The following is a 72,089-nucleotide window of genomic DNA, read 5'->3' as shown; positions in this document are numbered from 1 at the left end:
AAGAGAAAATAGGATTTCGCCTTTTTGGGGGCCTCATCTTCCTCCTATTCAATGGCCTGCTTGATTGCCTGGTTATATGAATTGTCATAGAATAATTAATAACGCACGTACATAATTAATAATCAGAGAAATATTAATATCGCACGTAAATAATTAAAATAAGCTATAAAAACCTTTTTGTCTATATAAGAATTAAAAACAAAGAATAGGGCTGCGAAAAAGAGAAAATGGATTACATTTATTGATACCGAGAAGACACTTGTATTAATCCAATATTTACAAACCATAACATAACCGATAACACCTTTAAAACCAAGATGATATCCAAGGCACACAATTATACAAACAGTAAGACTGCTAAAATGGATACATCAGTAAGAAATGACAAGTTACCGGAAAGGAAAAGTTACAGAGATTAATCTTAGGCCCTATCTTAAAATAGGGAGGGGGGGAGAGAGAGAAGGGAGAGAGGAAGAAGGAGAGAGAGAGAGAAGGGAGAGAGGAAGAAGGAGAGAGAGAGAGAGAGAGAGAAGGGAGAGAGAGAGAAGGGAGAGAGAGAGAAGGGAGAGAGAGAGAAGGGAGAGAGAGAGAAGGGAGAGAGAAGGGAGAGAGAGAGAAGGGAGAGAGAGAGAAGGGAGAGAGAGAGAAGGGAGAGAGAAGGGAGAGAGAGAGAAGGGAGAGAGAGAGAGAGAGAGAGAAGAGAGGGAGGAGAGAGAGAGAGAGAGAGAGAGAGAGAGAGAGAGAGAGAGAGAATACTCCACCATGGTTCCCAAGTCAGATCATGATCCAGTCTGCCTCTGCAGTCAATCTAGGATTGTCTTTTATACCCTTCAGATGTAATTTTCCCCTTCTAAGAATAAAAAAACCTCTCTAATATGATTGGTTGAATATGTGTCTTTTCAGCACTTAACCACTTTAGCCCCGGGCCGGTGTTTACGAGACAAAAACATTTTTTTTTGCTAGAAAATTACTTAAAACCCCCAAACATTATATATTTTTTTTCTAACACCCTAGAGAATAAAATGGCAGTCATTGCAATACTTTTTGTCACACCGTATTTGCGCAGCGGTCTTACAAGCGCACTTTTTTTGGAAAAAATGCACTTTTTTAAATAAAAAAATAAGACAACAATAAATTTGGCCCAATTTTTTTATATATTGTGAAAGATAATGTTACGCCGAGTAAAATGATACCCAACATGTCACGCTTAAAAATTGCGCCCGCTCGTGGCATGGCGTCAAACTTTTACCCTTAAAAATCTTGATAGGCGACGTTTAAAAAATTCTACAGGTTGCATTTTTTGAGTTACATAGTAGGCCTAATGCCGCATACAAACCATCACTTTATGTGATGAAAAAAAACGACACTTTCTGTGAAGTAAAAAATGACGTTTTTGAAACTTCAATTTTCAAAGACGAAGTTGCCTACACACCATCGTTTTTCTCACAATGTTCTTGCAAAGTGAGGTTACGTTCCACCACGTTTTCCATTGAAGCTTGCTTCATAAGTAGCTTCTGGGCATGCGTGGATGAAAAAACGTCTTAGAAAACGACGTTTTTTGCTACACACGGTCAATTTCTGTGAAGTAAAAAGTGCACTTTTGAAAAACGACACATAAAATTGAAGCATGCTTCAATTTTTTTTGGTCGTTTTTTACAAGACATAAAACAACGTTTTCCCCCACACACAGTCAATTAAAGTGACGTTTTTAAAAACGTCATTTTTTTTCATCACATAAAGTGATGGTGTGTACGCGGCATCAGGCTAAAATTAATGCTCTCGCTCTAACGATCGCGGCGATACCTCACTTGTGTGGTTTGAATACCGTTTTCATATGTCGGCGCTACTCGCGTATACGTTCGCTTCTACGCGCGAGCTCGTCGGGACGGGGCGCTTTAAAAAAAATGTTTTTTTGCTTTTCGCATTTATTTTTATTTATTTTAGAATTTTTAACACTGAAAAAAATAAAAAAATTATCACTTTTATTCCTATTACAAGGAATGTAAACATCCCTTGTAATAGAAAAAAGCATGACAGGTCCTCTTAAATATGAGATCTGGGGTCAAAAAGACCTCAGATCTCATATTTGGGCTTAAATGCAATAAAAACATTTTTTTGGAAATGTCATTTTTTCAAATGACAAAAAAAAAAATGTTTCTTTAAGACGCTGGGCGGGACTGACGTTTTGACGTCACTTCCGCCCAGCGGAGCTATGGGGACGGGCGAAGGAGATTTTTCCTTCAGTCTCATCCCCGCTCAGCTGCCAGATGGTCGCGATCTCCTCCGCCGCTACCGACGGCTACGGTAAGTGGCGGAGGGCGCGGGAGAGCGGCGGGAGGGGGGGGGGCCCTCTCCCGCCACCGATAACGGCGATCTCACGGCGAATCCGCCGCGGAGACCGCCATTATCGTTAACACGGCCGCCCACAGAAGAGATGAATGTCTCGATTGTGGCAGCAGCTGCTGCCGTTACCGAGATATTCATCTCTAAATTGAGGACGTATAACGACGGTGGGCGGTCGGCAAGTAGTTAAGGACTCCCCACCCAGCAGTCTCCTGTAGGTAATTTCCTGACATCTAGTTCCTACCATTAGTATCTTACAAGACACCTGGATAGTTCCTGGCTGGCCCAGCCCTTTACATACCCACGGTAATTGGACATGTTCAATTAACACAGGGCCTATTGTGGCCTTTAATCAGACAAGAAAGGAACCTCGTTCAATGTTCACACACACCTGGTATTATTATCTAATTAACACAGTCCAACTAAATGTGATCTTCAAACAGGAGAAGGAAATTCTTTTAATTCAATGAGGGGATACTTCTTATCAGAAAATATATTGTACTGTAACTAAAAAATGGTATGCAGCTATCCTTGGACAGAGTAGTCATACCAGTATGCTAAGGGCCCCTGCTGTTTCCAGCTTCCCTTCAGAACAGAAGGACAATGTGACTAATTGAATTAACACCTGACACCTGTAAGTGGTTCCCAATACAGCAGATGCTTGTACTGTAGTGGCCCTGCCATAATCATTCCAATACAACTTATACATTAATATTTTTCCCAATGGTTCCCCTGGTACAAATATGAAATTCAACATTTCTATAACAGATTCCACCAAGGAAAAGCTAAATCTGAGTTGTTCCGAATCTCTCTACAAAGAAGAGGAACTGCTGGCTTCTACCTGCTGTGCGGATTCCCCAGAGACAGTGCTGAAATGAGTAGCGCTATATGCTGAAGTCCCTGGTTGATCCTCTAGTGGGGCTTCCTGAATAGCGCCACTAAGGGGCCGTCTGGCTGGAATAATGGAAGTGACCTCCGAGATGGAGTCTCGCACCACCTTCTCCTGCTCTCTGTCCACTGCAAACTCTTCCAGGCAGCCCTTGCACACTAATTTGTTGGGCATCGGGACTTCTCCACAGGCCCAGCAGGTCTTTTTATTAGGGTGCTGATATTGCTCAGGAGAAGAGGAGGCGTGCCATCTCTTTTTTCACTTTTTTGGAATGGGAGTGGTGCATATGGGGTTGAAACATGAGGTACATACAGGGCTGATCTTCGAGAGCATGAGCATACGGGGCTTAAACAAATCAAAGCAATCCACAAAAGGAAAGCACTCTTTTTATTATTATTTTGCAAAAGGGGATGTAAAAGTGGATGTTAAACCCCACATATACCCAGTGAAGTGAAAAGCCTCAAATGATACACAGAGATGAAACAATTCCTCCTACCGTATTTTCCGGCGTATAAGACGACTGGGCGTATAAGACGACCCCCTAATTTTCCAGGAAAAATGTTGATTTTGGGATATACTCACTGTATGAGACTACCCCCTTCTTACTAGTCTTTCTGGAAGCTGAGGGGTAGCCAGAACCGCTGACAGAAACAGGCTTTTTCAAATCTCACTGTGCCATTACATTACATTCCTCACTGTGCCATTACATTACATGCCCCCACATTGCCATCACTTGCCCCTCACTGTACCATCACTTGCCCCTCACTTGCCTCTCACTGTGTCATCACTTGCCCCTCTCTGTGCCATCACTTGCCCATGTTTAGGAGAAGGAATGCCCCCCCTGACAAGGGTACTTTGTAGAATAACCTAGTTAGTTACATTGGTGGATAGTGGGATAACCATATTACATTGGTGGTAAGTGCTGGGAAGGTGCTTTACATGAGCGATCTGTATGATAATCAAGTTACATTGGTGGTAAGAAGAAGTAATACCCCATCACTTGCCCCCACTGTGCCTGACGGCAAACAGTCACTTTTTTTTCCAGCGGTGACAGTCTCCATGCTGCGAGCGCGAGCATCAATGATTTGAAAGCCGCGCCTTCTCTTCAGAGTGTTCTCTGATAGGAGGAACACACATTTTCCCAGCAGCGCCTCTGTTCTGTTTTCCGCCTATCACGGACGTCTTCTCATCTCGTCCGAGGATTAGAAGGCATCTGTGATAGGAGGAACACAGAACAGAGGCGCTGCTGGGAAGATTTGTGTTCCTCCTATCACAGAACACTCTGAAGAGAAGGCGCGGCTTTGAAATCACTCACGCTCGCGATCGCAGCACGGGAGACTGTCACCGCTGGAAAATAAAGGTGAGTACTGAGACCGTACCCAGCGTATAAGACGACCCCCGACTTTGGATGCATGTTTTTGCATCCAGAAAGTCGTCTTATACGCCGGAAAATACGGTACATAAGTTTTACATGTATATCTGCTGTCTTCAGCTTTTTATACTGTTTAGAAAGTGAACATTGTGCTAGAATTTTTCACTTCCTCATTCAGCAGTAGCAGTGTAGTGTTGGATTACACTGGGAGGCAGCTGATTGGGGGAAAGGCACACACCCCCTCCACATAAGCAGAGACTTACAGAGCTGTCCTGTGAGTAGAGCAGCTTTCTGCTAATCTATTAATAGCACCAACCCTGACATAACATTTAGGCTGTTTTCTTTCACAGTTGTCGGAGAACTTGTCAAAAATGATCATGCTGATAACAGAAGAACGGAGCAGGAGAAAGCCACAGGAAACTGCAGATACATGGGTATATCTGCCCAGCTCAAATTTTCATGATACGGGTTTACATCCATGTAAAGAGTTTAGGGTCTTGTATAAATGGTGAATGACTCATGGCTGGAGGACAGGTGGGACGGCCAGCTGAAAAATGAAAGGTGGAAAAGAGAAGACAGTCCTATCCATGCCATTGCGCCCTTTTGAATGTTATGCTTTTGTGAGATTTTTTACTTGATGTAATAAATTTTGGAATCTATGTAAAGCCTTTTTATTCCAAATAAACCTGTAACCATATGGTTTTAAACTATGTGGAGGCTTTCTGTTGTTTTTTATGAATGCTGTTAACCATAAACCTACCAAACGGTTCTGTGGTGGAAGGAGGTCTTTTACCATCTGGGACATTGCCATCCTGATCCATATTCTCACATATTCTCACATGCGGGGTCGAGGTTGTCTGAGGTGGCTCAGCTGAGGAGGAGGAACTGCACCACTTGCTACCCAGATCTTTGATATCAAATGCCTGATTGATACTACCTTCTGGTATTTAATCTGCTACCCTGTGTGGTGGATGCACACATGGCGTGACTCCTTTAGTCCTACACTCCTGGATTCCTTCCCATCATTATATACTAACGGATTAATGTTTTAATCACCAATGGGACTATACTACCAATGTTGATTTACAGTTTGTAGAGTGCACTTTATTTAGAGACACTATCAATCAGATGATGGTGTTAGAGTTTTTGGTATATGCTAATCACAATTTATTTTGCATATCACAGTACGTTGATATGTCAATACTCAACATTTGATTCTTAGCGCTGCACTGTTTTCACTTTAGAAATATTTGGGATGAAAGAATAAAAATATGCTCCCCAAAAAAAGGTCAAGGAAAATACTCCACCTCATTTTTTTTTTTTTTTAAGTTTTCTCTTCTTTTTCTGTTGTAGTACCTGCAAGGAAACAGTAGGGGGCGCTCAAAGGGTGCTTGTCTGTAGGAGAGTAATCCCAGGAGGGAAGTCTGCCTAACAGAAAGAGGCTATGGCCTGGATTCACAAAGCAGTTGCGCCGACGTATCTCGAGATACGCCGCGTAAGTGCAAATATGCGCCGTAGTATCTGTGCGCCGTGCCCACAAAACTAAGATACGCCTAAAAACAGGCTTCATTCCACCGACGTAACTTGCCTACGCCGGCGTGGAGTGGGCGCATATTTACGCTGGACGCATGTGACGCTCCCATTGATTTTGTATTCAAATATGCAAATGAGGGAGATACGCCGATTCACGATCGTACTTGCGCCAGACGCAGGCTACGACTGGTGCGTGTAAGTTGTACGTACGGTGTAAAGTTATGCCCCATAAAGGAGGTGTAACTCAGCAGCATCCATGCAAAGGGCTGCACCAGGGAACACAAGCCCGCGTATTTTACGTAGTTTACTATGGACGTGAATATGACTAGGCATAGGTTACGTTCACGCAGTAGGCAGTGATCCGGCGTATCTTAGGCAGTTGTTCCGACGTGGTTCGTTCCGAAGAAACGGCATGAGCGGGCTGTTCCTTCTGTGCGCATGCTGCAGCGTATATTGTTAATATCTCCTAAACGGTGCAACAGTATTACTGAAGAGACTCAGCATGTCTCTTCCAAAATAAAGAGCCTTCCTGTTTGTAATATTTTACATTTAGCCTTTAAATCCAATTTTAAGTGGTAGTAAACCACACTTTTTTTAAAACCTGCAAGACAATTACAAAATGTGCTAGTATGCATCGTGTACTAGCACATTACAAATTCCTAGTTCCTTCCTGGTTTGCGTGCTTTGGCCGTCTGATTGGCCTAGCTGTAATGACGTCAGTTACAGACCACAGCACAGAGCACTGAAGAGATGGCACGGGTATGCCGTTCCTTCAAAGCACATGAGCCGGTGACAGGAGGAAAAAAATTCTTCCTGATTCCGAGAGGCAATCAGATATTCCCTGGATCAACTTAACCTATAAATATCAGTACCCAGTTATATTATGTACACCTAGGAAAGAATCTAGACTTTTTTTAAAGCAATCTACTGAGCTGGCCATCTCTGAAGGGAGTCTATTCCACATGTCTTACTGTGAAGAAAACGTTCCGTATTTGGAGACGAAATCTCTTTTCCTCCAGACGCATAGCGTGCCCCCTTGTAGTCTGTGATGACCTTAAAGTGAATAATTCAACACCAAGTTCCCTATATCCCCCCTTAATCTCCTCTTCAAGAGAATTCAGTTTCTACAATCTTGCCTCACTTGTAGCCTCTACAAAATAGGGGATAGTTTTATGGCATTTTACATCATTTTTTTTTTACTAGTAATGGCAATGATCAGCGATTTTTATCATGACTGACTTTATGGCAGACACTTCGGACACTTTTGACACCATTTTGGGACCATTGTCATTTTTACAGCGATCAGTGCTATAAAAATGCACTGATTACTGTAAAAATGACACTGGCCGTGAAGGGGTTAACCTGTAGGGGGCGCTAAAAAGGTTAAGTGTGACCTAGGGAGTGCTTCTAACTGTAGAGGGGTGGGTTGTGTGACACGTCACTGATCGCTGTTCCCGATGACAGGGAACAGATGATCAGTGACAGTGTCACTAGGCAGAACGGGGAGATGGACATTTACACTTGCCTCTCCCCGTTCTGCAGCTCTGTGACCCGATCACGGGACACCGACGGACAGCATCCGTGGGGCACAGAGTGCGCGACCACACAGCCGGCAATTTGAAGGGGACGTATATATATACGCCCATTTGCCCAGCCGTGCCATTCTGTTGACGTAAAAGTGCGTGCGGCGGTCGGCAAGCGGTTAAACTTACCTTAAAATAAAGCAATTCAAGCACCGAGCTGACACTGCTGCTCAATGGAGACTGGCATTTTTTGGGGGGGTGGGCAAACAGCAACCCATCCCCCATTATGAGGACAGCCTGACAGAGCCCTGCACTTACCCCACCTAGGAAGTGAGCATGCAGCATGTCTGGCTGCTTTCTTCCTTCTCCTGTGGTGTGGATCACTGCTCTTTCCACTGTGCATCCCACTCCAATTGGCTGAAAGCTCAGGCAATCCTATCAGGAAACTGGTATCAGACCCATGCTTCCTGATTGGCAGAGAGGCAATTCACTGTTAGAAATGTGAATATTCGTTTTCTTTTCTAAACACACCTGGGTGGGCTCCGAGCACAATGCTCTGCGCTCGAGTCCACCCCATTTTGAAGCCTATGGCTCCAATCAGGTGCTTCCAAAAAAAAAAACCCACTGCTGTAATTCATGCGCCCGACGTCCTGAAAGGGACTGGGCACATGTATAGGGGGTGGTCACGGCAGCTGTGGATAGAGGAAGCGGTGCATGAGCCCTTAATGGAGTTCCGAGTTCGCATGCTCCGTGTGGGTGACTGGCCAGTGCCGCGTTGACGTCACTCCTGTGCATGGGAGACACCATTTATAGCACAGGACTCTGAACAGCCCAGGTGGCCGCTCCTTCAGAGCACATGCGCCAATGATGTCATGTACAGCAAATATCCCCTAAACAGTGCACGTTTAGGAGATATACACTACCTAAGCTTTATTATAGGCTTACCTATAGATAAGTGTCAGAGATGGGAATTTACTCCACTTTACAGATACAAGCTTAAGCTGGCTATAGATGAATCAAAATTTGGTCAGTTTAGCAAAAACAGGCTGAATTTTGATCCATGTGTGCCCTTCCTGTTCAACAGTAGTCGATTTTTAGATCAACAAGTCTTCCAACATGTGCAACAGAAGTCAATCAGCATCTGCAGCCGCTGATTTGTGACAGCAGAAAGTCTTGTCAGAATATGATGTGCTGGGTGCTGGTGGGGGAAGACTGCTCCATCCACCTTGCTTGCGAGCAGGGCCGCCATCAGGGGGGTACAGGTAGTACACCTGTAAGGGGCCCGGATGGCAACCCCCTTATATATATATATATATATATATATATACATATATATTTTATTAAAGGGCCCAGAGGTCCCCAGGGCACCAGATGGCAACCCTCCTTTTTTTTCATAAAAAAAATTAAAACATTTTTATATTTTTTTTATTTCTTTTTTTTTATATATATATTATTTATTAAAGGGCCCAGAGGTCCCCAGGGGCCCCGGATGGCTACCCCCTTTTTTTTATTAAAAAAAAAAATTCTTTTTTTTATATATCTTTTTTCTCTTTTTTTTATATATGTATTTTTTTTATTAAAGGGCCCAGAGGTCCCCAGGGCCCCGGATGGCAACCCCCCTTTTTTTATTTTATTTTTTTTATTTTTTTAAATTATATATTTTTTTATTTTATTTTTTATTAAAGGGCCTTTTTTTTGTAATTTCTTTTTATAAATTTTCTTTTTTCTTTTTATATAATAGGGTTTTCCTCCGTCTGCAGAATCGGAGGATTGCGGACCCAGATGAGATCGGTGTCAGCAGATGTTCATCCGCTGACACCCGCAATCTCATATGTATGTCCCTTTTTCATCCGTACACAGATGGATGGAAAAGCGGACATACGTTCTGCCCGTGTGAAAGAGCCCTAAACCTTTCTTTGACCAGTTCATAATTGTTGTGTGGCTGTGAACACAGACTTTTTCTTTCAAATTTCGCATTCTTCTTACTATATGGGTATGAGCAGGCAATATATGGCAGTGTACAAATTGTTCTGCTTCCACAATCTAAGCACTGAAAGAAGGGGGTATCATGAAATCAGTGGGCCCGTGTGCAAGATCAAAAGTGGGCCCTAGGCATGAAAAAAAAGCGTATGAAAAGTGGGCATGGTTTAAATTGTGCTAAATATTGGAAGAGGCTTAAAGGGGCTGTGGTCAGAGATTACTTACATAATGCAGAATATGGTAAGGTTAAATAGGGAATGTACAGTGTGAAGCAGGAGAGGCTGGTCCATTGGGGGTGCAAGGGCTCCAAACTCATATGTCTGTATGTTTTTTTTTTAAGGCACATGATTAGAGCCTGAGGCTCTAATTGGCTTGAAAAAAGTTAGGCTTGGGGCGCAGAGCCCCTGTGGAGGGGTGAGTGCGGGGGGGGCCGTCACCGTGGAAAGGTGGACTTGGGGGGTTTGTTTGCTGCCCACCCCCCAAAAAAGTTTAGCATTAGCTGCCACTGGTGTGAATTGTCCAGCGATGGGTAGTATGTGCAGAAGAGGGGTGGGGAGTGTATGGCGGTGGGTATTATGTGCAGGAGAGGCGGGTCAGAGTGTACAGCGGTGGGTATTATGTGCTGGAGAGGAGTGCGGCGTGTACAGCGGAGGATAGTATGTGCAGGAGAAGAGTGCAGATTTTATGGGGCAGTGGGTAGTATGTGCAGAAGGGTAGTATGGAGTGTATGGCAGCGGGTAGAATGTACACAGCATACAAACAGGGCCGCCATCAGGAATTATGGGGCCCCTTACACAGCTTCAGGCATGGGTCCCCTGGAGCAGAGAACAGGGAGAGGGGGGGACCCATGCCTGAAGCTGTGTAAGGGGCTGCCACCTGAAATTGAGAAGCGGGGGGTGGGCTGCCGCGAATTGAGAAGCAGGGTGTGCCGCCGCTAATTGAGAAAATTGAGAAGCGGGGGGGCCCTTTACGAAAAAAATAAATAAGAAAAAATATATATATATAAAAAAAAAGGGGGGTAGCCATCCGGGGCCCTGGGGACCTCTGAGCCCTTTAATAAAAAGAAATAAAAAAATATATATAAAAAATATATATTTTTTTTTTTTATAAAAAAAGGGGTTTTGCCATCCTGGGCCCTTTAATAATAATAAAAAAATATATTTTCCATCCGTCAGTGGATCGGATCGGGTGAACACGGACAGATGGTCCATGTTCATCGGATCCCCCCATAGGGGAGAGCGGAGATCTGAAAGGGCGATCCCTGCACAGTGTGCGGGGACCGCCCTGTGAGCAAGCGGAGGTTCATGGGGCGCATTATCACAGATCCGTCCCATGTGAAAGAAGCGTAACACAGTTTGCTGACTTGAACAGATTTTGTGCTAAGTGCAAAAAATACTTTTTTTCAATGTCGCTATAGTTACAAGTGTTTAAGTGCATGGCTAGGTAGCAAATGGTTAATTGTAAGTAGGTGGTGTATGGCTTGGGAGATCACACCCCCTCTATCACCACCTATATATAAACTGTCTGGGTCTATGCACACATAGACTCTTCATGATATGCAACAGGTGAGCATGTGGCCCTTGTAAAGAGAAGGAAAGTATAGGGCAAAGTACTTTTTGTTTGTTGGGTCATCTGGTTGTGTGCAGAGGGTTTAATGAGCTGTGTAGATCCACCGATGTAACCTGTTCTAAATCACTCAGATGTGCCATGTGCAGTACACAAACCTAAACAAACCTGATTTAAAGGATGTGGTATTAAAACAAGTCTTGTTTTTATCTGTGCTTCCACGTACATATGTTTACACATATTAACTTATTAATTTTGTACTCCTTGTTGTGTCTAAACCACCCAAAAAATATATTGCATCATCTCATTACTTTGATAAAATGATTGCACTTGTTTTCTTTTTGGGTGCATTTCGGTTATTTTAATCTGGCTATCCTGCAAACGCCCTTTGTGCCCCATGGGTGGATTTACTCCCTTGACACCCAGAAGGGGCTTCAAACATATCTCTCTTCCACTCAATGAAGTGAGCGGTAGGCAGTGACTATGATGAATCGCATCATGGCTGCTACAAATTTAATGTGGTGTGATTGGTTGACAGGTAACACCACCTGTCAGACTCCACTGTTAAACTCAATGGGGTCATGCTACTCCTGGTTGGGTTGCCATGCATTAGCCCCATCATAAATCCTATAAAAAGAGGCTGCTTGGCTGCACTCTGAAAAAATGATCCACTGCAGATCACTTTTCAGAGCTTTGGCTAGTGTTAACCTAACCTGATGCAGTTACCACATTGATGTATTGTTTCACACTACAGTGACTTGGGATCCAACTTGTGTCGCCCGACACTACTGAAGTCGCTTCGACTTCAGAAAAGGTTCCTGTTCTGCTTCAAGGCAACTTGTACCCATTGATTTCAATGGAAGTTGCCTCAAGTCGGATCACTGTCTTAACTGAAGCAACTTTACAGGAAAAGAAAATGGTTTACTCAGGCAAACCCCTCCCTCCCACAGAGCTGACTATTCTGTGATTAGCCACAGCCAAAGTTTCTTGTCCTGGAGGCAGCTTTAGGTTGCGTTGTAAGTTGCTCCAAGTCAAGCTGAAGTCGCCTTGCAGAGTCGCGCTGTAAGTCGGCTTGCCCCTGTATGAATCGGCACTCGGCTGCAATATTTTTGTTCTATGTGTTTACTTTTCTCTTAACCATATGGTATGTTTGGGTTTTCTGGAAGACTCGTGGTTTGACTTGGGATGGAACTGCATGCTTCCCAGCTTTTGCAAAAGATTTATCTAGGGGTGTGTGTTCTCTTAAATCCATGTATGGGCACCATGATTGTACGCAATTAAAGCGGTAGTTCCCCCTCAAAAAAATGTTACCCTTAAATTGATGCTCATTTTGTCTAGGGGAATCGGCTAGTTGTTTTAAAATCGAAGCTGTACTTACCGTTGTAGAGAGCGATCTTCTCCGCCGCTTCCGGGTATGGTCTTCGGGACTGGGCGTTCCTATTTTGATTGACAGGCTTCCGACGGTCGCATCCATCGCGTCACGAGTAGCCGAACATCGGTGCGGCTCTATACGGCGCCTGCGCACCGACGTTCGGCTACTTTAGGAAAATCGTGACGCGATAGATGCGACCGTTGGAAGCCTGTCAATCAAGAAGGAACGCCCAGACCCGAAGACGATACCCGGAAGCGGCGGAGAAGATCGCTCTCTACAACGGTAAGTACAGCTTCGATTTTAAAACAACTAGCCGATTCCCCTAGACAAAATGAGCATCAATCTAAGGGTAACAATTTTTTTGAGGGGGAACTACCGCTTTAATTGCGTACAATTACAGCAGGTCTGGGTTGGTGGAATGGAGAAATGCTGGTGCATAAGGTAATTGGACTAATAGAGGTGTAGCGCCCTGCTACTTTCATAGCTGGTGCTGCTTTAAATTTAGAGGGTGGTCAGAGATTGAACTACCTCTGACAGTATTGTTTTACCAAATGTTTGGCCTCTGTTCCAGCCATGGCTGTATTGTGAGTGACCACTATTTGTTGTCTGGGGTGGCAGCAGTCAAGTCAGGGTGTATTGGGTGTTTTTCCTCAGGAGCCAATCAGTGGGGGTTGATCTCCTTGCTGTGCATGCTGGGGGGAGAGTACTTAAGGGACAGATGTTATTAGTTCTGGGTCGACGTCGTCTTGTGGCCGATCCTGGCTGTCTTTCCACCACCCCCGTTTATGGCCTTCATGGCCGGGGGTGCGTGTTCCTGGATCCGGGACCACTTTGGTCTGGGGTTGTGATCTACTGTGTGGGCCTGGTAGTCAGACTGGGTCTACATTCAGAGTGGTCCTGTGCTGTCCATCCTGAGGGAGGAAGCCGCCCAATGAAGAACCTGTCTGGGAGAGTACCGAGCACAAGGCAGGTGTCTCAGGAGAGGCCTTTAACTTCATCAAAGAATGCACGATTGCTGAGTGATGGTCGCCTGTCAGTTCTAAATTTACCAAGCTTTTTCAAGAGAGATCCGGGTGCTTAATCCTGTGTTGAGAAGGATTCTGGACTGAGTACATCTCCATCTTTGGGAAGGTCTGTGGCAGACACTTTGCTAAAGTTTCCATGTGACACTCTGGCTGCTAGGCTGGTGAGAGAGGCATATACAGGTACACTATACCCACTCTGGATAGAGTGGTGACGAAAGCTGCATTGCTGGAAGCAGGAGTGTTTCCAAACAAAGTTATACACCTGAACCTACTACCCCTTTCCACCTCTTCAACTACTACTTTTATTTTCCCCTGTTGGTTAATAAGGCACAGAAATACATCTAAAGTGTGGACATTGGAAGTTCTTTTCAGCTCTCATCCAGTACCCTAGACGGTGAAGGAATAGAGGTAACATGCCGCCCAAAACAAACCAGCAGCTCCTTTGGGGGTAGTGCTACAGAGGTAAAGGAGGACAAATGGTCCTTTTAACCAGTCTTTTTTTTTTTTGGCTGATCTGTTGAGATACATGTGCAGATCTGGTCCACAGTAGGGATGAGCTCCGGCGTGTTGGCACAGTCCAAGTGCAGAGCCCGCCAGGAAGTCTGCATGGCGCTGCGTTAACCACAGGCAGGGAGACATTTTTCCGATCTCTGCAGCCGAGCATCGGGAATATGTCTCCCTGCCTGTGATTAGCGCAGCACCGTGCAGACTTCCTGGCGGGCTCTGCACGTGGACTGTGCGAACACGCCAGAGTTAATCCCTACTCCAGTCATCACATTCAGGAAGCTGAGACTGGAACAAGTGCATCTCATGCAGATCAACCACACTAAGCTGAGAAACTTTTTTTTTTTTTTTTTTTTTTTTCTCTGACTGTCCATTCACAAAAGGAGACTGCAAATTACAGATTTACTGGCTCCTTCCTCTGGTCTCTATCCTGACAGATCTGGGACAAGGAAGGAGCACAGAGGGACACACAGATCTCCCTGTATAGATTTTAATAAAGCTGCTTAAAGCTGCAGGGGGCAAGGAGAGTAGTAGCTGTCGGATGCTTTACTGAAATCTATACAGTGAGATTGGTGCTTGTAACTCACCCCCTCCCCCACTGCCGCACCGATCATCCCCTGACTGCCCAGGTATCGTGTCGAGCATTTGCAGGAGTACAAGTACTCCTGCAAATGCTCAGTATCGGTACTGATACTACTAGTATCGGTGCAGCCCTAGTATTCTGCATACCCTGGTTGTAACAAGTTAATTGAGTTACTATTGCCTTTCTATCTCGCGCTAGTTTTCCCATTCTTCTCTGACATCAATAAGGCCTTTTCATCCACACAACTGCTGCTCACTGGATATTTTCTCTTTTGGACTAATCCCTAGAGATGGCTGTGTTAAGATATTCAGACCAGCTCATCTGGCACCAACAACCATGTTCAAAGTCACTTAAATCCCCTTTCTTCCTCATTCTGTTGCTCGTTTTGCACTTCAGCAATTTGTCTTCACCACATCTAGATGCCTACATGCTTTGAGTTGCTGCCATGTGATTGGTAACAAATTGCTAATCAGCCAAACAATTCACCAGTTGTACCCAATGAAGTGGACGGTGAGCGTACATAAACTATTTTAAACCGAGTACAAAATGGCTATGTTTAACATTTTAAAGAGCTGTCAACACAAGCATGTGCCCAGTGTTAAAGTGCTATTGTGCACCCCTTTTTCCCTAACGTATTAATCGCTCTGTGATTTGACCCACTCTTTCTCTAACCCATGCAACTACATACTTCACTGTGACTGACATCAACGCTGTATCCTGGCCTAGGGTAGAACTTTGCAGGGGGCAGCACAAAGTCCCCGCTGTCTTGTGCTATACTGTTAGTGTAACGCAAGCTGCTTCTAATTTTGACTGACTGTCCTATCGCCCTGGACCACAAACCTTCCTCACTGTGCTATGTTTCCTGCTGCACTATTGGCATGGTTATATCATCTTGGTCCTCTCTATAAAACTATAAAATTTATGCTTAAAGTATTTTGGATAGAGTAAGGGAGGGTTATAGCCCCTGTCAGTTTTCCCTGTCCCATTGCAGAGATTTCCTGTCACTTCCTGCCCCATAGCCAAACAGGAAGTGAGAATCTATGCAAGTTAAGGGAATCCAGTGCCCCCCCCCCCCCCCCACAGGCCCTAAGAACTAATGTGCCCGCTTGAACATTTCAGGGCTGGTCTTGCACAGAAAGGGGTGTGGACTTGCCAGGAAGGGGTGGAGCATATTTAACCTGGGGTGCACACTTTGTCAGGCCTAGGGCAGCACCAAACCTAAATGCACTACTAACTGGCATGCATACTCTGCTTTTTGGTTCTGGCACTAGGAGACCAGCAAATTATTTTGGCACAGTTCCAGTACATTTGATATGCTCTTTAGTAATTTGCAGTTGCTTAATATTAGACATACTGTTAAACTCTTGTCTTTCAGAGCTGCTGCCTCATCTCCTCAAGCCATGGGGTTGTACAAACTGAAAGTAGCCACTGGGTCAGACCTGTCTGCTGGCACCTGTAATAATATCTTCATTGTTCTTGTGGGCATAAATGGAGAAAGTGAGAAACACCAAATGCCCCGTCACTGGAGCCACTTTTTGCCTGAATCTGTGAGTATACTGATTTGCTAGGTAAAATATTTACAATTGTCTATCTGCATAAAGGTTTCTTGATGGCAACTTGGTATAACTGTAAAAATCATTGCACTGGCAGCTAACAGCACATTATAAATTGTCTTTACCTAATGCTTGGGGTAGTAATCTGTGGATATCTCCTTGACATGGAAGAATGCCTTTCCTGTGTATTTGGAGTGCTAGGGCTTGGTGCAAAGCTGATATGAGCACTATCGAACTCTTCTCCAATCACTGAAAATAAATGACTTTCCCCCCCCAAAAAAAAAAAAAAAATTGTACAACCACACCAATGGCTGAATGTTTACCTTTTTGGAGGCTACTGTATGTAGCGCCATGCTCCCGTTGAGTGGGCGCTATGTGTTAAATTATAGTTGCCTGAGCAGTAGTTTTGGCTCAGAATGATTATTCTAAATTGTTTTGGTTCAGCTGGGTTGCACAAGTTTCCCCCTGACGGGTGTCGCTGTCGCGGTTAGAAAGGCAACACGATGGATGTATTGGGTTATCTCTCTGAGGATCAGGGGGCGTGGTCAACCTGCTAAGCATTCTGGGTAGGGTACTTAAGGGACAGACGCCAATTAGCGGGGTTGTCTACCAATCCCGACCTGAGGCCCCCTCAGGGATGTTGAGCTGTTTTGTAGTCTTGGGGACCGGCTGGCCGAGGCCTAGTAACTGAGAGTAGGCCCAGAAGTTTCTGGGGCCTACTGATCCAGGGAAGGTCATTCGCTACCTTATCTATGGAAGGCTGCTGAACCAGTGGGATTCAATAGATGGACGTACCCTGGCGGATTAACCTCACTGTGATGCCAGTCCGGCTGAAAGATTCTTGACACCATAAGTCCTAACTTTTGTTGGAACTATATAGTGTGCAGTCGGTTACATGATCTTGTGGCAGCAGATCGTGGGACGGCCTGACGACACTTATCAAGTCTGTGGCAGAGACTTTGTCGCACTTAGCATCAGCTGCTAGGCCAGTGAGAGTAGGCCTATCTGGTGGTTGCTAAAATCCAGTGTGGAGCTGAGTTAATTCTCTGGATCTAAGTGGTACCAGTGAATCCGCAAAGCAAAAGTGCATGAGTCTTTCCCTGTCCCTCTACCCCTCTGTTGGAGAACTTTGTTAATCAAACCCCTGAAACGAGAGTATGGAACAGTAAGGTAACGGCAGGCCCAAATCTCCGGGGGTAGTGCTACATGTACAGTATAACCAGGGCACAGTTGTAACTTAGTTGCATATCCTCTGCAAGAACTGGCCTACGTATGGCCATGTAACTCTGGTAAAACCTGTAGTAAACAGATTTGTCAATTCTCTTCTAGGTGGTAGAGTTTGATATAAATGAAACAAAAGATCTTGGAGAGCTCCTGCTTGTCCGGGTGTCTGTGGAGTCCTACTTAAAGTTCATTCTAGATGCCTGGTTCTGCCAATATGTCCATGTTACCTGCCCCAATGGTCAACATTACCAGTTTCCATTCTATCAGTGGATAACAAAACCTGACCCTGTGGAGATCCCAGAGGGGAAAGGTAAGGCTTAATTGTTTATCTGTTGCCTTTTGAGACTGATGTGACCATACCCTACTAGAGGGTTTTAATGCTTGATCACCCAGCCCACCTTTTAACTTGGCCACCAAAAATTCCCAACTCTTGTCCATTCCTACAAAATACAATAGAGCACAATTCATTATTGAAATTGTTCCTGCTGTCCTATTCTCAATGGTACCTAAAATAGACTAGTTTGTGGTTGGCTTTTTGTAAATCTGAATTGGTTGGTAGACAGTGAGCTGAAGGAAGCCTACAGCTCAATATTCTGTGATCTGGGTATAACTTGCCGTCCCGCTCTATGCTGAGACAAAAATATCCCCACTGGTTGCAGTGAAGGTAGTAGGTGTCTGCACCATCCAGGGGTATAGAAGAATCATCGGAGAAGGGAACACTGCTCACCGTACCAGTGCATGTGTTGATCCAGCCACATCCTCCATGTTTCATGGTTTGGTCACACAGGTACTACTGACCAAACCCAGTGATTGGGGTGAAACATGTCAGAGGGCATGGCTGGAGCAGCACTGGTTGGCGAGGTGTTCCCTCCCTGAAGCTCTATTCTGGCAGTGAATATGGACCTTTTTGACTGCATTTGTCTTGCTTGGGATTCTATAAGGAACATGCTGATAATTTGAACTTCGCCACAATCCTGGTTTTGTAGATGAAGCAGCCTGCTCCTGTTGACCAGGCGCTGCTTTAAATTAAGTGGGGTCTGAGCTGTTTGGCTCAGACTAGTGTGGTGGCAAATTTAGCCTCTGTTCCAGCCATGGCTGTGCTGGGAGTTCCACCATTGTTCGCCTGGGGGTGTCATTACCACCCCAGGCCAAGGGTGGCAGTAGCAGGTCAGGGTGTATTGGGTGTTCCCCCTCAGCAGCGAATCAGTGGGAGTGGTCACCCCCATGCTGTGCATGCTGGGGAGGGGTACTTAAGGGACAGACACCATCAGTGCAGGTTCGTTGTGCGTGTCATGAATCCGGGACCGCGTAGGTCCGGGGTCGCGGCTTCGCCTGGTAGGCCCAGTAGTCAGACTGGGGCCTGTTTTCTGAAGAGGTGATCCTGTGCTGTCCGTCCTGCGGAAGGAAGCCACTTGAAGGAAACCAGGGGAGGACCTATCCTGAAGAGGGCCATGCAAGAGGCTGATATCTTGGTAGTAGGCCTGGAAACTTCATCGAAGCTTGACAGGGGTCGCCTGTCGGATCTAAGTTCTACAAAAGTTAATCTGGAGAGATCGGGTGTTGAATCCTGTGAAAGGGGATTCCGGACCAAGTGTCTCCTCATAAAGGAAGGTCTGTGGCAGAGACTGTACTTTATTCTGTGTCATCCCCAGTTGCTAGGCCAGTGAGGGACCTATCCGGGTGAGCAATACCCACTCTGGCTAGAGTGGCAACGAGAACTGTTTGCTGGAAGCAGGGCTGTTTCCTATTTGATTATGCACCTGAAGCTACCTACCCTTCCACCCTTTTACTTTTCTACTAAAGTTCTGCAAATCCCAGAAAAAGGTGCACTGTGTAGACATTGAAATTCCTCAGACTCTCTTTTCACCCTGGACAGCGAGAAGATGGAGGTAACATGCCACCCAAAAATACTCAGCAGCTCCTTTGGGGGTAGTGCTACATAGTTAATATCCAGAATAATTCTGGTCTTGTTGTAGCTTAAAGGGTCACTAAAGGAAAAACACATTTTTGCTGAAATTACTGTTTACAGGGTATAGAGACATAATAGTTAACTGATTCCTATTAACCACTTGCCGTCGCTGCACCGCCGAAATACGTCCACAAGGTGGCTCTCCTAGGTGAGACCACGTAAATGGACGTCCTGCCTATTAGCCGCCACTAGGGGCGCACGCGCGCCGCCGGAGGCGCGCGCGCGCGCCCCCCCGCTCGCCCCCGACTCCCGTGCGTGTGCCCGGCGGGCGCGATCGCCGCCGGGCACACGCGATCGCTCGGTACAGAGCGGGGGCTGTGTGTGTAAACACACAGCTCTCGTTCCTGTCAGCAGGGGAAATGCTGATTTTCTGTTCATACAATGTATGAACAGAAAATCAGTGTTTCCCCTAGTGAGGCCACCCCCCCCCCCCCCACAGTAAGAACACACCCAGGCATACTTAACCCCTTCCCCGCCCCCTAGTGTTAACCCCTTCACTGCCAGTGGCATTTTTATAGTAATCTAATGCATTTTTATAGCACTGATCGCTATAAAAATGCCAATGGTCCCAAAAATGTGTCAAAAATGTCCGAAGTGTCCGCCATAATGTCGCAATACCGAAAAAAAAATCGCTGATCGCCGCCATTACTAGTAAAAAAAATATTAATAAAAATGCCATAAAAATACCCCCTATTTTGTAAACGCTATAACTTTTGCGCAAACCAATCAATAAACGCTTATTGCGATTTTTTTTTTACGAAAAATATGTAGAAGAATACGTATCGGCCTAAACTGAGGAAAAAAAAATGTTTTTCTATATATTTTTGGGGGATATTTATTACAGCAAAAAGTAAAAAATATTCATTTTTTTCAAAATTGTCGTTCTATTTTTGTTTATAGCGCAAAAAATAAAAAACGCAGAGGTGATCAAATACCACCAAAAGAAAGCTCTATTTGTGGGAAAAAAAGGACGCCAATTTTGTTTGGGAGCCACGTCGCACGACCGCGCAATTGTCTGTTAAAGCGACGCAGTCCCGAATCGCAAAAAGTACTCTGGTCTTTGGGCAGCAATATGGTCCGGGGGGTAAGTGGTTAAAAATAGATAAACAATCATATAATGTACCTACAGTTTAGTTTTGTTTTTGCTGTTTCCTGGTTCTGATGTACAGAGCCAGAGAGCCAATAGAGGGCAGTGATGCTTTGTCTAAAACCCCTCAGCACCAATCCAGTTTCGTTTTACAAACCGTAATCGCACCTCCTTGATTAGTCACCACAGTGAGAAATTTCCCAGTACTGTGGTGATCAGGAAACGGACAACCAGGAAGTGTCCAGAACAGAGAGGAATTACAGCAACCTCAAAGCAAAAACTAACAATGAGGACATGAAACCAGGACTGCAGTAAGGTAAAGGAAGCTATTTAGCTTAAAAAAAAAAATTCATTTAGTGACCCTTTAAGTGTTTTCATTAAATATGAATAAAATCCAGCCCTGGGAAAAAAATTCATACCAGCCCAACAGCAAACGTAATTTCTTTTTTTCTTCATGAAAGGGAAAACCATGCATTTTAAAGCACATTTGAAGATATATATATATATATATATATATATATATATTTTATTTCAGTTAAAAGTAGTCAATCAGGGGGGATCATGTTGACCTGAGACCACCTTCCACAAAATACACATTCGGGTTACTAATATTGGGGGAACCTTTACATCAGAGCCCCCCCTTACATCAGTGACCACCCCCCCCCCCCCCAAACTGGCCTTGCGGCACTGTCGCTGACCTCCTCTCAGGTGCACCTTGCAGGGATCAGTCAGTCGGCTCCAGCTTGGTTTGGTGGCTCTGGTTTTATCCTATAGTCTTCTCTCCACAGTCCACACGTCTGACTTCTCCCATGACCCCTATCCCAGCAGCACTCCCTCGCTTGACTCCCCTCCAGACTCCCTTAGACTGCAGACATGGTACAAAAGATGGTCAGAATTCAGCCTCGCTGTGCCCATGAATGCAGCCCAGCCTTGCTGTCCATGAAAGCAGCCCAGGTTCACACTATGCTGCGGGAGTGAAATCGTGCAAGTTCAGCTGAACTCGCACAATTTCACCCCCCGCTGGCAGTCCCAATTTCAGCCACGATTACAGAGACATCTGTGCAGGTTACTGCACAGATGTCAATGTAAATTGCAGGCCAAAATTGCAAAAAGTAGTACAGAAACTTTTTAAAATCGGTGCAGCGCCGCAGATACGGTGTCGCACCGATTTAGGACGGTGTCATTGCCGGGAAATCGCAAGTCAAAACGAACCAGGGCGTAATGTCCATGAAAGTAGTCCAGCCTTACTGTCCATGAAAGCAGCCCAGCCTTACTGAGCCCATCAATACATATTTGCCTGGATCACATATACATCGGGTATCTCCTGCGCTGTGTGAGAGCTGGGTCTGTGTTTGGCTGTGCTGCCTGTAGGAGGGTTCAATCAGTGTTTCATGATCCATCTACTATCACACAAGCGGGTCTAGAGGGGCGAGACCTTCCTACAGGCAGCACAGCCGAACAGACCCAGCTCTCACACACAGCGTGGGAGATGCCCGATCTATATAACACAGAGCGCTGCAGCCCCAGGAGAGGCAGCCTACCGGGAATTATCCCGGTGGGCCAGTCCGGCCCCGACTGTCTGCATACATAACCTTTGACCTAAACATACAAACCACCAGAAAACTTGCCTGCACTTCTGATGTCTAGCTTTCTTTACACTAGTAGGGGTTGTGCTACCTGGCAAGTCTCCTGTAAAGCACAGAGACATTGGCCAATTTGTGACATGTTTGAGCCCAGTATTAGATGGTTCAGCATTGCTGTCTGAATGCAATTACTTGGAGAAATATGTCCAGTGCCAGTTGGGAGCCCGAGCATTCATTTTGTTGCAATGGCCCCCAACAAGACTGTCATGCAGAAATCAATAGCTGGTCTGGGGTTATAACTTTTGTTTGTCTGACCCTTATTGGCTTACTGATTCAAGTAACTTCTCAACAAAACTCCATTGTTTGGCTTCACGGGTAAATGGTCACTGATCCTTGCCTTCTAAGTTGGGTGTCCGTTTAATAAACCGAGAAGTTTATCTCCTCTACAGCCTGTTTAATAAACTGAACTTCAGTTCTCAGAGGGAGAACAGAGAAGTGTTTCCTCTGAAAACGGCTGCGATCTGTGTAAAAGTGGGTGGGCTGCCTGTAATCTTGTGAGATTACAGTGCAGCCGAGTTCAAAAAGTGAAACTAAAGTTTAAAAACATGTAATTACATGTTTTCAGACAAGTGAGAGATATATGTGTGTGTGTGTGTGTGTGTGTGTGTAAATATAAATAATAAATGTGGGGCTACCCCCGAAGGAGCCGCTGATTAGTTTGGGATCGGCATATTGAGTTACCTTCTTGGCTTGGTCTAGGAGTGACATCCGTGAGTGTAGATTAAGAGCAAGTGTCCAGACACAAAAGAGTTTTCAATGCTTTATTCCAAGGCCCAACATGACCAACATCAACATGGCACACAATAGAGAAAGGTTGATGAGCATAGAGAAACTTTAGTATCAGGCCTTGGCTATGAAAGAGCGAGCCTGCTCTTAGCGATAATGTAACTCAATTCCTGGCCACCCCGATCAGGGTGGGTAAAGTGCCCCCCGACAGGCAACTATCGCAGGCCTGGCAGCCGGAGCGCCACCTAAAGATCACAGGGAGGAACAGGCCTCTACCATCGGCCTGACTCAGAGCCTCTGATACAGGCCTTGTAAATTTGAGATATGTGAGATCACGATGAGTGAATCCTCCCAGTCAATTCAGATTTTTGTGCCACCAACTGACAGCTTAAGCATACCTGTCATGCAGTGTGGTGACCGGATCCCTGATGGTTCGTCTAGGCCTCCTGGACAACCTCTAGTTCTAGGTTCTCCCTGAGCCGACACCCCCCCCCCCCCCCCCATCGCACAGCTCCCAGCTTAGGATCCTCTCGGCAAAAGGTTGGGACCCAGCAAGTTGCTGGGGCCCCTCAATATTATAATGAGGCTCCGCATGGTGCGTAACCTCAGTGAAGCAGGCCACGGTGGTGGGGCCCATGGCGGATACCGCACCTGGAACTGGGGCCCCGCACAGAACTCCCAACAAGTGCAGAACTCCCCTGATTGGCTGCTGGGGAAGGTGGTCTGTCAGAACCCCTTTAGCACCACCTGTCGCCCGGGGGTGATAATGCACCCCCGGAGCGCAGACTGACCTACAGGACAGATTCTGAAATTGGCAACAACCCAAATTTCCACAAATTATGAATAGGAGTAAACTAATCCTCCCATTCCCCACTAATTTTAGCGTAACGCCCATATTGAAAGTAAGGGGGCGCTACATATATAATTTATGTGTGTGTATAGATAGGTGTATATTGTTAATCATTTTTAACCCACTGGTGCTGATATTAGGAAGAAATTGGCCTTCTACCTCTTATCACACCAGCTTCTCTCCCTGATTCTCCACCTCTGAGCTGGTGAATCTGGAAATTAGATATTTCAGTGGAAGGGCTGTGAGATCTTCAGATCTCGGTTTGTGACAAAACAGCCATGTGCTGTGATAAGCGGAGGATATGTTTATTAAACCGGCAATGCTCTGAGATAAGCCGTGATCATCATCTCGGCTTATCGCGGTTTATTAAACGTACACCAAGTTGTGAGCTGAATTTCTAGTAATGAGCAAACTGTGTTATGATTATTATTCGGACATGTACAACTTGTTCTGTTTTCAGGTGTTGTAATAACTGGAGACACTCACCCTAGTCTCCTGAAACAAAGAAAGGCAGAGCTGGAGATGAACCGAGAAACGCACAAGTAAGACGCCTACATTTGATCTGTACATGCAAGCGAAATTTGTTGCCATTTTGGCATGCTTTTTTGCACTCTACAGAACTGTGGACTTTCAAATCTCTGACCACTGCACTCTAATGGTTCCAGACATCTACCTACATAGATTGTAATCGCATTGATCCAAAACAAAATTATTTTTGGCTACTATGGATTAACAGTTGAATACAGCATTGTTGCAGGAAGAAATAAGTGTCGACTGTTCCATGAGGGGCACAGAGGAAGCAGGTCCTCCTAATGGCCTTGTTTGCCTTTTTAATGTTGGGGTTCTTGTATCTTTGGGTATGCATGCCGCTTAAAGTTACTGTTTCTGATGGCTTTTCCTCTAAAAAGTAGTCTGGCATTAAATCTGCTAAAATTTGCAATAAAGGGTGACTTGTAATAAGCTTGTTCTTTCATGTAGGTGGAAGGTTTATGCAGAAGGTGTCCCTCACTGCATTGATGTAGAAGATGATGATATATTCAAGCTGCCTGCTAACGATCAGTACTCTCTGCTAAAAGAGTACAGCTTTGGCTACAACCTTCTTTCCACGTATGTATCTCAATTCTTCTGTGAAAACGCAGGTGTCCAGGAACTATTGTGTAGGTATGCTTCTTGAATTGGTTGGAAGGAAAAGGGCACTTAATGCTTCTAGCATTCCTAAGCAGAAGGTAATCTAAGGCATACGTGTGTGTTTCAATGATATGAAATTTAAATTTTGCAGATCTTTTTTCAATGATGCTATGGCTTCCCAAAGTGGGAAGACATTGAAAGGGTGTTGGAGCCCCCCATTAAAGATTGGCAACTTTAGTTCAGCAGTTGCCAGTATCCTGTGGAACTGGGTTCAAGTTTAAGCTTTGTCATCAGAAAATAGTTTTTGGCACCCAGTTGTTGGCAATGTATCTTGGCAAAACTACATTGGTCGGAATACTATACTAGCTTAAATTTAATTTTCCCTATCCGTCTTTCAGGACAGCCACAAATAGAGACCATAGTCTCCTCCTCTTCCTTTAGGAAACACTGCACAGCCTTCAAATTCTCTCCTCCCCCTGCTAGACCTCAGTTCTTAGTTTCCTCCGGTGGGGAGACACTGCTAAGGAACCAGGGCAGTGCAGTCAGGGGACTGTAGGCCATTGTAATTTCGTGGGGAGCAGGGGCTTCCTAAAGGATGATAGGCGAAGACTTACCGCCAAAAACGCCACCCCCAATCCGTGTCGAGCGCGGCAGCCAGCTTGTGGGGGGTCCCTATCGTGTCCACAGGACCGCGGCGGGGGAGTTCTGATCCGGGCGCCCTGTTTACAGGCCGCATTTGCTTTTTTCTTTTTCCCTTTGAAAATCGCAGGGCCGAGTGGCGGGCGACGTCATTTCCGGTGCGCCTCGGAAAGGATTCCCTTTGACCCGCGACTTCCGGTTCCGGGTCGCGGCGCTGATAGGGACCCACGCGTGCTGCTGGAGGAGTCGGATACTCGTGGGGACGAGTTAGGCAGCGCAACCACCTCGCAATGTCGGTGACCTCTCCGGATCGGGACCCGACCAAGGACGCTTCCTCCAGCCAGTCTAAGGTAAGGGTTTCCTGGGGAGGGATTCCCAAAACCTTAGACTCTGTCTTTTTTTTCTCCTCTGGTTCCCTTTGGTGGTTGGGGGAGAGGAGGAAATGGCAGCAGGGCACCTAGCAGTAGTGTCTGTCTAGTGTTCCCAGAGGGTTGTAACCATGATGTTTTAAAAAAAAAAAAAAAATCTCTTTTGTATTTCTTACTATGCATTGTTTTAATGTGTGGGGTCCTTTTTTGTCTTCTATTTTTTCAGAAAAGCCTAGAAAAGGGCCAAGAAAAAACAGGAAGGACACATACTTCTAGAAAAAAATGTGCCTCCTGTAGGGACTCTCTTCCTGATTCTTGGACGAAAGTTTTATGCAGGGACTACATAAACTCTCTAGTCAGGGAAAGGGATGCAGAACAGGAAGACAGTTTAGCAGCCTCCGTTAAAGAGTTGGCCTCTACTTTTTCCTCCTTTAAATCCTTGTTTGAAAGGGTGCAGTCCCCCCTGGTACCCACACAGGTTACAACCCAGCCTGATGATCAGGGTATTGCAGAGAAAAATAAAGAAAAAACTGCGCTAGTTCAAAAACGAAGTGTCTAGCTGCTACAAACAAACAAACAAAGCCAGCAAAAATAGTAAACAAAAAATGTAGCGCTAAAAACCAAAAACTCCAGAATATGTGGTACCATGTGAGGTGACAAGATTCGTATAAGAGTGCATGTACATGAACCACTAACATATATATATATATATATATATATATATATATATATATATATATATATATATATATATATATATATATATATATATATATATATATATATATATATATATATATATATATATATATATATTAGTACAGGACGCCATGGCTGGGTCCTGGAAGGACGTTATATTTCCCCTCTGTTTGGACTGTGGTGCCTTTAAGGGAACGGAAAGGGTTAATGCACCTGTCCAAGGAAGTAGTTTAAAGCAGACAGGAAGTGCAGGTGAGAGTGAAGGAGTGTAGGAGAGTCTATGCATGGTGAATGGTGGACAAGGAAAGCTGTGGAAGCTATGAAAAGCTGTGAAAGGACTTGGCAGTGTGTTGCCTGAAAGCCTGCTACTGAAGGACTTACCTGCAAGGACTATTTAACTGCGATAGCAGTTCTGAGCTGTACAAGTCGGTGAGACTGTTATTTCCTTTGTTTTTGCTGCTGCTAAGCCATTTAAGTTTAATAAACCTTAGTTTTGATTTAAAAAGCCTGTGTCCTGCGATCAAGCTGGTCCCCCAAACATTACAATATATATATATATATATATATATATATATATATATATATATATATATATATATATATATATATATATATATATATAATGTGTATATGTATATGTTAAATGTAGTTCAAACAGTGCTTGATGCAAAGAAAAAAGTCTATATCTCAAAGTAGAAATCAATTGAGTGATAGGTGCAGGGAAAACAGATGAGCTGCTATCCGTTGATTGGGATACAACAGGTGTACAAGTTGTCTGTAGCACTCTATGAGGATCACAATCACATCAAGGTAGGTAGTGGATGAAATACGCTTACCGGATGGGTTGGACTCTACTACTATACAGCAAAGAGTCAGCCAGACATAGTGGTCTTTGGAAACCGGGACCACTCAAACCGGAATGGGACCATAAGCGAGACTGGAACTCCAAATTGACATGGACAGCAGGAACCAGCAGAGCTTGAATGGTGTGTTGGATCAATACCACAAGCTTTGAATACAATCCTTAGACCATCAGTCAGGAGATGCAGGGCAGGATGTTGCTAAAGCTCTCAGGAAACCATGGAGTGGATGATATGAAATGGAAAAAGGAACTCCAATAGTGCAGGTCAATTAAAACCAAAAAGGTTTATTTGTAAAAGTCATAGGTAAAATATGACAAGGATAAAAAGTGATCACATACAAAAAATGGCAATGTGGGGTGCTCAATAGCAGTACCCGACGCGTTTCGGCTAAGTAAGCCTTCCACAGGGGCATTCCCCTTTTGAAGGCTTACTTAGCCGAAACACGTCGGGTACTGCTATTGAGCACCCCACATTGCCATTTTTTGTACGTGATCACTTTTTATCCTTGTCATATTTTACCTATGACTTTTACAAATAAACCTTTTTGGTTTTAATTGACCTGCACTATTGGAGTTCCTTTTTCCATTTCATATCATCCACTCCATGGTTTCCTGAGAGCTTTAGCAACATCCTGCCCTGCATCTCCTGACTGATGGTCTAAGGATTGTATTCAAAGCTCGTGGTATTGATCCAACACACCATTCAAGCTCTGCTGGTTCCTGCTGTCCATGTCAATTTGGAGTTCCAGTCTCGCTTATGGTCCCATTCCGGTTTGAGTGGTCCCGGTTTCCAAAGACCACTATGTCTGGCTGACTCTTTGCTGTATAGTAGTAGAGTCCAACCCATCCGGTAAGCATATTTCATCCACTACCTACCTTGATGTGATTGTGATCCTCATAGAGTGCTACAGACAACTTGTACACATGTTGCATCCCAATCAACGGATAGCAGCTCATCTGTTTTCCCTGCACCTATCACTCAATTGATTTCTACTTTGAGATATAGACTTTTTTCTTTGCATCAAGCACTGTGTGTGTGTGTGTGTGTGTGTGTGTGTGTGTGTGTGTGTGTGTGTGTGTGTGTGTGTGTGTCAGTCATGTACTCTTATACGAATCTTGTCACCTCACATGGTACCACATATTCTGGAGTTTTTGGTTTTTAGCGCTACATTTTTTGTTTACGATCAGGGTATTGCACCTGTCTCTCCTGATCCTTCAGCTGAGGCAGTTGATATTGCAGGCCCTTCTCAGGTACAACACTCCTGGTTGGAAAATGTTTCATCTGACTCTCAGGTAGAGTCAGGTGAAGGGGACCAGGACAGGGAGTCCAAAAAGTCTTCTAGATATATCTCTTGATGAGGTTGAGGAATTGCTAGGTGCCATTTACACGACCCTGGGCATTCACACAGACAGTAAACCTCTTAGCCTCCATGACCAGATGTACAGGGGTCTGGGGGAACACAAGGGCAAGGTCTTCCCGGTTCACAAACTTCTGATAGATACTGTTAAGGAGTGGCAAGACCCTGAAAGAAAACCCTTTTTTTCACAGTCCCTTAAGAGAAGGTTTCCCTTTGCAGATTCCACTTCTATCTGGAATAAGATGCCTAAATTAGATGCGGCCTTTTCACAGGTCTCCAGAAAGACCGACTTGGCATTCGAAGATATGGGCAATCTGACAGATGCCATGGATAAGAGGATGGACTCTCTTAAAAAAAAAAGCTTGGGAGTCCATAATTTTAAAGCCGGAATTGGCAGTTACGGTAGTGGCCCGTAATTTGGAGCACTGGCTTTCAAAAATCCAAGAACACATTGAAGCGGAGACGGATAAGGAGACTATTTTGGCTTCCTTCCCTACAATTTTAAAAGGGGTGGCCTATATTGCTGATGCTTCGGCAGAATCCGTCCGCATGTCAGCAGCTCTGGCTAATTCCGCCAGAAGAGCTCTCTGGCTCAAGACTTGGTCAGGAGACATTGCCTCCAAGTCCAAATTATGTGGGATTCCGTTTACAGGAGATCTTCTGTTTGGTCCCGGTCTGGAGTCAGTCTTAGACCGCACGGCGGATAAGAAAAAATCCTTTCCGTTCAAACGTAAAACTCCACGGAAAGGGAGGGGGTTTCGTCCCCAAAGGCACACAGGGGTCCCTAAACCAGAAAATCAGAAAAAGATCTGGACACCCAGGGGTAGGGGAAGGGGAGCGATTTTTCGCCCTCCTGACCAGCCCCCTAAGAAACAATGACTCCCAGATCAGGGTGGGGGGAAGGTTGGGGGCCTTCCTCCCACAATGGGAGTCTATCTCCCCAAACAGGTACGTCTTGGCGATCGTAAGAAAAGGGTACTCCCTGGAGTTCTCATCACCTCCCCCTCAGAGGTACCTGGTCACTCAGCTCCCCAGAGACAAAGAAAAAGCGGAAGCTCTAGTAGGGGCCTTGAAGGATCTGGAGGACCAAAATGTGGTTCTCAGAGTCCCAAAAGTGGAAGAGAAAAAAGGGTTTTATTCCCATATATTCGTGGTAAGGAAACCCTCCGGAAAGTACAGGTTAATCTTAAACCTAAAACCACTGAACAAGTCGGTAGCATACAAAAGATTCCGTATGGAGTCAATCTTTACGGTGAGGGCCCTCCTACCACAGAATGGCTTTATGGTCTCCCTGGACCTCAGGGACGCGTACCTGCACGTACCCATTGCAGAGGGGTCTCAGGAGTTTCTGCGGCTAGCAATAGACTTGGGAACATCGGTGGTGCACCTGCAGTTCCAGGCCTTGCCATTTGGTCTATCCTCCTCACTCTGCGTGTTCACAAAGGTCCTGGCAGAACCTATAGCCCTTCTGCGTCTTCAGGGAGTAGGCATAATGGCATACTTGGACGAACTGCTTCTTTTTGCAGCGTCCCCGGAGCAGTTATCCAGGGACCTGGAATTAACCAAGAGGACCCTTATGGACCTAGGGTGGCTGAACCTGGATAAATCCAGCCTGGTACCATCACAGCGCATTCCTTATTTAGGGTACATCCTAGACTCCACCCTTCTAAGGGTCTTTCTCCCATTAGAGAAAGCTCTAAAACTGGACAAGTCGGTAGCTGCCCTCCAGGGCAGCCATCAGGTTTCAATCAGGTTCCTGATGTCAGTACTGGGGTTGTTAACCTCCACCCTGCCGGCGGTCCAGTGGGCCGGGTTTCACTTTCGGGTCCTACAGGCTTTCCTACTAAAAATCTGGGATCACAGCTCAACGCCTAGACGTCCTTGTACAAGTCCCAAGCCAGGTAAAGAGATCTTTCTGGTGGTGGAGGAAGAGCGCCAATTTGTCGCAGGGTCGACTGTGGCATATCCAGTCTCCACAAGTGATTACCACAGACGCAAGCGGCAGAGGTTGGGGAGCTCACCTGGGGGTCCTTCCAGCACAGGGTGTTTGGAAAGCGGCAGAGCAGAGACATTCCTCCAACTGGAAGGAGCTGAGGGCGATCGGACTAGCCCTCATTTTCTTTCAGGAGAGGCTTCAAGGACATCACGTCCAGGTGAGGTCAGACAACGCATCGGCCGTGGCCTATGTGAACAAACAGGGTGGCACCAGGTGTGTAGCCCTGTCGGCCATTACAACAGAAATGTTTCGCTGGGCCGAGACAAACACCCTGTCCTTATCAGCATTCTTTATAAGGGGAATAGAAAACCGTACAGCAGACTTCCTCAGTCGAAGCCAGCTGAGGGAGGACGAGTGGTCCCTCAATCAGGAGGTCTTTCATCTCTTGGTCAAGAGATGGGGGGGTCTCCAGAGATAGACCTCTTTGCGTCCAGACAGAACACAAAAACCCTTTGTGTTTTTTCTCTCGGGGCAGGGGAGAGGGAGCAAGAGGGATAGATGCCTTGTCCCAGAGCTGGCGTTTCGGACTTTGTTACGCCTTCCCACCCCCAGTTCTTCTACCGCTGCTCCTAAGGAAGCTTCAGTGGGAAAACACCTCACTTATCCTAGTGGCGCCCCACTGGCCCAAGAGAGCTTGGTTCTCAGTTCTCAAACAACTGACTGTAGAACCTCCCTTTTTCCTTCCACTTCGAGAAGATCTTCTCTCGCAGGGACCAGTCCTATGCCCACAGGTACACATGTCGAACCTTGCGGCGTGGCTACTGAAGAGTCCTTACTGATATCCAGAGGTTTTTCGGACAAACTGACTACCACCCTTCTTAACAGTAGGAAGAAGGAGACACGTTCTATTTATAGAAAAGTCTGGCTTCGCTTTAATGCGTGGTGCCGAGAGTTTTCCTTTTCAACACAAAGCCACACGTCCGTTCTAGAGTTCCTGCAGTGCGGAGCGGATAAGGGCTTATCAGTGAGCACCCTTAAAAGTCAGGTCTCAGCCCTTAGTGTATTTCTAGAGACCCCCTCTAGCCTCTAATCCTTGGGTAATCAGGTTCTTTAGGGCTTTGTCCAGACAGAAACCTTCTCAGGGTTCCCCCTTCCCCAAGTGGGATCTTTCGTTAGTTTTACAGGTGTTAACAGGTTTGCCTTTTGAACCCCTAGACAAATGTTTGTTAAAAGATTTAACACTTAAAACGGTCTTTTTGGTTGCAGTGACCACTGCCAGGAGGGTCAGCGAATTGGAAGCCCTGTCCATTCGACCTCCTTTTTGCGTTATTTTTCCGGATCGGGTGGTTTTTTAAAACCGATCCGGCCTTTTTGCCTAAAGTGGCTTCCAAATTTCATAGACGCCAGGAGGTTGTATTGCCTTCGTTTTGTTCCAATCCCTCAGGTGAAAGGGAATTCAAGTTTAGTACACTAGATGTCAGGAGATGCATCCTACAATACTTGGAGCTGACCCAAAGCTTTAGGAAGTCAGACTCTTTATTTGTTTTGTTTCCGGAGCCAGAAAGGGACAGAAAGCGTCTCGACGCACAATTGCTAGATGGCTTAGATTAGTTATTGGGCAGGCTTACTCCTTGACTGGTAGGGAAGTCCCTACAGGAATAAAGGCACACTCTACTCGAGCGGTGGCTACTTCTCAGGCTGAAAGGGCTGGAGCAACACCAGATCAAATATGCAGAGCCGCAACTTGGTCCAGCTACGCCACCTTCGTCAAGCATTATAGAGTAGACTTGGTGTCAGCAGGCGAACAAGCTTTTGGGAGAAAAGTCTTGCAAGCCGTAGTCCCACCCTAATTGTAAGTACTCGATTATCCTCTCTATTTGTGGCTGTCCTGAAAGACGGATAGGGAAAAATGGAGTTACACTTACCGTTAACGTCCTTTCCAGTTGTCTTTCAGGACAGCCCTGGTTACCCACCCGAAAAGTTGGAAGATTGGTTTTTAGTCCAGGAACATAGTATGATATTGATGTTTAAACTATGGATTACTAACATGTTCTTGTGTCTCCCCAGCGGACCGGAGGTGCTCGTATAAAAACTGAGGTCTAGCAGGGGGAGGAGAGAATTTGAAGGCTGTGCAGTGTTTCCTAAAGGAAGAGGAGGAGCCTATCTCTCTATTTGTGGCTGTCCTGAAAGACTACTGGAAAGGACGTTACCGGTAAGTGTAACTCCATTTTTTTACCAAAAAGCAAACCCCCTTTTATTCACATCAACTTTGAATAGGAATTTTAAGTCAGCAACTGGCACTAAAACTGCAATTGATTCGCAATGATTTTGGTATGTAAGAACTTTTGGGTAGGCAACAGGTCCTAAGCAGTTGCCTACAATTTTGGTAAGCAGCAGAACATAAACACCCCCCCCCCCCAACCTCACTTCAAATCTATCTTTTTATAGAATTGGGGGCGCTAACGCTCAGTTTTAGCTTATTGGTCTATATCCGTATGATATAAGCTACCTGTTCTTCTCTTCTCAGTGGGTTTGAAGCAATGCTTAAAGGATTTCTGTTCAACGAGGAATCATGGCCTAACCTAGAAGACATCCAGCTGCTGTCCGCTCTGCGAAAATCGCGTAATTCAGGTTTGTGGGATCTCTACAATCTCTTGTAAAACCTTGTTTGTTCAGTTATCTTTATTGACCTCTGTACACAACAACCTCCAGCACTGTGGTTCTCGACTCCTGTCCTCAGGACCCACTAACAGGCCAGGTTTGCAAGATGACTAAAATACATCACAGGTGATCTCATTTGCTGCTCAGTGATTGCAATAATCTAGTCTACATCTCTCCAAGGCAACACTGTATCCTGGTCTAGACCAACAAGGCCCAGGCCTAGGGCAGCATGAAAAGGGTCCCCGCCGGCTTGTGATACACTGGTGTAGCGCCAGTCTTATTGGGCGGACTGGGCTGAGAAGCAAATTGGTCTACCGCCCCCATAAAGTGGCCGCACTGCTTGTGGAAATCTGGCCGCCCGCATACCGGAACTGTGGGGGGTGCGCTGCTTCTAATTTTGACTGTTCTATCATCCTGGACGGCAAACCTTCCTTACTGTCCCATGTCTTCTGTTCCACCTTTGGCATGGTTATATCTTAGTCCTCTCCATGAAATTATTATAAATTTGTGCTTAAAGCAGAACTTTAGGCAACTTTTTTTTTTTTTTTTTTTTTTAACCTTCCCTTCCCCATTGCAAAGATTTCCCTTCACTTCCTGCCCCATACTCAAACAGGAAGTGAGTGGAAATCTATGCAAATTAAGGGAATTCATTGGCCCTAGGCCCTCAACTAGTGTCCCCACTCAAATTTCATGGCGGGTTATATTTAAATTGGCGGGGGGGTGCACAAATTTAGTCGGGGCACCACAAAACCTAAATACATTGCTGTTCCAAGGTAATACTTAAAATCTGGCCTGTTGAGAACCACTGTAATTTAGCACATGGTCTTGCAGCCAAGTCTTTTCATGTATCTTAAAATTCTAAGAGTGACAGAACCCTTCATTGTGACCAGTTTTGCATCCCAGTGCTGCAAAAGGGGCAAACTGTCAGGACACCATTGGGTTTGGGCATTGAGGTAGAAGGGGAAACTGTAAATGACTTTATGGAGAACTTTGTTGGCCTGGATGGCTGTAACAGAGTACCACAACTGAAGATGGTCTTTAGCATCTGCATGGTATGTGTGGGGGGGGGTTTCTCCCCCTCTGCTAGCTGTTTGTGGTGCCATTAAGGCTTAATGACACCACGTATAGTGTGATCTCTGGGAGGATGCACCGAAATGCGTGTGTAGTGCCTGGTTACTTAAAAAGTACCGGTGCTAGTTAAATTTAGAGGGGTCAGAGTGTTAACTGGCTCTAATCCTATTGTTTAAATCGGTCTGTCTCAGCTTGGCTGTGCTGTTGGCGGTCTATTGTTAGTTAGTCAGTCAGTTCAGTGCTAGTCAGTGGAGAGGACGCTTCCCGACAAGTCTGCTCTCCCAGGGCTAGTCAGAACAGGCAGTCAGCCAGCTCAGGTTAGCAACGTCCAGCCAGTAGTGCTCAGGACTACCGATCCTCCATCCCCTGCTGACCACCCTCCTCGGCCTCCCAAAGGCATCTCCTCCCAAGGTAAGGCCTGATCCATCTGGCCAGTCTGTCCTCCAACCCCCGGGGATCGAGTTGCGGCCGTCCTTTTCAGGATAAGCCGCGGCCGTGTTCCCGGGAAACAGACTCGCATCCCCCCATCTACACCTCCTTCCCATCCCTAATGCCGCACCGCCATCCCCCTACTATTTTGGGACCCGGAAAACCCTGCTATTGGATCGCGGGTGCCACATCCGCGTACAGGAAAGTCTGCGGCTTCAGTTGCGGCCTAGCCGGACGCCCGTGGGTCACCCAACCATAGCCTCCCCGCCACTCACACACCCCCAAAATGAACCCAGGCCCCCGAGGATTCTTCCCCTCGTCGCCCCTGCATATCCTCCCCCCCTTGCTGTCCCTGTACCACAGCCCCCGGCTCGGGCCTACTCCAGGTCGGTGGCCATCTTGGTACACCCCTTCAAACAAAAACATCACTATCACTCACCCTCAACCCCTCCCCCACACAATCCTGTTTCTGCCTGAAACTAGGTCCCACCGTTTATTCCAGGCCTACGTATCCCCCATGCCCCCCCCCCCCCACAAAGTAATTGATCCAGGGTTTGCCGATCGCCAGCGAGGGATCAGGAAGGAATTTTTTTCCCTGGTCGCTGCAGATTGGCACAGCACGCCTGGGGTTTTTCGCCTTCCTCTGGACCAATTTAGGGAGGGAAGTCTGAACGAGTGGCGCTTCACTTGCTCATTCGTCCTCCCAGCGCCTGTCAAATCCCCCTATCGTCATCTCCCCCCTGCGTCATTTCTGCAACCATGGGTTATTTAAAATACTCTGCAGAAACCATCAGGGAACTGAAACCATTGTCCTCTACACTTCCAGCGGTTACCAAAAAAGCGCTAAACAGTGAGCGACTGTTAAGAACCGATCGACAGAAAACGGCACGCAGCTACACCAGCCCAAGCGCATATTATGCGCTTTGGTCAACACAAGATCGGCAGTAAAACACCGTCAAGAAATCTATGATTTTATCCTCCAACACGATCTAGACTGCCTCTTCATCACAGAAAGCTGGCTCACAGCTGACTGCAAAACCATTCTGGGAGAACTGGTGCCAGCAAATTATCGCATCCAAATGCAGAACAGAGTGGGGCAAAGAGGGGGAGGCCTGGTGGTGATCCACAAGACGCACCTCGCGATCACCAAACCAGTCCTCCAAAACTCACTTCCATTTATGGAAACCCTCACTCTACAGCTGCAAACAAATCCCGAAGACATGGTCCATATTCTACTCTGCTATAGACCACCAGGCCCAAAAATGCACCTCACGTCATTGACAGAATTCATCTCCTCACACACCCTAAGCATCAAACATTTTTTGATGCTTGGGGATTTCAACCTCTGGGCCAACTTCTCGCTGGACGCCGACGCCTGCATAGACCATCTGGAAGGGTTAGGTCTGCATCAACTAATATTAGGCCCCACTCATGTCTCAGGTCATACGCTAGATCTCATTTTCAAACAAGATTTGGAAATTGACGTCCTCGACAATGAGCCGCTACCATGGACCGATCACCATGCCATTAAATTCAAAATCACCAAAAACCCCAGCCCAAAAAAAAAAGACAAAACCGGTGACATATCACTGGACTAGATCTCAAAAGAAGCTCCACTAGAACTCTTCAAAACAACATTAGGGAAAAAAATAGAAACAACCCAACAAAAACAAACGGCCACAAACACTTGACGCCATCAACAAGGCGCTGATACAGTCAGCTGACTTGGTGGCACCAAAACGCAAAACTTGCATCCGGAAAAACAACTCCAGCTGGTTTAATGACCAGCTGATGTTGCTAATGCAAGAACGCAGAAGCGGATTGGAAAAGGAACTCTTCTGATAAAAACCACATCATTTACAAGATAATAACTAAGAAATACCACAAAGATCTTTATGGCCAAAAAAAATCACTTCTCCAACATCATCGCAAATGCCCTAAACCGCCCCCGCAAACTCTTCAAGCTGGTCTCGCAGACTATGAATCCAGCTTGTCTAGAGGCCCCCAACTCTGATTCACAAGAATTTTGCAATGAATTATCGGATTATTTCATTAATAAAATTGAAAAAATCCATGAAAGTATTCAGCAAAATGGAATCGTCACAAACCCTTCCCCAAATCCCAAACCAATTACCCACTTAAATCCACCGCAAACACCAAAATTCACTCTAAAACCCATCACCATCAATGCCAACAAAAACATCATTGGGACTAACAGCACAGCTCCCAATGACATCATTCCCACTAAACTGCTGAAAGAAAGTGCCGATGTACTGGCACCAGCTATCACGCAGCTCATCAATCCATCTTTCAAGGAGGGCATGGTGCCCACCTTGCTGAAACAAGGTACAATAAAACCTATCCTAAAAAAAAACACCCTTGACCCCAAAGACCCAAACAACCATAGGCCCATAACAGGTCTAAATGTTTTCTCCAAGGTAATGGAGAAAGAAGTTGTACAACGGCATTTAGACACCCATAAATTACTCGACACGTTCCAATCAGGCTTCCGTCCGGGTCACGGAACAGAAACGGCGTTGCTCAAAATATGGGACGATGTGCTAGAGGCCGCTGATGAAGGAGAATCTTGTCTCCAGATCCTGCTGGACCTAAGCGCGGCTTTCGACACTGTAGACCACGGACTACTACTGGCTAGGCTAGCTGAAGTAGCCGGAGTCGCGGAAGGTGATTTACCCTGGTTCTCCTCCTTCTTGGAAAACCGATCACAAACAGTGAAACTTGGATCTTTCAGCTCTGAAAAACGTATGGTATCATGCGGAGTCCCTCAGGGGTCGCCCTTGTCACCTGTATTGTTCAATATCTATCTCCGCCCCCTCTTTGTAATCATCAGGAACCAGAAGCTACTTTACCACTCCTATGCAGATGACACACAACTGTATTTCCGCATCTGCAACAAAAAGGATTATTCTCTTGGACTAGAGAAATGCCTCACTCTAATAGATAGCTGGATGACATCCAGTTATCTTAAACTCAATGGGTCAAAAACAGAACTTCTTCTGTTTCACGCAAACCGGAAAAATCGCCTCGCGTCAACATGGACTCCCCCACCCATTCTGGGTAAAACTATCACCCCTAGCACCAAAGTCAAAAGTCTCGGAGTCATCTTTGACTCCTACATGACAATGGATGCACAAATAGGGTCTGTAGTCAGCGGATCGCACCATCTGCTGCGCCGACTCACACCTTTTATCCCGAAAGAGGACATTGCAGTCGTGGTGGGAACAATCATCAATTCCAGACTAGACTACGCAAATGCCCTCTATCTAGGACTCCCCAAATACCAAATCACTCGTCTGCAAGTCGTTCAAAACACGGCCGCTCGATTAGTAACTGGCAAAAAACCATGGGAATCAATCTCGCCTTCGCTGAGATCCCTTCATTGGCTGCCAGTAAAAGACAGAATCACTTTCAAGGCACTCTGCCTAACGCATAAGTGTATTCATGGAAACGCCCCCCAATACCTATGCGAAAAAATAAAAGCCCACAACCCAAATTGCATTCTGCGATCCACAAATCAAAACCTACTCCAAATACCCAAAGCCAAATACAAGTCCAAAGGAGATCGAAGATTTTGCAGTCCAAGGACCTCGGCTGTGGAATGCACTACCAATCACCATCCGACTGGAGTCGGACCATTTGGCCTTCAGGAGAAGGATTAAAACCCATCTCTTCTGAGGTCAAATAGGGTTCCTTTCCCACGGAATGGAAACAGCGCCCAGAGGCGATTCAGTTCGCATGTGCTGCGCTTTACAAGTTTTTCACTCACTCAGTAGGGTGTAGTCCCTACCCCAGGGCGATGGGTGGCAGCAGTGGAGTCAAGTTTTGGGTGCTCTTCCCCAGCAGCCTATCAGGAGGGTTTGGCCTCGCTGTGCATGCTGGGGGAAGGTATTTATGGGGCAGACGCCATTGGTCTGGGTTCTTCGGAGTGCGGCACCCACCTTTAGGGTGACTGCGCATCACGGCAACCCGGCGTAATGGCCTTCCAGGCCGGGGTGCATGTGCCACGCGGTGTTCTGGGACCATGTTGGTCCGAAACACTTAAGCTGTGGCAGGGAGCCCAGTAGTGGACTTGGTTCCCAATCTTGAAGATCCCAAGCAAGGTAGCTGTTCGGTGGGGAGTCCATCTGAGGAGAGCCAATGAGAGGCTGGCGATCCAATAGGGTCTTGACAAACCACCGTGGATCAAGGTAGCCGGACACTGTGAGCCTGGTCACCTGTCAGTCAGTATCTGAAGGAGATCCAGATGCAATTCTATGAAGGAGGATCATCTCGGTAATCAGAGAGGGCCTGTGGCAGAGGCTTTTCCCGGAGTCCATTTCAAGAGGGTCTGTGGCAGACTAATTCTTCACGTTCGAGCAATACCCTGGCTGCCAGGTCAGTGAATGGGCCTGTCCAGGTACGCTATGCCCACTCTGGCTAGAGTGGCAAAGATACAAAGCATTGGAAGCAGGACTGTTTCCCTATTGTTGCGCTTGAGTCTTTCTCCTTCTGCTTCACCTACTCTTCATCACACGTTTTAATGTTTTTACCCGGCTGGGTAATAAAGAGCACAGACACCTGTCATGGACATTCTGTTACTGCTGTATGCACCATACACCCCTAGGACGTCGAAGAGCCACAAGGTAACAATGTTACACATGCTATTATGCACATTTCCAGAATGTGTAGGTGTGAATGGGGCCTAATTGCTAACACTGTTTCCTGTTTTTTAAATGTAAATGGGGCACTATAGTCTTTGACATTCTGTAAAGTTTTCCTATAACCACTCTGCCAATAACCTCTCCTAAATGACCCTTACAACAAATATTTGTTTTTAGGGATAGTGAGTGAGATATGGAAGGAGGATTCTTTTTTTGGTAGCCAATATCTGAATGGAATTAATCCCACACTGATCAAGAAATGCTTCAAGATCCCAGGGAATTTTTCAGTTGGTGAACAAATGGTAGCCTCATCTCTGGGGACTTCCACCAGTTTAGAGACAGAACTTCAGGTGAGGGCTTTTTCTGGTCTGGATATAATGGTAAGAGTCAATGGTATCAAACAAGCTTGATGGCTGGGTTTCTACCCATGTATCTCAAATTGCAATTTTTGCTGATTACAACTCATTTGTTGCAGGATGGACACATCTTCATAGCGGACTATAAAATTCTTGAGAAAATTCCTACAAATACAATTAAAGAAAAGAAACAATACCTTGCTGCTCCTATGTGTCTACTGTGGAAAAATCCTCAGGATCAGCTTGTCCCAATTGCCATCCAGGTAACTTGTGTGTCTGTCCATAAAAACAAGACTTGCAGTCTTAAGCCAGGTACGCTCTACCGGTTGGAGCCACTGTACTAACCATGCAAGGTTAGTCCAGCAATCTCCCCCGCTAAGCTGTCGTGTTCTGATAGGGGGGGGGGGGGTGTAATTATATTTTACAGGTGGTTAAATGAACTTTCCTGGACTCTGTACCATGAGCTGTAGACACATTTGCCTCAAGCTGTGGAAGGCTGAAGTGCAGACACCAGAACTGGAGAGGTGTGTGTGTGTGCTGATGACTGAGCCATTGAGGGCCTCTTGTTGCTGAGGACTATATAAGGGCTTGGACCTGTCTGCACCCTCCTGTGCACTCTTTATATAGAAAGTACATTTTAATATAATAAAGCTCTGGTAATGCACTAGGCATTTGTAAATGGTGACAAACAGGGGTGGACTGACCACACGGGCACTGCTTGAGGGCCCCATGCCACTAGGCGGCCCCCCATCAGGGTTGCCAGCATCAGTAAAACTAGGGACAGTATGTAAACATCTTGGGATAAAAAAAAATAAAAAAAAGATTATAGCTGCCCTGCCTTTTTTCAGAGTGGCTGTATTTACTATGTGGCCCCATAATCTCCTAATGCCGGGGGCCCCATGAGGTGTCAGTCCGCCCCTGGTGACAAAATGAATCTTCAAGTGGAAGATAATGAGCATGGTATAAACTGGACAGTCTAGTGTGGGAATCGTGTGACCTGATGTGCAATATCACAATGCTGGCTAGCTGAGTTTTTGGGAGCGTACTCTCGTCCTTGGAGGGATATATATATATATATATATATATATATATATATATATATATATATATATATATATATATATATATATATATATATATATATATATATATATATATATATATATATATATATATATATATATATATATATAAAAAATTATAGTGGCACAGAACCACCTGCAGCTGGCCAGGTCAGTATGCCTTATGTAGCTGCATTCCCCTTTTAAATGTAAGGTCCGGACTCCTTCAGTGACCATGAACTTGTATCAAACTGCCCCCAGACATTGCTGAATAAAAATGGTACTGATCGGGGTCTGACAAGCTGCTTATCACAGCCATTCATCAAAAATATGACCTTGACAAGTGTGTAGGTGGTCAGAATGCACCAGTCTGAATTTGGTGCCATGCACCCACTTGTCCAACTAGAACCTGCAACTGTTTTTGTACAGTTGCTGCATCCACCTAGAGCAGGCATGTCAAGTCCGGCCCGCGGGCCATTTGCGGCCCGCGTTCCGGTTTGATGTGTCCCCCGCTTGGGATTTAGATATACATTCTAAAGTGGCCCCCCCATGTATACCTGTGTGTTATTTATAACTTCAGCATTACAAATCCCGAGCGCCGCTCTGTGTGTAGCTGGGCGTGTTCACAAGTCTATTTGCCAGAGCCGCTGTGAAGCTGACAGCGCGCAGAGCCAATCACCGGCACTGACATTTCCCTGATCTCTGCATCTGCAGTCCGCAGTTGCAGAGACCTGGAAATGTCAGTGCCTGTGATTGGCTCTGCGCACTGTCGGCTTCACAGCGGCTCTGGCAAATAGACTTGTCAACACGCACCGCTACACACAGAGCAGCTCTCGGGATTTAATGTTTAAGATGTATCCCAAAAAATAACATGTGGATATACTTAGAATGCCACATTAGAATGTATATCTAAAAATCATTAGTGCTCAGACACCATTTAAAGGATTCCCACTCATAGCCTGTATGAAGTAAACTTTGCAAATTGTGTTTTTTGCAAAAAATTTAAAATAAAAAAAATCTGAAAGTTGGATTCCCAACTAGGCAAATATCCAGCTGCATTGTGGTAAAAACAATACATGCAGCCTTTCCCCTAGGTCAGGGGTGTCCAAACTTTTTCAAAGAGGGCCAGATTTCATGAAGTGAACATGCATGAGGGCCGACCATTTTGCCTGACTTTCTTTGAACCATTAAAATTAAATATTTTATGCAAAGTTTATAGCAAACGGCATACTTTTCATTTTGTAACATGGATGACAAATCTAAACAGGTGTTAAATTACTCTGACTTTCATATCTGAAGTCCAGATAAAAAAAAATAAAAAATCCAGGAAATATACCAGTTCCTCTCACCAAGGATGAGCTTGGGTGTTTAATGTACTTTTTTAAACAATATTCTTTCCTTCTGCAGCCAAGTCTCCTTCAGCCAGCCAACCAGTGCATTTTAGATTTAAAAAAGTACAACTCTTATGGGACCTGCAAACAGTACTACCCACATTTTTGTTATAATCCACTCTTAATTCTCTACATTTTAAGAGCATACATCTTTAGATGTTTCACTGGAATCAAGTGACTGCTTGCATATAGGTCATTAGTTAGGATTAAGGCAATATCCTATTGAACCATACTGCTTTTGAATTTTCAGTTATCTCAGACCCCTGGTGAACATACTCCAGTCTTCCTGCCCAGTGACTCGCAATTTGATTGGTTACTAGCCAAGATCTGGGTTCGTAATGCTGACTTCCAGGTACATGAAATTGACGCTCACCTTCTCCGTACCCATCTCTTAGCTGAGGTTTTCTCCATTGCAACCATCAGGCAACTTCCATTGGGGCACCCAGTGTATAAGGTGAGAGCATGGCTTTTTGCATTTAAGGAACTATATAATGTTGCAGAACTGTTCTTTGGCCAACTGTCTTATTAAAATAAGGTTTGTTTGAGAATTAACATGAAATTCAGGGTGCTTCCTTAACATTGCAGAGAATTTTAAGCTACACTCACCCTTTTGGCTGTCTGATGCAGAACCATATACACAAAAAACTGAGCTCTGAATTAACAATTCTGCAAGTAAACTGCAATGGCAGATTCTTGGCAGTCCACATGCTAGATGCATTGGTAAATGTCTTAACCATACAAACAAATGGGCACTGCCCCACCTATAACTAACCTTGGCGTCAAGGAGCACATAGAAATACAGTGTATGTAAAACAAAACCAAATGTCCAGCTCAACTTGCCAGCCTACAACCAAACTAACTTAAATGTGCGCGTTTTAAACAAGGATTTTTAACGCCCACTGTTGGACCAGTTAATTTGGTTGCTGGCTGACAAGTTGAGCTGGTTTTGATTTTATACTGATCTTAAGCCTCATTTACCAACTAACCTATGTCCCTAAATGTATTTTAAAACTGTATTCCAAACTGCCATATCAAGTTAATCTTTTCCATGTACCGCCAACGTGTGTGTGTGTCCTTCACCTTTTTTTTCTTCACCTACAATTGGTGACTTTGGTCCAGCCCACACTCACCTGGTGATGGCTTAAGGTTGTGTTTAGTATATAATCATTTTATTTTTATTTTTTTATTCTTCAATAAAAAAAAACGCACAACAGAAGCGGATCGAAATGGGTGTCAACAAACTGTCTTTTGCATCGGTTGGTTTTTGCGTCATTCCCACTGAATGTAAAAACAAATGCCAGCGATTGCCCATCCATACCAGACCCTTTGAATCTGGTATGGATTTTAAGTGGAACCCCATGTAAAAACTGTGCCCCCAAAATCCATACCCCTAGAAGAATGGGTTACATGGTACCCCAACTCATTCACCCAAAAAAAAGTGTAGTGTATGAACACCCCCCCCCCCCCCCATCCTTTTCACAGGACTATGATGTGGCACTGGATGGACACAAATGCAAAACCTTTAGCAGGGGCAACTGCTCAGTGTTTGAATAAAAGTAGCATGCAAACCACTAAGCATGTAGGTGACATTCAAACTACCACCAATTGCACAGGTTTCTCTTTGAGCATTTTTTAATACAGTGGTGTTTTAGTTTGGGGGGGGGGGGGTGTTTTCCCCATCTATGGACATGGGCAAAGCAAACTGCTGCATCTGAAAACTTTATTTTTCCTCCTAGCTGCTGATTCCACATTTTCGCTACACACTGGAAATAAATGTTCTGATGAGGAAGCGGCTCATTGGACACAAAGGTCTCTTTGATCAAGTAAGAACTAAAACTTTATGGTGTCTGTCCTGATCCATTTTTAGACTTGCTGCTTTGCTGTATATTTATCTTAAGCCGCAATCTGCTCAGCCACCCTTTCCCCAATCACATTTCCTTCCCCCCTCAGTACTTCATTGGAACCATCTGTAGATTTGGTTTCTGCTCCCAAATATTCCAAGTGTCAGATGTAGCACTTTATTTTTCAGATTATTCTTGAACTGATTTCAAGACAAATGGCTCATGGCAGTAAAATCTGGCATTTGGTGCATGAATGGATTCTTAACACATTTCACTTTGCCGTGCATGCGCAAAATGGCAACAGATGATCCAAGCAGATGACTCTCAGTTGTACTGTATGTTGCATAATGTATTGGGGTTGTGTGGTGGTTTTTCTTTACCAAAACTGTACTTGGCTTGCATTATATTCCTAATGTCACTATACAGACATGGTAATTGTCAGGTGGTGCTCTGTCCAAAAAGCCTTCATGCCTTGGGCACCAGAGGAAAATGCCACATGGTGCCAAGAACATTAAGCAGTAATCAAAATCTCTGCAAGCCTTTGGCTTGCATGCACAAAACATGAGAAATCTAGGTCTGTCCCAAAGGGGTATAGCTACAAATGTAAAATTGCTTTTTGTTTTTCTTTTTTGCCTTTCATTTTTTGGTGAGGGCTAGACCAGCAACCTCAGCAAAAGTAGCAGTGAAAATGGTACCAGAATACAATGTGGAAAAAAAAATATGGTTGCGCTAGCTCCGTAAAGATGGCACAACTAAGTGTAATAAAATAAACACTGAAACATCAAGATGTAATGTGTAAGTGGGGAAAAAACATAGTAAATGGCTATTACAATCAGAATAACTAAGTGAAAACTCCTAACTAGGTGATGTAGTGGGAATATAAAAATTTCCACATGAATAGTGTGACGGTATTGGTATGATATCCCCGTCAAACAGTCCCTTCTTCCCATAACGAAAATCACCCAATACTCCACAAGTAGGAGTCCATGGAATCGCCCCAAATAGCCACACATGAGACAAGCTTACTGCTGGAACAACACAGACTTTTAATGGTATAACACAGAGCTTATATGTGGTTATAACTGTTACAATGACAATCTCCGCCCCCCCTCACACAGTGGGGGGTGTTCAATACAGATCCTTTGAAATAAGGATATTTCTTTGAACTAATCAGTATCTAGCCGGTTCGGCTCCGCTATGTTTAACCTGATCAGACACATTTCTTTAGACAATGAGATCAGTGACGCTAATTACTAGTTGTACTGAATACATTAACTAGACAGCTCGACCCCGCATATAGAGAGATAATTACCACAATGAAGCAATCAGCATGATTAACATGAGCCACTTATCTAATCACAGTAACCAGTAAACACAGGGCTTTTCCACACAACACACTAGAGCAATTAACATTTGAAACAGGACTGGCTGAAGAAGGGTAAATACCATTAACAGCCTTAAACAAGCAGGGAGGATTACACTGAAGCATATGCTTCACAAATAGATCATAAATTCAAAAAATTCTAATCAACGAACATAGAATGAAACAAACACAAATTGACTCAAAATTAGTAAGTTGAGAAATTAATGCACCAGTGCAAAAAATAGTCTATAATTGTCCAAGGATTAGAGTCCTCTCATTATGGAGAAAAGAACTTGTGAGATCCACAACCCAACTGAAAAATGCCTGCTTACCAGAGCTCCATGACACCCCCCCCCCCCCAGAGGATCAGGAGAAGCTTGAAATGAAAAGCGCCATCTGATCCAGACAAAACCCAGGCAGATGCAGTCCTATCTGATCCAGACAAAACCCAGGCAGATGCAGTCAGCACACCACACACACATCCTACCTGGGGCGATGACACGTCCGCTCAGGATGAGCCCTTTGTGCGCGCTGCTCTCTCCGCTCTCCCAGCGGCAGCCCGGGATTCATTGAGCATTCTTGGCCTGTGCTGACTGGGACTGCATCTGCCTGGGTTTTGTCTGGATCAGATCGTGCTTTTCACTTCAAGTTTCTCCTGATCCTCTGGTGGGGGGGGGGGGGATCATGGAGCTCTGGTAAGCAGGCATTTCTTTCAGTTCGGTGGTGGTTCTCACCAATTCTCTTTTCTCCACAATGAGAGGACACTAATCCTTGGACAAATATTTTTTTTTACACATTTTGTTCTGTTCTCAGTAGGTTTGCAGCTCACCAATTTATCCCACTCATCATACACTTGGGATTTGAGATCATTATTTTCTTAGCACAGTTTCTCCCCCAGTTTTTCCATACCAGAATATAATGTAGATACAACTTTCCTTTGTCTAACTATGCAGTAGTCGGGTCTTTTGCTGAAACGTGGCCTTGAACCACCACATGTTGGGATCCTGTTAAGACTTGCGTATTTAACCAAGTTGCCTTTTATTCTCTAGGCTGTGGTGACTGGAAATGGAGGGGTTCCAGTACTCCTAAAGAAGGCCATGAAAGGGGTAACCTATTGTAGCCTGTGTCTTCCTGATAACATAGCAAGTAGAGGAATGGATTCCATCCCAAACTACTTGTACAGGGATGATGGCATGAAGATCTGGTCAGCTGTGGAGAGGTAGGGGTGTGTTTGGGGCTTTTTTTTTTCTTCTTTTTTTTTCCTTCTTTTTTTTTTCCTTCTTCATGTGGTGCTCTTGTGTCAATTTTCGAATTTTGTCTTTGTATCAAGTTTTGTTTCCAACATTATTAATTACTACTACACAAGTGATATGATGGTCATGGAAGACCCTGAACTTCAGGCCTGGGTGGCTGAGATCTTCAAGGAAGGATTTCTTCAAAATAAGTCTTCAGGTAGGTTTCTGAAGTGACAAATTACTTGGTCACATAAGTTTACATATGTGGAGACAATGTAGTCTGCCAGCACAACATGAGCTACTTGTGGGATATGAAGACTTTGGAAATCGTATTTAGGACTTGTTCTCATGTACTAAAACATATTCCCATCCCCCAGAACTTCCATCTTCCTTTGGGTCCACTGCCTCTCTGATCAACTACCTGACTATGGTGATCTTCACATGTTCTGCCCAGCATGCAGCTGTCAATAATGGTCAGGTAAGTGGAATTAAATTGGTGTGAATTTTTGGCAACCATAATTCATATCATAGCCAGAATTTGAGAATGTTGGCAAACGAGGGGCCATGTATACTTGATGGGCCTCAATAAAAAAAGTAATGGCTGCAAAAAGCCTGAATTGCTTACAGCTGTGCCTAACCATTGGTTTCCCCTGTAGTATGACATCTATTCTTGGATGCCCAATGGCCCCACCACTATGAGGAGTCCCCCACCTACTGCTAAAGGTGCAACAATGCAAGTTATTCTAAAGACATTGCCAGATCTCAACACTACAGCTCTTGGCATGACCACTGTATGGACACTCGGCAATGAGCCCTCAGACAGGGTAAGTATAAAGGACCAGTGAGAAATTATACTCAGACAACATAGACAATACAGATCTTCTCATGTTTGACCGGGCTGACGATTAAGTGGGTGGAACTGGCCTGCCTCCACACCTTGGGTCCCAACAGTTTAACAGGGTGGCCCTGCACAGCTTTATTGTGCAGGCAGTTTCCAAAGAATGATCACGCTCCCAGCATTGCCAACAAGTAATTCCCCTGGGTCTTGGTGCAGCAGAAGGACCCAAGAGGCAGGAGCATTATTTATTTCTGGTGCAGGTGGATAAACAGTCCTGAGGTGGCAACTGCAGTAGTGACTAAGGGGTAGAGCAAGGTGGCAGCAGCACAGTGATCATGGTGGATGCAGAGCACTTCCGTAAAGGTAGTAATAGTACTGCAAAGTGCATACCTATACTGTGGGATGCTTGAAAGAGAAATGTAGCCAAAGTTTGGCTGTACTTCTATGGATCACAGTTCGTTCTGCACTCCTGTGACCCTTTATTAAGCTGATGGCAAGCTAAAAAGTGCTGTTGGTAGCTTTTCAGAGCTTGGACACATCAGCCAACCAAAGATTCCCTCCCCCTGGTTTCAGTATGTGTAATGACATTGTAACTGTATTGCAAGTCTCATCATGGTCTTTTTCTTTTACAGAGGCGTCTTGGAAACTACCATAACATACATTTTACAGAAAAGACCCCACAGCAGTTCATTAAGGAATTTCAGGTTAAACTGGCTGAGATTTCCAAATTCATACAGGAGAGAGACAAGACTATGCATCTGCCCTATCCCTACCTTGATCCCAGTGAGATAGAGAACAGTGTCTCTATCTAATTTCAGAATTGGTGGTTCAACTAATGGGCGCATCTTTGTGGGTTTTTTCTCTTATCTCCTTTTTTTGGTATTGGTACAGCATTGATATTGGCAATATAAAAAACCCACAAAAGTGGGATCTTTGAAAACATGAAGGTTAACTTGCATAAGTAATAAAAAAAAAATGGTGTGTGTATATAGCTTGTCTGTGTTTTTTTTTTTTTTTTTTTTTTTTTTTTTTTTTTTTTTTTACTTTCCTACTTCCCTATCTCTTGGCTGCTGGTTTTGGCTTTATTGCAATTCATAACCGTGAGTCCAACCAAACCATTCTACGGTGATCTGTTTCTAGGTATCCAGTGGCATCTAGACATGCAAATCTAGTTATTAACCTCTTGGGGGTATTGTAACTCTCCAGGGCCATCTGGGAGCATTGCTTTTTAGCACTCTATGTGCCTAGTGACATCTGAGGCCCCGTACACACGACAGAGTTTCTCGGCAGAATTCGGCGAGAAACTCGGTCATAGCCGGATTCTGCCGAGAAACTCTGTCGTGTGTACACTTTCGGCCCGATGGAGCCGCCGAGGAACTCGTCGAGAAAATAGAGAACATTTTCTCGTTGTTCTATGGGAGCTCTCGGCCTGCCGAGCTCCTTGGCGGCTTCAGGGCTGAACTGGCCGAGGAACTCGATGTGTTTGGCACGTCGAGTTCCTCGGCCGTGTGTACGGCCTGAGACTGGACACCTTTTGCTCACCACAGACCATATTAAAGGTAGCTTTGTAGACTTGTAGTTCTTGCATATCTGGTCTACTCCTTAAAGAGGAGTTCCACCCAAATTTGGAACTTCCTCTTAACCCACTCCTCTCCCCCTTACATGCCACATTTGGCATGTAATTTTTTTTTGGGGGGGAGTGGGGGCTTCAGCACGAGTGGGACTTCCTGTCCCACTTCCTCCTTCCTGTAGGCGACTAAGCTTAATCGCCTTCAGGAAGTGGCTGCTGTAGGCGATCGCCTAGGACACGTCACAGGTCCTAGGCGATCTCCTGGCCAATTACGCGACGCCGGGCCGCTCGCGCAGTGGGTGCCCGGCCGTGAAGCCGAAAGCTGTCACGGCCGGGTGCCCACACTGAAAATGAAGACGCCGGGGAGGGGGGGAGAGGAGCCCCGGCCGGCGCGTCGCTGGAGCGCTGGAGCAGGTAAGTGCCTGTTTATTAACCACTTGACAACTGGGCACTTAAACACCCTTAATAACCAGACCAATTTTCAGCTTTCGGTGCTCTCACATTTTGAATGACAATAACTCAGTCATACAACACTGTAACCAAATGAAATTTTTGTCCTTTTTTTCCCACAAATAGAGCTTTATTTTGGTGGTATTTGATCACCTCTGCGGTTTTTATTTTTTTCGCTATAAATGAAAAAAGAACGAAAATTTTGTAAAAAAATGAATTTTTCTTCATTTCTATTATAAGATTTTGCAAAAAATGAATTTTTCTTCATAAATTTGGCCTAAAATGTATACTGCTACATATCTTTGGTAAAAAAAAAAAAAAAAATTGGGATATTATTTAGTCTGGGTGAAAGTTATAGGGTCTACAAGCTATGGTACCAATTACTGAAAATTGATCAATTTGATCACATCTGAAGTACTGACGGCCTATCTCATTTCTTGAGACCCTAACAACATGCCAGAAAAGTACAAATACCCCCTAAATGACCCCTTTTTGGAAAGAAGACATTCCAAGGTATTTAGAAAGAGGCATGGTGAGTTTTTTGAAGTTGTCATTTTTTCCCACAATTCTTTGCAAAATCAAGGTTTTTTTTTTTTTTTTTTTTTTTTTTTTCCACAAAAGTTTCATATTAGCAGGTTATTTCTCACACACAGCATATGCATACCACAAATTACACCCCAAAACACATTCTGCTATTCCTCCCGAGTATGCCGATACCACATGTGTGAGACTTTTACACAGCGTGGCCACATACAGAGGCCCGACATGCAGGGAGCACCATCAGGCGTTCTGGAGCACCCAGACCAATTCTGACATTCCTCTCCTACATGTAAAAATCATCATTTATTTGCTAGAAAATTACATAGAACCCCAAAACATTATATATGCTTTTTTAGCAAAGACCCTAGAGAATACAATGGCGGTCGTTGCAACTTTTTATCGCGCATGGTATTTGCACAGCAATTTTTCGAACGCATTTTTTTGGGAAATAAAACAGTTTTGTGCTTTTTAAAAAAAAAAACATTAAAGTTAGCCCAATGTTTTTGCATAATATGAAAGACGAAGTTACGCCGAGTAAATAGATACCCAACATGTCACCCTTCAATATTGCACACGCTTGTGGAATGGCGCCAAACTTCGCTACTTAAAAATCCCCATAGGTGACGTTTTAAATGTTTTTACTGGTTACATGTTTTTAGTTACAGAGGAGGTCTGGGGCCAAAATGATTGCTCTCGCTCTAACGTTCGCAGCGATACCCCACATGTGTGGTTTGAACACCGTTTTCATATGTGGGCGGGACTTACGTACACATTCGCTTCTGTATACGAGCACGCGGGAACAGGGGCGCTTTAAATATTTATTTTTTATTTTTATTGTTCATTTTACTTAATTTATTTTAGTTTGACACGTTTTTTCCCCAAAAATAAATGTTTTGATCACTTTTATTCCAATTACAAGGAATGGAAACATCCCTTGTAATAGGAATATAGCATGACAGGTCCTCTTTACAGTGAGATATGGGGTCAATAAGACCCCACATCTCACCTCTAGGCTGGGAAGCCTGAAAAAAAACAAGAAAAAAAACTATCCTGGCTTCGATCGCAGCGGTGAGTCAGAAGAAGCACCGGAGGGCGAAGGGAGTGGGGACGTCCCTTTTTGCCTCCCGTAAGAACGATCAAGAGGCGGAACAGCCGCCATGATCATTCTTATGGTGTAGAGAATCGCCGGCTGAAAAAAATGATATCTGAATGATGCCTGTAGCTGCAGGCATCATTTAGATATCCCTGCACAAAGTCAAGGACGTCATATGACGTGGGCGGGAAGTGGTTAAAACGCATTTTTTTCCCCAGAGTATTTTCTGGGTATTGCAAAGTATTGGTGTGGGGGTATTGCAGAGTATTGGTGCGGGGGTATTGCAGAGTATTGGTGCGGGGGTATTGCAGAGTATGGTGTGGGGGTATTGCAGAGTATTGGTGCGGGGGTATTGCAGAGTATTGGTGCGGGGGTATTGCAGAGTATTGGTGCGGGGGGTATTGCAGAGTATTGTGTGGGGGGTATTGCAGAGTATTGTGTGGGGGGTATTGCAGAGTATTGTGTGGGGGGTATTGCAGAGTATTGTGCGGGGGGTATTGCAGAGTATTGGTGCGGGGGTATTGCAGTGTATTGAGCGGGGGTATTGCAGAGTATTGCGCGGGGGTATTGCAGAGTATTGCGCGGGAGTATTGCAGAGTATTGCGCGGGGGTATTGCAGAGTATTGCGCGGGAGTATTGCAGAGTATTGCGCGGGGGTATTGCAGAGTATTGCGCGGGGGTATTGCAGAGTATTGCGCGGGGGTATTGCAGAGTATTGCGCGGGGGTATTGCAGAGTATTGCGCGGGGGTATTGCAGAGTATTGCGCGGGGGTATTGCAGAGTATTGCGCGGGGGTATTGCAGAGTATTGCGCGGGTGTTTTGCAGAGTATTGCGCGGGTGTTTTGCAGAGTATTGCGCGGGTGTTTTGCAGAGTATTGCGCGGGTGTTTTGCAGAGTATTGCGCGGGTGTTTTGCAGAGTATTGCGCGGGTGTTTTGCAGAGTATTGCGCGGGTGTTTTGCAGAGTATTGCGCGGGTGTTTTGCAGAGTATTGCGCGGGTGTTTTGCAGAGTATTGCGCGGGTGTTTTGCAGAGTATTGCGCGGGTGTTTTGCAGAGTATTGCGCGGGTGTTTTGCAGAGTATTGCGCGGGTGTTTTGCAGAGTATTGCGCGGGTGTTTTGCAGAGTATTGCGCGGGTGTTTTGCAGAGTATTGCGCGGGTGTTTTGCAGAGTATTGCGCGGGTGTTTTGCAGAGTATTGCGCGGGTGTTTTGCAGAGTATTGCGCGGGTGTTTTGCAGAGTATTGCGCGGGTGTTTTGCAGAGTATTGCGCGGGTGTTTTGCAGAGTATTGCGCGGGTGTTTTGCAGAGTATTGCGCGGGTGTTTTGCAGAGTATTGCGCGGGTGTTTTGCAGAGTATTGCGCAGGGAAGGCAGAGCATTGCAGAGTATTGCACAGGGAAGGCAGAGCATTGCAGAGTATTGCACAGGGAAGGCAGAGCATTGCAGAGTATTGCACAGGGAAGGCAGAGCATTGCAGAGTATTGCACAGGGAAGGCAGAGCATTGCAGAGTATTGCACAGGGAAGGCAGAGCATTGCAGGGGTTAATGCAGGGATGGCTGAGCAGGGATGGATGGATCTGTGACTGCAATAGTCACAGATCCATCCCACACTGCTGCTGCCATCCGCGCTCTCCTCTCACACTGTACCGATCGGTACAGCGAGAGGAGGGAGGAACCGGCGTCATCAGATGACGCCGGTTTGTTTACCTGTGATCGCGCCGTCATTGGACGGCGCGATCACATGGTAAAAGACCGGCGTTGCCGGTCAGTTACCGTGATCTGTGTAGCGCCGGGTCTCATAGACCCGGCGCGCACAGAATTTTCTGTGTGCGCGCCCGAGGCGGCGCGCATTACTGCTTCTGGTGGGCGCCGTTTCAGAACGGCGACCCCCAGTTAAGCAACCACCTTGCCGCCGTTTGTAGACGGCGGCTGGTGGTTAAGTGGTTAAAAGCCAGCAGCTACACTTTTTGTTGCTGCTGACTTTTAATAAACATACAAATGGCTGGAACTCCCCTTTAAGATCAAAATAGATGTGCAAACATAACCTGTATGGTGGTTGCCAGCTATACCCAATTGTCTCTTTTAAGGTGGCCTCACTAATTGTGATGCTCAGGAGATGAGGGGGGGGCACAAAGCTTCATGCCTGTGGTTGAATGCAAACCACATTGTGCTTTTTCAAACCCCTATGAACAGTTGGTCTTTACAAAAGTCTGGCTGGAAAATATACAATTTTGCCTCTCCTAAAGGACAATATGGTAGACTATCGTTATAGGCTTCTTATCTTTTCCAGTGGCCAAGTTGAAATCGCTCCTGATCTAATGGGGCAGCTTGAAACAATACTATGGCTCTGTCCTACTACTTGTGGGGAAGTATCGGTGGTGCTCAAAACCAAGGACCCCAGGCTTAACCGCAAGCTCAGTGTGCCGGAGTTGGTCTTGGCTTTTGGCATCTTTAGAGACATTGTCTGCTCAGTCAGCCCGGGTAGGAGGGAGGAGTTTGACCTGTACCTACACAAAGTGGTGGATTTGGCACACAAGTATGGGGGTTTTACTTTTTACGATTATCATCGTTCCTTCTCTGCTAAAGTGGCGGCTACATGGGCCCAGTTCCAGGCTGTCATATGTTGGGCCAACATTGACTTGGAGCTCTTTTGCAGGCATTTTGCCAACCAAAAGTCACCCGTGTGTGCCAGCTGCCAATCATCTGCGCATACCACAGCGTGGTGTCCAAATCCTGAACCTACTAGTCATATGGGAACCTCCAAGCAGGCAGCCGGTGGTTTTCCTGGTAGTACAGGTCAGGTAGATAAACTGGGCAGGCCTGTCCGGTATCTTGGTAAAGCGCAATTATGCAACAATTATAACTACACAAGTTGCAATTACAGACTATTGCATGTGTGTGCCAATTGCTTCAGAGCCCATCCTAAAACCGCTTGTCTGGGCAAGCCGCTCAATGCATCATGACTATGCCAAGTTAATTTTTCCTTGTTGGGGGAGTATCTGAAGAGTCACCCATCCCCAGCGGTCAGGCAGTTTCTGCTTGATGGGTTTTCTGAAGGTTTTCACACTGGCCTCATAGCTCTTCCCACCGAGACCTTCGAATGCAAGAATTTGAGGTCAGCAGACAATCACCCTGCAATTGTGAACGAATTGTTGCAGACCGAAGTGACCAAGGGGTTCCTAATTGGGCCTTTTTCTGCATCACCATTCTGTATGTGGAAGGTCAGCCCCATTGGGGTAGTCTGTGGAAAATTTTCAAATAAATATCGGTTAATTTATGATTTGTCCGCGCCTCATTCTTCTCATATCCCCAGTCTCAATGCACTCATACCCTCTGAGGAGTTTTCTCTGAAGTACTCTTCAGTAGATTTGGCTATCCAGCAGATTATTCAGTTAGGCCGGGGCACTTGGCTGTCCAAAGCTGACATCACGGATGCGTTCAAGCTGCTTCCGATCCGTCCTGCTCTCTGGCAATGGCACGGCATCAAGTGGCGCGGTCAATACTATTTTGCCACCAGGTTGACGTTTGGGTCAAAGAGCAGTCCTTACCTGTTTGACATCTTTGCCCAGGCTCTTCACTGGATCTTGGGTAATTGCAGAGGGTGTCAGAAGGTAATTCATTATCTGGATGATTTCTTACTATTGGAATGCCCTGAGGTCCCGCCCAGGGATTTGCAGGTGCTGTCTGAACTTTTTTCAGAATTAAATGTCCCCTTAGCCGCCCATAAGGTGGAAGGGCCAACTAAAGTCATCACTTTTCTGGGAATCACGCTTGATTCCCATCTTATGGTGGCTAGTCTACCCCTGGAGAAGCTGGATAGGATACGCCAGACAGTTCGGATGTTTGTCCGATCCCCTGTCTGTTCAAAGAAAGAGCTGCAGTCGCTACTAGGGATGCTGAACCATGCTATGAGGATCATTCCTCAGGGTAGGGCTTTTGTGTCCAGGTTGCTGGCCCTTTTCCCGCAATATCAGGATCCTGACTCAGCTGTTAGGCTTCTAGCTGATGCCCAAGCTGATCTCGTCATGTGGGATCGGTTTCTGAGCGACTGGAATGGCATCTCCATGTTCATTCCGCAGCCATCTGATTGTTCGCCCAGGGTGTTCTCTGACGCCGCCGCGTCAGTCGGCTTTGGGGCTATTTGTGGTCAGGAGTGGCTGGCCAGCCACTGGCCCCCAGAGGTTTTCCATCTGCCGAAGTTCTCTCTAACGTCAGCCTTGTTCGAGATCTATCCAATTCTGTCAGCGGCAGTCACTTGGGGTCCGGGGTGGTCAGGCAACACTGTCATTTTCGTTACTGACAATTTGGCTACGGCTAATATTGTCAATAAAGGAAGGTCAGGGTCTCTGCTGATCATCTTGTTCATGCGTAGATTGACGTGGCTGGGCCTGACGTACAAATTCCATTTTCGTGGAGAGTTTATTAGTGGGGAGCTCAACGGTGCAGCTGATGCCTTATCCCGGCTAAACATGCCTCAATTTTTCTTGCAGCATCCGGGGGCAGAACGGACGGGGCAGCCAGTTCCCCCTTACTCGCTGCTGGTCATGGATTGAATGCTTTCTGGACGCAGGCTATTGATCTGGCCAACAGGTCCTTGTCCAGGAATACCATGAAAGTGTATTCAACGGGCTGGAAGACGTTTCTTAGGTTCATGGCGTCATATCCGTGTAGTTGCCCCAGGGACATTAAGTACATTGTCTTTTGTGGCTTATTGCCACAGTAAGTTGGGTTTGTCTGCCAGTACCATTAAGATTTATTTGTCAGGCATTCAGCATTTCAGGTCCTTGCATTCTCCTGACAGTCCATCTATTTTTGCTGCTCACCCGCTGAAAGCCATGCTGAAGGGGATCCAAAGGTCCCAGGGGAGGTCGCAGTTGTCTCGGCAACCGGTTACGGGTCAGATTTTCCGTGACATGTCGGACATACTGTCTCTTTCCCCTTTTGGCGCAGGTCCTAGCCTGGTTCTCAAAGCAGCTATCTATCTTGGCTTCTTCGGGTTTCTCTGCCCCGGAGAAGTATCCCAGGCCAGCGGTTCTGCTCAGAGGGAGTCTCACCAGATTTCCTGAACATTTTGAATTACAGCTACCCAACAATAAGAATAGGCAAACAGGACAGGGGTTTGTCATCAAGTACTACCGAACCAATAGTACATGGTGTCCGGTAGAAGTGCTTGACTCCCTTTGCAGTTTGTTCACAGGCGCTCCTCCAAGTAGCCCGCTGCTCCCCTTTCCTACACGTCCTATTACTTCAAACCAATTCATTTCGCATATTAGGATTTTACTCGCCAAGTTAGGGTTAGATCCAAAGTGCATTCATTTAGGATTGGGGCAGCATCTGCAGCCTCCAAGCAGGGGGTCCCGTCTTATATCATTAAGCACATGGGGCGCTGGAGGTTCTCCTGCTACAGTAGATACATTCCTGAACCCTGTACGGAGGTTAGCAGGGCGTTTGTCTCATTGTTACATTAAGTGGTATCCATTCAATAAAGTTCTTTACTTACCTACATTTGTGTCTTTTTGCCCTCTTTTAGGCGTACCGACCAGCTAGGCCAAGGCACACCGCAGGTCTTGGTCATTAGGGTTGTCTCATATCACGAGGGAAGACGCTGACTACAAGTCAGAAGGCTGGCCGCAGGCTAGCCTGGATTTGTAGGAGGAGTCTGGGAGGTATAAATCTCTCCTCCTCCTGCAGGTCCCTCGTCGGCTTGGCTTCTGGTACCCACCCTCCTGTCCCCCTTTTTCATTTCATATTTTCATTTCATTTCAGACATCAGTCATTATCATTCTCTTATCTAAGGGTATGCCCTCTTTTAGGCGTACCGACCAGCTAGGCCAAGGCACACCACAGGTCTTGGTCATTAGGGTTGTCTCATATCACAAAGGAAGACGCTGACTACAACTACACAGTGGCATGAAGGTCAAGCATAAGGTATGCAAATGAACGGCATCCCATAAAACCATCTCACCATGGATGTAGCTGGCTCGAATAGCTGCTGGACATGCTGCTTCAGAGTGCATTGACCTCCTTGTTTGTGAGCCTCCCAACTGCTGTAGGTATTAATTTCAATAATTTTTTATTGTTTTATACGGTATAAACATACATGGAAAACATGTCGTGGGTATACATATGTTAGTACACGCGGATGTCCAAAGTCCAACAGAAGTAGACATCTGTATTATACAATACAAAATAAGAGTACAGCTTTGGGAATGCAATTCTACGATTCAGCGGGTAACACATAGACGTGCCTTGGGACCCATCTTCCAGAGGTCACCCCTTAGGTACTTGCTGTGACCTGTGGAATCGGGCCTATACCCTCCAAGCTGCACATGCTCTCAAAATTGCTGCATAGTGTATGCAACAATACTCTCCACGAGCATTTGTATGCTACTCATATAAGAGATTTAAACTGTAATGTTGAACATGGAGCAACATACTCCGTGGTTACAAATTTAACAAAGGGAGCCAAAAATAGCCAAAAATAACGAAAAATAAAATAAAATAAAATAAAATAAGGAAAAGGAAAAGGAAGGAACCAGCACTTCGCCTTGAACTAGATTTACAACTTATTTATCAGTTTTTAATACTATAACCGTTCTTAATATAGGAGTTTGTTAGTGTCGTACCAATCCACCCAGGACTGCCATTGAGTAAGAAATGTGGTAATTCTGCCCTCCGAATAGGCTAGCATGCGTTCATACATGAAGTGCAAAGACACGGTTTTAACCACATCTTCTACCTTGGGGCTCACATTGGATCTCCAAAGTCTCAGTATGACCAACTTGGCTGCCAGTAGGAGATGTATGATGCATTTCCTAAAAGGAGGAGGAAAGTCCTCTATGCCCAGGTGTAATATGGCTAAGGAAGGTGAGAGGTGTACAGCGAGTCCCGTAACCTGGCGCATAATTGCAAATATGCTACTCCAGAATCCAGCCAATTTCCCACATGCCCATAAAATATGAAACAGTGATCCCACTTGTGAGCACTGTCTCCAGCAAAGTGGAGATTCTCCATGACCAAACTTAGCGAGTCTGGATGGAGTTAGGTACCACCTTTGAGTAACCTTGTGATAAAGTTCCCATAAGTTGGCACTTTTGGTGGCTGAGTGTGTGTATCGTAGTGCTTTGAGCCATTGGTCGTCCACATAGGGACCACCTAGATCTCTTTCCCATGCCATTAAGGCGTTGCTCTTAACAAAGATATCTTTGTTGTTAAGTAGGTTGTAAATTAATGTTATACCCTTACTCTTGCTTCTCTGAGAGGTGAAAAATGTTTTTGTTTTCCAGAATATCTTATAGGGCTTATATTGTTTACTTTTGAGGAATGACTGTACTCTAAGGAAGCTGAATTGTTCCGAACTAGGGAGATTGTATGTAGTTTGTAATTGCTGAAAGGGTTTCAGTTTCCCCTCCTCTAGAATATCAGAAATCCACTGTACACCTCCCACCGTCCACCTCTGCAGGTTTAAATTGGGTATTATTAAAGCTAAGGAGGAGATAGGTATGTCCAAACCCACCATAGGAATTGAAAGTAGCTCCGCCGAGGCAAAGTTCCTCCATGCCTCTAGAGTAGCTACCATAGGGGGTGCTAAGGTCCTTTGTGTGCTTTTGAGGAATGGGCTTGCCAGCAGAAGCGCTGCCAAGTCCCGTCCTGGCGCTTGGTTTTGCTCAAGGGGTCCCCATATTGGGGTTGTCTGGGTTGGGAACCAACTTTTAGCTTGTGTTAAAACAGCCGCTAGATGGTAGTCAGCAAAGGAGGGAACTCCCATGCCCCCGGCCATCCTATTCTTGCACAATTTGTGAAATGCACTACGTGCTCTTTTACCCACCCATATATATCTTGATAGAGTACCTTGTAATTCCCCGAAAAACTTTTTATTCACCGGTATTGGTACCGTTCTAAACACGTACAGCACCTGTGGCAGTATCTGCATTTTGAAGGCGGCCAATCTACCGGACCATGACAAAATATGTTTGCTCAGCGCCTTTGTTCCTTCCCTGACCTTATCCACTAACGGTAAATAATTGGCGGTGAATAATTGCTCTGGATAGGCAGTAAGATGGATCCCCAGGTAGTCAAGTGTGTGGTCATTCCACACATAAGGATAAGCATTTTGCATAATCATTTTCTCATCGACACTGACACCCAGATTTAAGATAAAAGATTTGGTCTCATTCACCTTGTAGTATGATATTTTACCATAATCTCGAAGCAGACAAGAAACCCTTTCCAGGGAAGTCACCGGATTAGTAAGCATCAGTATAACGTCATCAGCGAAAAGGCTGATGACGTGTTTTTTACCTGCTATTGTAAACCCATGCACTCCAGGTGCTTGTCTAATGGAAGCCGCAAGCGGCTCCATTAGTAGATTGAAGATGAGGGGTGATAGTGGGCACCCTTGCCTTGTGCCATTCGTGATTCTAAAGGGTTTGGATAGCATTCCGGACGTATAAACTTTGGCCGACGGGACCGTGTACAGGGCCAAAATCGCTGATAATAAGTGCTTTTCAAAGCCGTATTTTTCCAAAGCGCATTTCAGGTACATCCAATGCACCCTGTCGAACGCCTTCTCTGCATCCAAAGCTAGGAGCAGAGAAGGCGTTCGTGTCGCTCGTGCTATGTGGGTGATATTGATTAAACGCCTTGTAGCGTCCGAGGCTTGTCTGCCTTTCGTAAACCCAGATTGGTCCGGATCTATTAAAGTGGGTATAACGTCTACTAATCTCAGGGCTATCATTTTGGCGTAAACCTTAAGGTCATTATTCAGTAAGGAGATTGGGCGAAAATTTTGAGGGACATCCGGTGTCTTCCCAGGTTTGGGTAGTGTTACAATCAGAGCCTCAAGCATTTCGGGTGGAAAAGACGTCGAGGTCGCAGCTAAATCAAACACCTTCAATAGATGTGGCCCTAAGATTGTTTGAAAGGTCTTGTAATAGTTTCCTATGAGTCCATCAGGGCCTGGGGACTTGTTGGAAGGGAGAGTTTTTATAGCCTGCACCAGTTCGTTCAGTGTGAAGGGGGAGTTCAGGTCACTTGATTGTTCTGGGGTCAGAGTGGGTAAGTGGATTTTGGAAAGAAAGTTCTGTATATCGGTTAGTGACGGTTGGTAGGTTGCGGAGTCTTGGTCTAAATTGTATAGGGAGCTGTAATAGTCGCTGAACGCGTCTGCTATGTTTTGAGGGTCATACACCGGTTTCTTGGTCCTGGGATGTGTTAAGCGAGCAATCTTGGTTTTAAAGCGCTGACCTCGTAAATAACGGGCCAACGCTTTGCCTGCTTTGTTATTAGTCGAGTAGAAGGACATTTTTGCCCACCTGTCTTTGGTTTCAAAGTCATGTAGGAGAAGGAGCTTGAGGTCATGTCTTAGGTCTGCAAGTCTGGCACTAGTGGATGCATTAGGATTGGATTTATTTAGAGTGTCAAGGGCGTCTATGTCTTTGAGGAGAGTGGTAAGTTTTAGTTGCCTCTGCTTCTTGGCCCTGGAACCCAGCTGGATAAACACCCCTCTGATGAAGGCTTTGTGAGCGTTCCAGAGTGTGAATGGGTTATCCGTGGATTGAGAATTGAGCTGGAAATACTCCTCTAGTTGTTCTCTGATCGTTTCTTTGGTGGCTGTGTCCTGAATGATGGAAGAGCTAGCTCTCCACACAAAGGCAGCAGTATCAGGATATTTGTCACCCAGGGTCAGGAGAACAGAGGCGTGATCTGACCACGTGATCGTGTTAATCTTGGTATGTACAACTCTGGTGAGCAGCCATTTATCCAATAGAAACAGATCAATCCTCGAGTATGAGCAATGCCTGTGTGAGAAAAAGGAGTAATCTCTCTCGGTAGCATGCGTGCAGCGCCACGCATCGTACAGATCATGAGATCGCAGGAAATTAGCTAGGGCCGGGCCCTTCCCCTGGAGCACCGTGGTGGAATCCAGCATTGGGTCCGGAACTACATTTAGATCGCCACATAATATCAGGGATCCTTGGAGGGATTCCCTGATCTTACGCATGAGGCCATTTAAAAATTTAATCTGTCTCTTGTTTGGGACATATACATTCACTAGCGTGTATCTAATACCATTGATATCACATATTAATACTATATAGCGACCAGAGGAATCAGAATATTCCTTAATCAAGGAAAAGGAAACCGTGTCCCTGACAGCTATCATTACTCCCCTTTTTTTTGCCTCCATATTAGAAAAAAAGTAATGTTGAAAGGATCGGTATGTACATTTAGGTGGCGCATGACTATGAAAGTGGGTCTCCTGAACACAGAGAACGTCACACCGCGAGGAGTCAGCTTCCCGCCAGAGCGACGCCCTCTTAACAGGATGATTCAAACCATTTGCATTGATCGATAAAATTTTAACCGGCATTACAAGCAAAGTAATATAGTGTTATCAACAGGGGTCTTGTGTACTCACGACCCCTTGTCATCATAGATAATTCAAAAAGATAGACTGTTCGACTGATAACGTTGCTCCAGATCAGGTAGAAGTGACACAAGTCCCTTGCAGCTGGGTGGTTAGAGATGATGCAAACTGTAGAATCTGAATGGTGCGGTTCCTGAAAACAAGATTGGTTATAAAAGAAGCACAAACATAAAGTAAACCAGAAAATAAAATAAAATATGAACTGTAAAAGGAGGGCCGAAACGACCCGAGTGCAGCAAATACTGCTCAAATACAGGGGAGCTTAATCGTGGTAGAGCTCCAAGGCGGGACCCCATAGGGCCAAAAGAATATATGCACAGGGCAATGATATTGGGCCGAGAATTCAGTCATTTCAGTGGTTCTTAGAGACTTGTTGCCAATCAGGGGACACCCTGCCGGGTGTGTTAGAGCTGGTAGAAGTAGAGTTGTCTTCGTGGAGAATCTTCCATTTCTGAAGTAGTTTGAAGCCTTTGGCTGGGGAGGTAATCACATGCGTAGTTCCATCTTTGGTCACCATCAACTTCGTTGGAAATCCCCACTTATATACAATGTTGTGATTCCTCAGGGCTTTGGTGATAGTATTCAAATTCCTCCGAAGCTGCAGGGTGAACTGCGATAAGTCGGCATAAAACTGTAGGGGTGCGTAGTCAGTACCCCCATGTTCCCCCTTGCGGGTAATAGACATCAGCCGTTCTTTAGACTGGTAAAAGTGCATTCTGAAGAGAACATCCCTGGGAACATTCTCTGGAATAAAGGAGGGTTTAGGCAGCCGATGGATTCTATCGATAGACAGCTCTATAGCAGGGATATCAGGCATTAGGGCCGTCAGCATGGTCATGGCGTATGTGCGCAGATTAGAGGGGGCCACAGTTTCTGGGATGCCACGTATTTTCACGTTATTTCTACGTGACCTATCCTCTAAATCTGCTAATTTAGCTTTTATCCACATTTGTTCTTCCTCCGCTGTATCATGAGCATCCACTAAGTCATTTATGGTGGTTGCGTATTCCCCCATTTTGGTTTCAATGTGGCTAACTCTTTCACCCACTGCTGACAGCTCAGTGCTAAACTTCCTCATGCAAGACATCATATCCCCATGAATAGTGCTCCTTAAAGAGATGAGCATGTCTTTAAGGGTAGTGTCCAGGACTGGCTGATGTTGTGTGGGGAATGAAATTATGGAGTCAGGGAGCTCCCTTGTGTCTTCCTGTGAGTCAGCGTTGGATCTTACCTCACACTGCTGGGTGTCAGATTCGTCCGCTCTGAAACGGGATTTTGCAGGGCTTCTGCTGAGCGGGGAAGGAACTTGTGGTGTCCCTCCAGCTTCAGGGGAGTCTCGGTGGTCTGGCAAAGCGATGGCCTGAAAGCGACCATTGCGGGATCCAGATAGGGAGGAAGCGCCGGCGCCATCTTGCCCACGAGGCAGCGGCGATGAGGAGAAAAAGTCCGTCAGCTTTTTCGGCCGGTGCTCTGCCTGTCTCTTCCTCGTCATTGCGTCCCGTTGGTGGGCGAGTGTTCCGCTGCAATTAGGGTAGGTGTAGGGCTAGAAATAGAGCCTCAGTGCGCTGTGAGCCGCTGTACAAGTCCGCCGTAAGCCGGAGCTCAGGAGTCACACCGCCATCTCGGTGGAGTCCAAGCCACGCCCTCAACTGCTGTAGGTATTAGAGCAAGACAATTGCTTCCAGTTTTCTGGAGTAATACGATGTATCTGCATATGCCTGTCTCTACCTGGGGTAATGGAAGAAAAGCCTTGCTGATGTATTTCTGCCACATTAATTTGTGGCTAAGATGCATTGACAATGTTCTGGTCATCTGGGGCTGTTGTTGAATTACAGCAACTTTTTATTTTGGAATTAAATACCAATGATGGGAATATCAAACTTGCTTTTTACCTGGGACTTTGAAAGGATCTCCTTGACTTTTCCCATATCCACATGTCACGGCAGACTGAGCAAGAACCTTTAGGAAGGAGACAGCCACTGACACGTTGGCGTCCAGTCACCATCCTCCACTAATTCAAGGCATTGCTAATTGCTTTGCTACCATAGAAATTTTTCCACAGATGCTGACTATCAGTGTTAATTTTGGCAGCAAATTTCAATTTAGTCTTGGGACTAAAATACAATTTTAGTCTTCTGCAATTGTTTTTTTTTTTAATCCACTTTATTTGTATTTATTTTTTCTTATTTCATACATAAATATGCCTAATCAGCATCCGTTGCATTTCAATTGACATAGATTATACAACATTTTTACATTCCTATTATGTTCCAATATACGTCTCTATATTTTTATATCCCGCCCCCCCTCTATCCTCTACATAGAGAATCTATCCATCACCAGTTTTGGTGGTGCGACACTCACATCTCTCAACCAGGAATACCAAATATCCTCAAATTTACCTTCTGTTTTCCTTCGTTTGTAGGCCAGGTGTTCTCTACCCAACAGGGACTTGACATATGCACCTGTCCTCCATCTACCGATCAGTCTTTATATGCCTCCATTGAGGAGACTTCAAAAGTTTAGTTAGGACTGCAGATCGCAGAGAGCCTTGTCGCTGGCTCTGCAGCTTACTCATGTACTTGCAAATGCGTGCAACCAATCCTCTGCTTTTAACATATACAGTTAGACAGTTGAATTTGGCTTGCTGTTTGGGTGGTAAGTAAGAGCCTGGTCATAAAAGTTTACTATTTTACTTATACTACGGTTTGTTTAAAAACGCATCTCATTTAAAGTCCCAAAAACCCCCTTTTTTTGTTGACATATGCAATCCACTGCTTCCCTGTGGGGACCCCCGGGGCCATCCAATAACGTGCAATGAGTTTTCTTGACAAATACAACAGTCTTGTTACCATATAGTACTTTCCTTTTGTATACTCTCTAGGATCAATGGCCCCTAACAAGTATACTAGGGGATCCAATGGGACTGGTACCTGTGCCACTCTAGTGATACACTGATACTTCCTCCCAATATCTGTGAAGCTTTGGGCATCTCCAAATCAAGTGTATGAAGTCCCCCTGCTGAACTTTACACTTTGGGCACATAGGGGTGTCCCTTCTTCCCCATATATGTAGTTGTGGCACTGTTCTATAAGCCCTGTGTAAAATAAAGAGTTGCGACAATTTGTGCGACGCAGAAACGGACACCACCGGGACAGATTCAAGCGCCCTCTCCCACTGGTCTCCGTCTATCTCCCCAATGTCTTCCACCCACTTCCTGCGGCTTCTATGGGAGGCATGGCTCTGAATTGTTGCTAACAGTCCCTCATATATTTTTGTTATCAGTCCTCTCCGAGCTTCTGCTTGCAGAACCGCCGTCATCAAAGGTGACGGTGAAGTTACCACCAGTGATCGTGTTTGTTGTTTCTGTAGAGCATGCCGGAGCTGGAGATACTGATAGAAGCCCAGTGGGGCTAATTGGTATTCTCTACACAGCTGCTCGTAAGTTTTCAGTACCTCACCCTCGTACAGCTGTGAAAAAAAACAGATTCCCCTCTTTTTCCAGGAGGTAAAGCCTACTAGGATCCTGTAGCTCTGCATATCTAGGGTTGTTCCATATTGGAGTGAATGGTAACACCCCCTCTGTCCCCACTGTCTTCCGTAACTCCCCCCCATACCTTTCTGAGGAGGGTTCCTGTGGGTGCTGCCTGTGGCATACTGGGCAAGCCCATCTCAAGATGGGAGGCTGCCTTTAATGAGGGAGCAGTACCAATTACCAAATTTCTATTTGGATCCTCTCTTTCTTCCCGTCCCCATCCCGCCAACTGTTGTATCTGGGAGGCTAAAAAGTACGTTTTGGGGTGAGGTACCACCAATCTCCCCCTATCTTTTCCATATTGTAAAGTGGTTAAGCTAATCCTGGCTACCTTTTTCTTCCATATCAACTCCCGCATCTGGGTATCAATTCTTTTAAACCATTTGTTTGATATCCATACCGGTGAATTATGGAAGATATATAGGAGTTGTGGAGCCCAAACCATTTTAATTAAGTTAGCTCTCCCTACCACTGATAGGGGGAGTTTGCACCAACTGTCACATTTCTCTCTTTGCTTTGCCAGTAGTGGACCCAGGTTCAGCTGAAAATATTCAGCCGTATCCGGGGAAACTACCACCCCCAGATAGCAAAAACTACTTGATATGGTAATCTGCTCGACTCCCACGGGTAACTGCTCCCTCAATGGATCTATGGGCATTAATATTGATTTGGACCAGTTTATATTGAACCCAGAGAAGCTTCCAAATTCTCCTATTATCCCCATTGCTGTGCGCAGCGACGCCATATCACCTAGATATATAAGTATATCATCTGCATATAAGGAAATTTTTTTCCTCCCTCTGGCCCCTGCAAAACCCGACCACTTCTGATGTATTTCTAAGCAGTATCGCCAACGGCTCAACTGCCAGGGCGAACAGCAGTGGGGACAACAGGCATCCCATGCCGGGTACCTCTATGTAGCTCAAATGGAAGGGAAAGATTATTATTAACTCTGAGTCTGGCTCTAGGTTTGGAGTAAAGCACCTTTACCCATGTTATAAACCTATCTCCCAGTCCAAACCTAGTTAATATTTCCAAGAGGTAGGGCCACTCCACACTATCGAACGCTTTAGTAGCATCCAGTGACAGAATAGCCCTACCCCCTGGATTCTCTACCGGCACCTGCAAATTCATATATAGTCTTCTTATATTATCGGCCGTTGAACGGTTAGGTATAAAACCAGATTGGTCCTGATGCACCAGCCTGTCTATAACCTGCGATAACCTTTTGGCCAGAATTTTAACTACAAGTTTGACATCCGTATTTAGTAAAGAGATTGGACGGTATAAGTCTCGAAACAACTTATCTTTGCCTGGTTTAGGAAGTAATATAATTATAGCCTCTTGCATACTGTCAGGTAGAGTTCCCTTTTCCTCTGCTTCAAATAATGCTTCCAGCAAGGGCTGCAATATAACCTCTCCATATTGAGAGTATACCTCCACTGGTAGTCCATCTGGACCTGGGGATTTATGTTGCGCAGCCCCTTCCAGAGCTTCCTTCAGTTCTACCAGTGTGATAGGGAGATTTAACATCTTCCTATCCTCCTCAGCCAGTTGGAGGATGGGACAGCCCTGCAAAAACGAGGCCATCTCCGAATCTACATTCTTAGTTTTGGAGGAATATAACTCCCCATAAAACTCATAAAAATCATCTAAGATGTCAGAACTAATAGTGTGTGTCTCCCCGGACTCCACTCTTATAGCCAAAATATTCGAGGAAACCCTTTGCTCCCTGGCTACCAGTGCTAAGATATGTCCCGTATTTTCCCCTTCCTCAAATTGGCTCTGTTGGTGGAAATATCTCCTCTTCTCCGCTGCTGACAACAGTACCGAGTTGTACAAAGATTGCGCCTCAACCCAGGAGTCCTGGTTACTCTGAGAAGGATCTACTACCAACGCTTGTTCTCTGTTTTTCATTTCATCCAGGACTTTATGTTCCCATTCCCTAGAGCGGGTTCTTAATGCCCGATATTTCCCTAATTAGGCAACATCTCAAAAATGCTTTTAATGTATCCCATACCACCCCTGCATTTGCGGTACCCCTATTCTGCAATTGTTTTAGATTTAGTCAACCTCCAGTACATTTTAGTCGCTGAAACTGTCCTAAGTTATAGTCTACTAAAATCTCCAGTACATTTTAGTTGTCTAAAACATTTCTCTACAATTTCCAAACTCATATACTGCTGGAGTGAAAAATCTAATGTTATTGAGGTATGAACATGCACTACAGACCAGTGTTAATTTTGAAGTCAAATTTCAATTTTTATTATTTTTTTTTACTAAAATGCTATTTTAGTCATCTCAATTGTTTTAGTCTACTAAAATAGTATTCGTTTAGTCGACTAAATTAACACTGCGATCAATCTGAAACTGAAGAACTTTACCAGAGATTCAAAAATAGAGGCTACTCTCACAAAACCATCAGGTATGCAGATAGGAGGGCTTATTCATCTAAACATGAAGATCTAATTGGGACACAGACAGTTGTACCATCTTCAGTACGGTTCCCAACGGCACGAAGTTCGGTTCACAGTGGATCTATATGGGATTGTAGGGCTCAGACCTCTATTGGTATCTAGAAGGGCTAAAAACCTAAGACTGGCTGGTGTACTCAGTTTGTGCATATTCCAAAGAATTGGCTGACAGATATGCCTCTGATCAATGGCATGTTCCCCTTGCCACATAGGTCGCTTTGTGGAACACACTGACAAGTTTACTGAAGGACAGGCAAAAAATGTACTGCTTGGGTTCTGTACATTGTTGAATGTCCCTGTAAAACTTTGTTGAAATGATGAAATGTCAATTGCGTGTCTGCATCGGTAAAAATTTGAGTAGCATCAGGAATCTGAGTAATGCAGAACGTGGCCCCATTGCTAAACACTTTGGCCCGGATTCACAAAGCACTTGCACCGGCGTATCTCCAGATACGCCGCATAAGTGCAAATATGTGCCGTTGTATCTGTGCGCCGTACTCACAAACTAAGATACGCCTAAAAACAGGCTTCATCGCACCGACGTAACTTGCCAGCGTAACGTGGGCGCATATTTACGCTGGACGCTGTCATAGAATAATTAATAACGCATGTACATAATTAATAATCAGAGAAATATTAATATCGCACGTAAATAATTAAAATAAGCTATAAAAACCTTTTTGTCTATATAAAAATTAAAACAAAAAATAGCGCTGCGAAAAAGAGAAAAGTATTACATTTATTGATACAGAGAAGAAACTTGTATTACTCCAATATTTCCAACCATAACATAAAGGATATCACTTGTTAAAACAGAGAGGATATTGCTGAATACTGATACAACATACATGATAATATGGCTATAGAGGAGTCAACAATAAGTAATGCTAAGTTGTAGAGAGAGACAGAGGGGCTGATTTACCAAGCCTTTACTCCATGACTCATGGAGTAAAAGCAGGAGTAGCAGCCGTTTGGTGATTTACTAAAGAAATACGCTGCTAGTGCAGTGTATTTCCCTAGTTACTAATGTGCTCCGTGCGCCCAGGAGAGGGTGCATTGTGCACCAGTACAGACCTGGCGCACGGCACATTAAACTGTAAATTGCGGGGGTTTGGGCGGGAGTTTATTAGGGGGGGAGGTGGGGGGATGCAGGGGAAGTGAAGTGACATGTGTTTTGAAGTGTTTGGCGGGCCGAATTGAAAGGGAAAGTGTTTTTTGAAAACAGATCCCCGTACGCTTGCACAGTGCGCCTGAACCTCGGGAGGTTCATTTGCATACTGGGCATGCGCAGAGAGAAAAGTCAGGGATTCCCGTGCGCCTTGTCAGTACGCCGTGAAAATCTTGGTAAATACCAAGCGGCGTACCCGTGATTGCGCTGCGTGACGCGGCGCACGGGAATCTCCGAGCTGTTTTCAGCCCTGAAGGGGAACTCCGCGCCAAATTTCAAACTTGAAATCGGCGCGGGTCCCCCTCCAGGGCTACATTAGGCTCTTAGGCTTGGTCCGGAACGTGAGGGGTTAAACCCGCGCCGATTCGGCGCGGGGGTCCCCCCCAGATCCAAACCAAGCCCTCATCCCAAGCATGCAGTCTGGCCCGGACAGGAATGGGGGCGGGGACGAGCGAGCGGCCCCCCCCCCCTCCTGAGCCGTACCAGACCGCATGCCCTCAACATGGGGGAGTGTGTGCTGTGGGGGAGGGGGGCACTGCCCCCCCACCCCACAGCACTCTTGCCCCCATGTCGATAGGGACAAGAGCCTCTTCCCGACAACCCTTGCCATTGGTTGTCGGGGTATGCGGGCGGGGCTAATCGGAATCTGCGAGCTCCCTTTAATAAGAGGGCCCCCAGATGCCGGCCCCCCACCCTATGTGAATGAGTATGGGGTACATCGTACCTCTACCCATTCACCTGGGGGAAAATGTAAAGTAAAATAAAACACCACACAGAATAAAATATTTTATTAATCTGCTCCGGAGCCCCCCCTTTCTTCTTTAGCTCTCTTAGAAGGGGGGGTTTCTTCTCTCCCGATCTTCCGCCGGGACCCTGGGCTTCGGTGATTTCTGCCGGGGGAGGGCGCCATCCCTCGGTCCTCTCCGGAGCCTTCCGCCGGATGCCCCCACCCCATTTAAGCTCTTTTTCATTAGGGAGGGGCATCCGGACTTCGGGGTCTTCTGCCGGGGGATGGCGCCTATCCCCCGGTCTTTCCGGTGCCTTCCGCCAGGGTTCCGGTCTTCCTGGTCTTCTGCCGGGGGTGCGCCAACTCCCCGGTCTTTTCTCTGCTCCCTCTTCTGCCTGGCTCCCCTGCGGAGCCAGGGCTTTCTTCCGTCTTCTTTCTTCTCTCTTCCTTCTTCTGCCTGTCTCCTCCGGGAGCCCAGGGCTTGTCTCCGCTGTCTTCTTCCTTCTCTTCCATTGGATGTTGACACGACGAGGTTCCGCGCTGACATGCCGTGTCAGCGACGGGCATTGACTTATATAGGGTAATGCCACCATGTGACCTCAACCCATGTGACATCACATTCCCTGGGCATGATGGGAATGTGATGTCACATGGGTTGAGGTCACATGGTGGCATTGCCCTATATAAGTCCATGCCCACTGCTCAGACGGCATTCCAGCGCCGGACCTCGTCGTGTCAACATCGAATGGAAGAGAAGGGAGAAGACAGCGGAGACAAGCCCTGGGCTCCGCGGAGGAGACAGGCAGAAGCGGAAGGCATCGCAGAAGCCCGGAGAGTGGCGCCCTCCGGCGGAAGACACCGTACAAGCCCGGGACCCTCCCCCAAAGGCAGGAGCCTCACTGGTGAATTACGTCGCTGAAGACGGGGGTGGGGTGCCAGTGCACCCCCCCCCCGCAGAAACCGTCGTGGAAGCCCGGGACCCTCCCCCAAAGGCAGGAGCCTCCCTGGTGAAGGGGGTCCCGGTGAATTACGTCGCTGAAGACGGGGGTGGGGTGCCAGTGCACCCCCCCCGCAGAAACCGTCGTGGAAGCCCGGGACCCTCCCCCAAAGGCAGGAGCCTCCCTGGTGAAGGGGGTCCCGGTGAATTACGTCGCTGAAGACGGGGGTGGGGTGCCAGTGCACCCCCCCGCAGAAACCGTCGTAGTAGCCCGGGACCCTCCCCCAAAGGCAGGAGCCTCACTGGTGAAGGGGGTTCCGGCAGAAGATGGCGAAGCCCGGGGCCTAATGGGGTGGTGGTGGGGGGCCCCGGCAGAAGACCCCCGGCTGACTAATAAATTAATTTTTAAATGTGTGTGGTGTATTATTTTTTTCCATTTTTATCCCCAGGTGAATGGGTAGGGGTACAATGTACCCCATACTCATTCACATAGGGTGGGGGGCCGGAATCTGGGGACCCCTTTATTAAAGGGGTCTCTCAGATTCTGATAAGCCCTCCGCCCGCATACCCCGACAACCAACTGCCAGGGTTGTCGGGAAGAGGCTCTTGTCCCTATCGACATGGGGACAAGAGTGCTTTGGGGTGGGGGGGCAGTGCCCCCCTCCCCCACAGCACACACTCCCCCATGTTGAGGGCATGTGGTCTGGTATGGCTCAGGAGGGAGGGGGGCGCTCGCTCGTCCCCACCCCCATTCCTGTCTGACCAGACTGCGTGCCTGGGATAAGGGCTTGGTTTGGATCTTGGGGGGGACCCCACGCTATTTTTTTTGCGCGGGTTTAACCCCTTATGTTCCAGACCAAGCCTAAGAGCCTGGTATGCACCTGGAGGGAACCCACCTTATTTTTTTTTTGGGGGTCTGGAGTTCCCCTTCATGAACAGCGATCTGTCATTTACACATGTCAGTCCCACCCCCCCCCTACAGTTAGAACACACCCAGGGAACATATTTAACCCCTCCCTCGCACCTAGTGTTAACCCCTTCCCTGCCAGTGGCATTTTTAGAGTAAGCAATGCATTTTTACAGCACTGATCGCTAGAAAAATGCCAATGGTTCCAAAAAAGTGTTCGATGTGTCCGCCATAATGTCGCAGTACTGATAAAAATCGCTGACCGCCCCAATAACTAGTTAAAACAAAAAAAAAATATTTTGTAGACGCTATAACTTTTGCCAAAACCAAACACTAAACGCTATTTGCGATTTTTTGGAACCAAAAAGATGTAGAATACGTATCGGCCTAAACTGAGGGTTTTTTTATTTTTTAGAATATATATTTTTGGGGATATTTATTATAGCAAAAAGTAAAAATAATTTTTACATATGTGGGCGGGACTTACGCAAGTCCCGCCCACATATATAAACATCGTTCAAACCACACATGTGAGGTATTGACGCGTGCGTTAGAGCGAGAGCAATACTTTTACCACTAGACCTTCTTTGTAACTATAAACTGGTAACCTGGAAAAAA

The 72,089-nt window shown here is 45.7% G+C and overlaps 1 protein-coding gene across 1 annotated transcript; it reads left to right on the top strand.

Annotated features, from left to right (window-relative positions):
* The first annotated feature begins 16,043 nt into the window (after positions 1-16,043).
* Positions 16,044-48,630, top strand: LOC120929272 (hydroperoxide isomerase ALOXE3-like). Its single transcript, XM_040340597.1, has 14 exons — positions 16,044-16,237; positions 17,573-17,777; positions 24,203-24,284; positions 24,721-24,849; positions 33,260-33,363; positions 39,732-39,904; positions 40,030-40,173; positions 42,613-42,816; positions 44,099-44,185; positions 46,616-46,785; positions 46,897-47,018; positions 47,179-47,279; positions 47,458-47,625; positions 48,272-48,630. Exons 1-14 carry the CDS (start codon positions 16,091-16,093, stop codon positions 48,449-48,451), a joined length of 2,016 nt encoding a protein of 671 aa, XP_040196531.1. The 5' UTR covers positions 16,044-16,090; the 3' UTR covers positions 48,452-48,630.
* The last annotated feature ends 23,459 nt before the right edge of the window (positions 48,631-72,089 follow it).

Source organism: Rana temporaria, chromosome 2, assembly GCF_905171775.1.
Source record: "Rana temporaria chromosome 2, aRanTem1.1, whole genome shotgun sequence".
Lineage (NCBI taxonomy): Eukaryota > Metazoa > Chordata > Amphibia > Anura > Ranidae > Rana > Rana temporaria.
Note: the sequence above shows the minus strand (reverse complement) of the source record. Positions and strands in the feature narration are given on the sequence as shown.

Excerpts from the sequence above, each read along its gene's own strand:
- LOC120929272 (XM_040340597.1), top strand. The coding sequence starts at position 16,091 with ATGGGGTTGTACAAACTGAAAGTAGCCACTGGGTCAGACCTGTCTGCT. Across the intron at positions 33,364-39,731 it reads GCGAAAATCGCGTAATTCAG|GGATAGTGAGTGAGATATGG; the intron begins GTTTGTGGGATC and ends ATTTGTTTTTAG. Across the intron at positions 42,817-44,098 it reads TGGGGCACCCAGTGTATAAG|CTGCTGATTCCACATTTTCG; the intron begins GTGAGAGCATGG and ends TTTTCCTCCTAG.